This window comes from Dysidea avara, chromosome 8 (genome assembly GCF_963678975.1).
Source record: "Dysidea avara chromosome 8, odDysAvar1.4, whole genome shotgun sequence".
Classification (NCBI taxonomy): Eukaryota; Metazoa; Porifera; class Demospongiae; order Dictyoceratida; family Dysideidae; genus Dysidea; species Dysidea avara.
This window is the reverse complement of record NC_089279.1, coordinates 17,576,202-17,648,290: the sequence shown is the minus strand read 5'-3', so window position 1 is coordinate 17,648,290 and position 72,089 is coordinate 17,576,202. Positions and strand designations below refer to the sequence as shown.

Sequence of the window (72,089 nt, the reverse complement as noted above, 5' to 3'; positions counted from 1 at the left end):
ACTAGAATGAAATACAAAAACCATTAGACATCAACACCACTGCCACACAGTAGACAAGTGTGGCACTCAATAATAACTATAATGTCAATACTGTAGAGCCATCAAAGCATTCAGTTGGCTATTTTTACATAATATTAATAACACAATGTCCACCATCTTATAATACCCTGTACAGAGGTTTACTTTATTTGGTAAACTTTAAAGACAACACCTTGGCCTTGAATGGATACAGTACAAGAAAAGATCACAATGGGAAAGTAATTAGTAACAACAGACAAGGAAAAAAACGTGTATACTGAGCTACAGAGTTGAGGTAGTTACTTAGAAAAGCACTAGTTAACATTAGTCATGTAACTTACCTTTTTAAAGGTGACTAAGTACTTTAGTTACTAATGACTTTCATAGACTTGTTTGTTAACTTTTGTAACACATATTTTCATCATTATTATGCTCAGGTATGCCTTAGCAAGGAAAGAAGAGAAATGTACTTCTAGAAAAAATTCTGTGGCCATTTCAGTTCAGTTTAAACTATAGTTCTGTCTGTTACCCAAGCTGAATCATGAAGAAAAATACACAGAAAATGTGTCTACTTAATGTGACGTTGGTTAACATTAAGGAACACTACACATACCTTGTTGTCAGCCGCACTGCATGGTACCACCACTCCATCATCAAATCCTTTCTCATCTTGAGCTTCATTGAACAATGCCAGTGGCAGTGAAAAGGCAAAGTTGGGTAGTTGAGATAAATTGCGTTGTGTCTGTATATACATAAACCATAGAAAAGCATCAATGAAGAATGTAGAGTAAGAAACATACCAGACATGTACATATACATACAATCAGCTGAAAGGTAATTGGGGACAGGTACTGTACCTATTTCAAATGCTTACTGTATGTACTTACATATATATAACAATATAAGGTGATAAAGTTTCAAAGACAAAAGGATACTGACTTCCCTTATTATTGTATTACTTTGTCTCTCATCATACATCATTCAAGTGGAATGATACAGTATGATTAAATTGGTTGATCACATGGAAGGGTACGTAATTGCAGCACTTATTTTCAGAGTTGTACCAATACAGTCGTAGCTCTCCACAAGCACAAAGCATTAATTCATGAAATATGGTATAGCATGTTTAATGCTCTAATAGAGTATTATTATATGTACATGAGACTGCTCCTTTGTAGTACATACACTTAACCACCTGATCCATACCTCCCATTCATCACATAGTCTTGTCAGGAACTTGTGTTCACTAGCTCTCAGTGCAAAATAGTCAATCATCAACAACACACATAAAGGATCATTATCAGGATCCAAACTGTGTGAATAAAATGAGCAAAAAACCATTCATAATTCACAGATCACACTTAAGATACCTCATCAGTTGCTATACTACAAAAAAAAGCATAGACTAACAACATACCCTAACAACAGTTTGCACAACTCCAGGGCAGTTCTGTGACAACCTGTGGAATACACACGAATTCATGTACACAGAAATTGACATACAGTATGGTCATACCTCTACTATCCACAAAGTTCAAATGTTTGAACAGTGTAATGAAAAGTGCCCTAAAATGCAAACACACAACATTTATAATATATATGTACATACACATCTAAGGTGTAATTTCAAGTGTGGTGATAAGCTGATTTGTATTTTTTTTTAAATAGCTATGATGCTCACATTTTGAGTCCCCTCTCCACCACTCACACGCACACCCTTTCCCAAGTTTCCCCCTGCTTGTACAACACTGAAAGATGTACATATGAATCATTCTCTTCAAAACTATTTTACTTCTGTATGGCATAGCAACCAGAACACTGCTATTTTTATATATGTTGAATACTCTACCTGTTTTCTTGTAGTGAGTAGTCCAGTCTGCAGTTAGCTTGTGTGAAGTTGAACAGCGTGTGAAAGTTACACTCAAAACAGTACACAGCTCTCTCTGTAACATACAGATCATAATCAGATGTTTTTAATGACCGTATGTATGACAACAGCATGCTAAGAGTTAAACTCTAAACCTCAGACACAAATCCAATCCTATGATCATATGTGACCTAATTTTAGAAACCGTCGATATCCACACATTTTTCAAAATTCATTTTATTTGTTCTTTGTTGTCTATAGGGACAGAGGAATGGACTTCAGCTTCATAAGTTGAGCAGTGTGGGAAATATAGCACTAGACAGCCGGATGAGCAAATAAATCAGTATGTACAGAAGCCAACGAGAAAATAATCTACAAGCGCTTACATAAACCATCATAACTCACTGATACAATGGCGTATGGAGTTAAATCTTGGCTCATTGTGTTCGCCACGAATTTGTGAATCCACCAAGGTATAGAGTTTGCCCAAGGGATATTTCTGTGTTCGAGAAGGAAGGCGAATTCACTGAAAATGATCATTGGTAACTTCTTTCATCATTGCAACTCAAACAAATGTCTGTAACTCAGAAACCCTTCCATGTATGGAGATGAAACAAAGATTTTGGAACTCCCCATGAACAGACAAATATGATGATACCCAGGATTTATCCATTGGAGTGTTAATTCACTGATCAGCAAGGCGGTAAAAACTTGCATAATTTTTTTTGGGACTTGCCCATTGTTTTTAAATGCGTTCTACTACAAAAGTAGTACTGTGTGTAGATCAACGGTTTTCCAAAATTCGGTCACATATCTTACATACAGTTATGACTTATATTAGTGTACAAATTCCAGTCAAGCTGGAAGTACACTGCAGTGACTGCACAAAATCCCAGGGCCACATAAGAGATGGACATCTACACAATATGGAGATAACACTATTATAGTCTTGCAACAAATGATTGTGTGGAATCAAATGGCTTCCTTTTCCATGTAACAGATGGATTTCTAGTAGTTGTTCAGTTCCTTATTAGTTTAACCACATGGTGATAAATGCTTGAGACTTTTCGAAGACTTATATACATGTACATATTCAACTGAACCAGTGAATCACCGAAGGCTGAACAATGGACAGTGTTCCAAAGAAAGGTTCACTTATTGCAGTTGAAATTCCAAGTGGCACTCTGCTTATTGGTTTCTCAGATCATAGATTATAATGTAATCCCTACAGAGGATTAGAAACCAAGAGGCAATCAACACCAATCAACACCAATCAACAGCTTCTGTCAGCATTGTAGGTGTAAAGGAAAATCCACTTAGTAAACTATGATTGAGTGTAGTAAAGAAATTGTATAGTAGAGCCTCGAGACTCTCAACGATGGATGATGACTGCATTCAGGAGTTATATAAAGTGGTATATTGTATATTCAAAATACTGACATTTTTCAGACTGCTCTAACCTGCATGAGGCTGAGTGCAGCTACTTCAGATCAATTATAATTCTCTCACTGTCAAGCCTAACTCCTTTCCCACCAAGACAATTTCCGAATGGAATTGTTTATCCCAGATTGACATAGAGACATTTAAGTCATACTTACTTGCTGTACTTAACTACCATAATTGTACATTAATGTAATACCCTATATGTAGCCTGGATCAGACCCTCCTAATGTTCAACAAGTGTTACTCATGAGGCCTTTCATTCTGGAGCACACTTTAATATCCTTCCTTGTAAAGCAGTTTTACAATAAGGAAAAAGTGAAAAATCTTTAGTCCCTAGGTACGTATTAACTACAATGGGTCACAAGCTGGATCATGGATTACTTTTGTCTTTGTAATAGCCCAACATCTTAGCAGCTACTGACATTCCTTTTGTGGCTAGCCAGCCTACATTACATGGACAGGAAGTCATTAACTTCCACACAATCATTTGTTACACGTTGTATATACAGTGCTATCTCCTTAATACTTAATACTACATACCTATTAGTTCAGCAGCCATTTGTAGGTCTTCACTCATCTTGCACACTTCACTGAGTTGTATTAGTGAGTCAATGTGATATGGGTACATGTTGAGCACACTCTGTAGGCAGTGGATGAAAAGATAACATTTAAAAACTAGCTGACAATAATGATAGCCACACACCAAGTAGATATCAGTATGTATGACTAAATGTTCACATAATAAATACGTACCAATTTCTATAAGTGACAAGTAACATACAATATTACCTGCAACTGTAATACACACGTACACCCCCATATAGTGGAAATTTTATGAGGGGGTTTCATGGATTGTACTATTCAAAACTACAAGGGGGAAATATTTGCTTCCTCAGGATCTTTTATGCATTTATAATTATTACTAAAACAATACTACAACTGTCATGTATCCTTATACAATTCTTGATCAACTGGTGCAGTCCACTTAGAAAGCAGGTGTTTGTATTTGTGCATAAAATTGAAAAAATTTCAGTCCTGAAACATATGAAATGGCTTCAGTTTCTGGGGGCCCCCAGACCCCTAGCTCCATATACCTACTACCCTAGTGCTCCCTTCTTGCCAAACCCTGGATCTGCCCCTGCAATATACACATTATACAATGATCTGGTTCTTGTAATGTAAATGTTATGTACAATCACAAAACTCTTCCGCACTGTGTAGTGTTCTTGTAATGTAAATGTTATGTACAATCACAAAACTCTTCCACACTGTGTAGTATCAGCACAGTGTTTGTATACTCCTGTACTACCATTAATAACTTTCTGCAATTACACAAAGATAGTAATGATGCGCGCTGTATTCAGAGATCATACAAGACTAGAAAGACATGAAGAATTCTCAGAAAAATGATAGTAACAATTAGAGATGCAACAATATATCGATACATCGCGTATCGTATCATTTTAAGACAATATCGCTGTATCGATACAAAGTCAAACCATATCGATACTGTATATCGTGTATCGTGATATATCATGTATCGTGATATATCGACATATTGTGGTTGGTTAACATGGCTGACAATCAAATTATTGTACATTGTGGTTAAACTGAGTAGTATGTAATGTTTCTCAAAGAAAAATTAGCTCACTTATTTCTCTTAAAAAACAAAAAAGCAACATTAAAAAACAACAATAGATCATTGCTTAGACTCAACTTTGTATCGTGCAATATATCGCTGTATTGTGATACACCAGAGGCAATATATCGATACGTCTACACACTGTATTGTTGCAACTCTAGTAACAATTGATTGTCACAAAAAGGTTACAGTTGAATATCACAACCACTATTCAATGCTGCTGCTCTCATTTATGCTACACCCACTTCCTACACTTCCAACCTCCTCTAGTTACAGTATCTCCCTTGTTTCCAATTCCTACAAGCTTATTGTGTTCCTAATTTCACCTTACACTTGTATACAAATGGAGTTGACTATAAAATTCTTGATAATACAACTAAAAAAAACTCATCCCTGGTGGGACTCGAACCCACAACCTTTGAATTAGAAGTCCAATGCGCTAATCCATTGCGCCACAGGGACTTGTTACATCAGGCTACCTAATCGGTGTTATATGATGTGTGATAGTGCATGCCACCAGAAACTATATACCGATAATCGATATAATAGCTACAAAAATTACTGATACTTATACCGATACTTTATAGTGTTGGGTTGCATCTGAACACAAAAGGTTTTCAGTATGGACACTACAATAAATATTAAAACATTATGACAAAAAGCTAAAAAGGTAATGTTTTTGTACAAAGAAAAAAAACTCGTGGAAAAGGTGTGATGAAAAGTAGTGCTCAGCAGTACTGAATTTGAATACACTGTATTAGTAACAGGAAATTATGGCAAGCCTGAGCGAGCCCCACACTAGGGAGTCAGTGGTGTAATGGACACGTTTACAATATATTATGATATAAACCAGATACCTTACACATGCTTCCAGACCATTCTCCTTATACGGTGTGCATAATCCATACAAGTGCGTGTAATCGTCCACTACTGCTTAGCCATATTTGGTATGTGTAATGGTTCATATCACGAGAGTTATCGGTGTAGATTACTGTTATGCCATATGAGTGATGTCTGGCCACGTGTAATTATTGAATGGATGTGGAGGAACGTCTTCGACGTAGGAGGAAGCAGTACAGACTCAGAAGGGATGCAGAAACTCCTGAAGAGGCAGAAAGGAGAAGGCATAGAAACCGTGAATATATGTGGAGTCGGAGAGCTGCAATGACGTGAAAAGAGGTGGTTAAAGTAGAATACTCTCAGATCAAAGACTTGACCTTATCAACACCTAGCATACCATCAATGAAAACTTTGCAGATGTGTACATAGTGATTTTGCACAGGCTATATTGATTCTTAGACACTCTCCTCCATAAAATATTATGCATAAAATATTATGAATTCTTTATGCAATTCCAGAATTCCTTACATTGTTTCAGTAGTTTTCATACTTCACAAAAAATACACTCGGGCTCGCCCCACAGCACCTGTCTAGTATGGTATAATAGTTAGCTTGTTGCAATGACTATTGCAGCTTGTTACAATGATTATTGCATCATTTCTTGGAATGAAGTGGTATGCATCCCAAAAACCAAAGAATGTAGTTCAGTACAAGTAGGCGGGTAGGTAAAAACAGTGGACCCGGGCGGGGACTGGGGACCTGTGGAAATACAACTCTTCTTGGAATTTTATACACTTCACAGTATTCTATACTTACCTCTGCAAGTAGTCTTGCATGGCCAATCCACCTTTTCCCCCTTGCAACGTCTCGCACGATGTTTACACCAATTAGAAATTATGAGCGCCTCTGAAAAGGTGTCTGAAGCTGACTGCAGTAGTCACTTGCTATTTCCCCAGAGCATTTGTTTGCACAATGTTTCTAAACTTTAGTAGCTAGGTGACATAATAGACTAGCATGCTCATTGTGCAGCAGGCAAGCAATTACTAGCTAAGCCAAGCTAAGCAAGTTCCAGCAGCTCTTCATACGTCATGGTGCATTTGCACAATGTTCCTAAACTACTCTAGTAGCTAGGCGGCATAATAGACTAGTACACCTACTGTGTAGTAGGTAGTGACCTATAAATGCAGTCAGCTTCAGACACTTTTTCAGAGGCACTTATAATTTCTAATTGGTGTAAACATTGTGCGAGACGCCTCAAGGGGGGAAAAAGTGGATTGGCCATGCAAGACTACTTGCAGAGGTACCTAGTACAAGTATAGAATACTGTGAAGTGTATAAAATTCCAAGAAGAGTTGTATTTCTGCGGGCCCTCGGTCCCCTGTTTTTACCTACCCCAAGTAGGCAGGTGGTTGTAATGTGGCAACCTCAGTGTTTGTTTAGGGTGTGGCTTGCAAAGCCATAACAAATTGAGTAATTAAACACCAAAGGCTGGGTTAAAACACTGGTATTTTGATACTGGTTATCAAAGGTTGTCATGGTATGATAACTGGTTATATTAATAAACGGTATTACTGGTATATTGCCAAGCACTTCTGAGCAAAGAAAATGGGGAATAGAAACCCTGACCACCATAAACAGGTAGCATCTTTAGCCTTATGCTTTACCCACAGTGCTACAAGATCACGCATAGCAAACAATGAGTAATTACTGTATAGTACTTAAGTGAAATATCTGCTAAAAGGTCAACTTTCTACTGATACAGATATCACAATATCGGTACCAATACTGATATTTATATCAGTGCTCCTCTACCAGAAACATAACAATTCTTAAGGTTGTATGAAACCCATGTACACATCCACAAGGTATGCAGTATCCAAAATCCAATGGTGGCATCTGGTACCCTTAGGCTATGGAAATCAATTATACAAAGTTACTCGCAAACTCATCTCACTAGTATTTAGATACAAAAAAGTAGAGGTGTACCGATATAAGAAAACTAAACCGATCCGATACCGATACGACATGGATTAATCATTTTCAAACCGATACGATACCGATACGATACCGATACGATATACCGATATAACTAAGTGTAGCTATTTATGCTTGAAGAACCACATATGCCATGTTCAACTTTATTTTAGCTACTGAAGAAGGGACATTGGAAATAGTGGAAATTGAAAACTGAAACTGAAAAACTGAAACGGAAAAACTGAAACTGAAAAACTAAAATTGGTTAAAACTTCATATTAACAGGTACCTCTTAACAAAGACCACCTCTATAATAAGACCGCCTCTAAAATAAGACCACCTCATTATAGTAGTTATGTCAAGTAGGTCCAAAAATATAGCTAAGGTGTACTCATAATGTAATAAAGTATCAATCAATCAGACAGTACTTAAAAGTTGAAATGACAGCTGCAGGGTTGTACAAAAGGATATACTATCTTATCATGCCAAGACCTAAAGTCCATGGTCATGTCACAAATGAAAATGGAGCAATTGCATGCATAATTGAATTTGATAATGGATTTCTCATGAATATTATTGTTCATGATTTAGGAGTTGCATGGTTACAAAATCAACATTAATGATTCTTGACTTTGTGTCTTAATAATTGTTAGGCACACGTAATAAGCATCCTCGAAGATTTAAAAACCTGAGGTGACATCAGTAATTACTGAGGCGCAGGTAATTATCGACAGGTTTTTAAATCCTTGAAGACACCTATCATGAGTGTCTAACTATTACCAAGACACAAAGTCCAAGATCATTAATTTAACTATGCAACTCTTAAATCATGCACAATTCATGAGAAATCCAGTATCAGCAGAGTAATTGTGCATGCAATTACCCCATTTTCATTGTGACATGACCATGGACTTTAGGTCTTGGTATGGTAAGATAGTATATCCTTATGTACAACCCTGCAGCTGTCATTTTAACTTTTAAGTACTGTCTGATACTTTATTACATTATGAGTACACCTAATGGCCTTTTTGTTGGACCTACTTGACATGACTACTATAATGAGGTGGTCTTATTAGAGGCGGTCTTATTATACAAGTGGTCTTATTACAGAGGTGGTCTTTGTTAAGAGGTACCTGTAATATGAAGTTTCGATCAATTTTAGTTTTTCAGTTTCAGTTTTTCCATTTCAGTTTTTCAGTTTCAGTTTTCAATTTCCACTGTTTCCAATGTCCCGGGTTCTTGGCTATGTGTGTAAAAAGTAGGTATTCATTTACCTTCTCTTAATTGACCCTGTCCCATGGCTAGGAATTTCAATCTGTTCCCACCAAATCCCATTCTCTCAGCTAGTTTCCCTAGGTCTCCAGCAGGGTCAGCTCCAGGGCTCAATATGAACACAATAGGAGACAGAGGACTGGACTGTTCAAACACAGACTCAAAACTAATTACAGGTGGTGTGACACATTTCTCTCCCACCCTGTGGGTCACAAAGTTAGTGATGGCTTGGTAGACACGAACAACTCCAAAACATCTCAACAACACCAGTTGCTGCAAGTCAGTGAGATTCCTTGAGTATTTCTCAGGAAATGTAGCAGATTCTGGAGTGTCCAGATCATACCACTAGAAACAAGAACCAATACAATAAATTGATATTCTGCAGTTGAAATGCAATATTTATCACTGCAAGCAAATCAAACTTCATACTACAATAAGTGCTCACTTCTTTCCATGCTTTTTCATTCTTTTCCACATCATCAGGTAAGCTACCAAACACATCAGGGCTAATTTCACTCAGCCTTATATAATGTCTTCCCAACCCTGGTCTGGAATCCAATTGTATTACTTGAGCCAAGAGCTCTTCTCCAATGATTTCCCTTTATAAAGAAATCTAATTCTTCATGTTGTAAGCTCTCCTCTACTTCTTGAATTTTGATTGTCATTTGAAATGAAAATAATAACTTGTGAACCTATGTAAGATAAACAATAAGGGTCATTCCATGTCAAATCACCAAGAAATTGTAGGGTCACCTCTCAGATTTTGACGAAACTTGGTGTGTTTGTAGTACCTATGGTGATCATCACCCATTCCAATTTTTAGCCTCATACACCACATAGTTTCTGACCACAACTATTTTGAATATTTCATGAAAAATTGGTTCGTCTGGAGTTACAAAATCAACTGTAGCTCACCACTGTGTTAATATTTTAAATTAAAAATTTCAGCGATTAAAGACTGTTAATTAATAGTTCAAGTAATCCGTAAACTATGGGATATCAATTTAATTAAACTTCAAAAAGGTTCCATTAAAAACTTTAATCCTCAATATTTCAAAAACTGCTGCTTCAATTTTTTTGAATTTTTTAGTAAATAATAATTAGGTTATGGTCTATTGTTGGTAAAATTTTTGTGGTGGGGCCACAATGGGTTCAAGAGATATAATTAAATATGTTGTGGTATGTAGTGGAATTTTGTAGTCTATTATTGCTATATGGGAGTGTACACCTCTAATAACCACTGCTGATAAGGCCATGCCAACCTTGTCTTACACATTGAAGGTGTCCAAGTACAGTGCAGCCTGTATTAGTGACCATCTGTACTGAAAGACCACCTTTGTGCTGCAATTTATTTAGTTGGATTTACTGTATGGGTAATTCCATATCAGTTCACTAAAGTTTTGCACATGGCCCCCTCGGAATCAGACAATATTCGGTGGGTGGGTATCCGAAGTGGTCATGTGTCCCTTCACCCATTGCTTGTATGGTTTCCCAGAAATGGTTTATTTAGCGTACTATTTTTGCTGTACTTGTGATCATTCAAAGCATCATAACTTAAAATGAATTGTACCACTTTAAAGCTCAAAGAAAAAGCTTTCGTTTGGTATATTTAACAGCTTAATTTGCTGAAGTTGATAATTAACTACGTCTTCTAATCTTTGACCTTTGCTCTACCAAAAAGTGCCGATTAGAATTTTGAATATTTGACAACATTCACCTATTAGTTAAAGTTTCAGCTAGTGGTCTCTATGGGATTATGAGATAGGTAGCTAGCAGTGTTTGTGGTATTATACATGTAGTAGATATCCCATGCAGTATTGCATACCTTGAAGCCCATTCTGTTGATTTAGGTTTGCAGACACACAAGACTCTTTGATTCAACTGCAAGTTAAATGTATGCATATATAAACAGGTTGTGACTAATACAAGTTTGTTACTGTGGTGATACAATGTGATGCTGTTTGGTAGCAAAAGCCATTTCTTTTTTGTCAGAGTACACACAACCACTTCTTGTCCTTGGGTCTACAAGAGTTAGAATGTCATCCATTGGTATAGTGTGGATATTATGGGGCTCTGAATACTTGAACAAGTTTGATAGACCACAGAAATGTCAGCTTTACTTCCTAGTGTCACTGCAAACTTCATCAAGCACACAAGCTAACCACCGATTCTCTTCTTGTAAACAAGTGACAAATCCAACAATCAATTCTGGTGAAACTTCATTTTTTGCTAGAGCAACTCTCTCTTTCCTGAAAACATCAGATTATGAGTAAAATTTTATTTCCACTCTGCTATCTGAGATTGGCACAAAAGAGTGGTTTTCTCATACCATGAATTATATGTGAGAGTTGAAAGCAACGTCCCTATCATCTCAAATAATTTTCATTGTTACAATACCCAAAGTAAGCGACAAGTATGTTACTACATGCCCAATTGAACAACTGACTGGTGTCATTAGCTGGTCATTGTACTGCCTTTGCAAGCTATATAAGCTGGCTGCATTTGAAAACTATACAACTAAATAAATTGCGTGGTCTTTCAATACAGGTGGTCACTAATACAGGTTGCACTGTACTTGGACACTTTCATTGTGCAAGACAAAGTTGGCATGGCCTTATCAGCAGTGGTTATTAGAGGTGTACACTAGTGCTGAGTGATAATATTGATAGTTCGATACCCGCGATCAAAAAATCATTATTGCGATATGATATATAATTACAGCTTACTATTGCAATATTGCTGTAAGAGTACTAGAAACATTGTTACCAAGTTTGTTTTGTAACTCTTTAGGCTTGCTTATTCGCGAAATGCTGGGTTGTAAGGCTATAACAATCTGTATATTTATTGGCCGCCCACGCAATTAGTCGATCGCTTCGCGAAGGTTGTCTGGCGTGGACAATTTCCAGTAACAGAGCGCGACAGCTACTGTACTTGCACTTGAATGGCGTATGTTTCCTCCACAAACTCTTACATTTGTGCTGGTTGTGGAAGAGACATAAGAAGTTCGCCATAATCAAGTGGGCAAATCGGGAATAACGTCATAGAATGTTGTTAATTGGTCACTAAGTGATCTGATTGGACACACCAGTTTTTCGTAAGGCTGGCACAGGTATTGAATGCGGCTGTCACCAGACCCTCGTGCTACGCGTGCGGGTCGGCTACGTCAGACTATTGCAAAGGGTCTAGAATTCCGCTAAAAATGCTACTTGAGAAGCTGGCTTAGCTGTTTTATAACTACTTGGCTTGCTTTATCATGGAAAAGTTTGGCTGCAAGGCTGAAACAAAAATTGTAGAAATATTGGCCACCCACGCAATTAATTACCTAATTGATGCACTTACACAAGAAAACCAAGCAAATAGTAATCAATGATGGTGTTAATTATGCTTAACATGCATTGAATACTTGGAACTTTACTGAAGATCATTCAAAGTGTAATTATCGTGATATTATCGTATCGTGAATAATACTTCAATATCTATCGTGATAGTGAATTTTCTACTATCGCTCAGCTCTAGTGTACACTCCCATTTAGCAATACTAGACTACAAAATTCCATTACATACCACAACATATTTAATTATATCTCTTGAACCCATTGTGGCCCCACCACAAAAAATTTACCAACAATAGACCAATTATTACTTACTAAAAAATTCAAAGAATTTGAAGCAGCAGTTTTTGAAATATTAAGGATTAAAGTTTTTAATGGAGCCTTTTTGAAGCTTAATTAAATTGATATCCCATAGTTTATGGATTACTTGAACTATCAATTAACAATCTTTAATCGCTGAAAATTTTATTTTAAAATATTAACACAGTGGTGAGCTACAGTTGATTTTGTAACTCAAGACGAACCAATTTTTCATGAAATATTCAAAATATTTGTGGTCATAAATCAGAAACTATGTGGTGTATGAGGCTAAAATTTGGAATGGGTGATGAGCACCATAGGTACTACAAACATACCAAGTTTCGTCAAAATCTGAGAGGTGACCCTTGGTGATTTGACATGGAATGACTGTAATGATGATTGTAATTTATAGTACAGATCTTTATCCAACACCACAGCGCTATAAAGCCAGTTTCAGCCTCACCCAATCGACTTAAGACTACAAACCCTTTTGTATGGTTCACCACTGGGCTTGGTAACTAAAAATATTTTCATAGTGAAATTTAATAGTGCATTCATGTAACTTACATGCTGAACAATAAAACTTGCTCTATGGATGATAATAGCACATTCATGTAGTTTTATATCTAGTACAAGTAGAAGGAAAAATCAAGAATTTTAAACTGGATTAGGGATCAAAAAACAAAAAATCAGGGAAACAAGGGAACAGCTGAAAGTTGTGAAACAAAAGAGGTTGTCTATACCTGCAGATATACTAGTGGACATGTTTATGCTTTTTTGTTTTTGATCCCTAATCTAGCTTAAAATTCTTAATTTTTCCTTCTACGTACTTGTTTGTTTACTTTTTAAATAACACAATTACGACTACTGAATCCACGTGTACCACATTAATGGTGCCAGGCATTGGAACCATAAAATAATTTTGTGTCTAAACGTGCCCCCCAATAGTCAATTACGCACTGAAAAGTGAGGTGGCCATTACGCTTCGTTTGTAGTAATGTTCCGCTAGTTACACAATGTTACAAACGAAGAACAGTACAAGAAACTTATTTGCAATGAATCCAGTCGCTATGGAAATGCAGGCGAAAAGCATAACACAGCCAGAGGGAAGCCATATCGTGCTATTGCAAATTGCCGGACACCTTGTGTTGTCAGCAAAAAGAACTGAAACACAAAGGAGGACAAAGGTAAGTCCATGATACGTGCATTTGTACGTACTGCGGTTGGCAAAAAGGCACATCTCAGGATGAAGCGACATCAAACAGTGAAAAATCAAGCCTGTAGCCTTATCCATTGTTGAGTTATGCTTAGCTGAAGGCATCATTTAGTTAGTTAGATAGTTAGTTAGTCAGAATAAAATTCTATTAAATAGAAAATATTGAAAATTCCGTAGAAACTTATTGGAAGTCACTCTGAAGGCATTTTTGGGCTTGGCTATGCCTAACCAATACAGCCAAGCTGTTATGAAGGAAATTTGAGGTTGGTTTTGGTAACTAAAAGCACATTCAACTCTCATGTATCTTACATGCTGAATTATAAAACTTGCTCTATGGATGATAATAGTGCATTCATGTAGCTTAATTTATATCCAACTACATAATTGCCATTATGGACAATAAGATCAGTTTTCTCAGAGCCGCTCACATACTTTATGTACACAGCCTGACTGCTCTATAAAATCAAGACACAAAGTAGTGTGTTGTGCAGCCAAGAAAGTTGATGCTCTAACAGGAAGAAATAAAAGGGAACATGATTTTCACATACATAGTTCCATGCTCCCCTTTCCAAATGGAATGAATTTAACACTGCAAATGCCCTCCACGTCACCTTCGGCATCCCACATACAAAATATGAGCAAGGTTGCCTTATGCATTCATGAAATATGAGCCCTCAAAATTCTTTTTTCTTGTTTAGGGGAGCCATAGATTTTTCTATTATTTACACACTCAGCAAATACTGTTGCATATAAAAGCAAATGTGTAGCTCATTCACCTTGAAATTGACTTACTTCAAGGACACATTAAGGCTAATTCACACACTAAGTTTGGTGCAAATCTGATGGATGTTCACAGAGTTATGGACAATTATTTGCATTAAAACTCACTATTTTGTCACACCTGCAGGGTAGACCACTTATGGAATATAGTTCTGTGCATAGGTTAACAATCATAGCTCAAACCTTTTGCAGTAAATCGACAACTGCAGAGTTACCAATCTGGTGAAAAATCATGGGGTAGAAATACTCTAATAGAACAATTGTCGAGAATTACAAAAAAAATGTTGAACAAAACTGTCCACCACACCCATTCCCCAAACTCTTCATCACTGAACCACTACTGTTAGATGATCAGCTCACTTAATTTCTACATTATAAATGAAACTTCTAGTTAAACCTACTGAATGGTAAAAGTTAATAATTCCATTGATCTACCAATGGAGAATCTAGAACATTCTATGTGTGTTCCTTAAGTCCTCAAAAATGTTAGCAAATAGTTAAATAAAGATTACAATACGATACTACTGTAACTTCTATCTTCATTGTATTAGATAAAAAGAAATTGGGTGGAAACAAGCCCCAATTCCAGTTTATCCTTGTCCATGGGATATTAACAACACAAAAGTGAAATCCATGCAAAGCAGCAAAGCCGTGGCAACCAAGAAATGACTGCAATAATGTTAATGCTAATAATAGCTGTGTGCATTATAAAAACATTAACCATTTCTTGTCCACCACCAATTTGATTTCACAACTTTTTTCACCCAGGCCACACTCTTCTTTACAGCTTGGCATGGATTATATTAAAGAAGTCTGTTATTGGTACAAGGAAATCAAGCAAACAACTTACTCATTGATGACATGTGATGCATCAGTTCTGCTGATGCTCTCCTCTCCTTGTTTACAGCAATACCAGAAGTAGCACCAGGTAGATGATGTGGGTAGGGTCCATCTAAACCAATACTGTATGTTTCATCAGTCCCGGCAGGATAGCCTCTACATGTTCCATCCACCTCTCATAGTGTGTGTCCTATACATACCTGTGTACATTATTAGTCTGTGTTTATACCCATACTAGGCTCAGCAGAAATACCTATAAGTGGCTAGGACAATGAAGGAATATGATATTCTAAAGAATTTAACCATGTACTAGCTGTACATATATTGTGGATCACATATTTAGATTATCACATATAGTACTCCAACTTACTGATTGTCCCTCAGGACTATCGATTAGTCCCTTCATGGTCTGGAAGCAAAGGATGATTTCTTTAATTCTCTTAAATAGTGACCTAGACCATGTTAACTCATCTTATAGCTCAGTGGCCTACAGCTACACGTACATAGATCTTTAGTGAATCATAAAAATCACTCCAAAACATTGTTTCATAGTTGATCCAGGCCCTCGCAGAAAGCAAAACAGCACTAAAACGATAATTATTGCTTAGAGGCGCTTAACACGCTTCAATGCCATATTACCATTTTTAGTGATTTCAAAGGCAAAAGTATGAAGTTTATCCAGTAGAAAAGGTCCCAGTGTGATACACTATGCATAACTGTTGGTGATTTTATCACCGTAAACAAATTAGGGGCATGCGCATTTTTTCAGCTGAAACTATTGCAACCCCCTGTATCCTCCACTGGTATCCTTGGTAGTATTGGGTAGCAGCTAAGTTGGAATGATTGTAATGGGCCATGCTCCTTAAACAATCAGAACATGCTACCACACTTCTAATAATCAGTGCTGAGCCACACTCCTCAGAAAAACATAGCTACTTAATCAGGGATGGATCTAGGAGCTGGGGTACAAAAAGTTCAGATTCACACCATTATATAGCTAGCTACAATCTGTTGTTGTTGATGTATACACATCGCAGCAACTAATCACCTCTCAGGATCATTTCACTGTTGAATTGTATAATTTAGGACATCACAGAAGGTTGTGAAGTCTTAATAGATACTACAAAAGCTATGAATAGCTTAAAGACCTGCCAGACAATTATTTCTAGAGGCACTTAGTATGCATGAAGGTGCTGGATGACAGTTTGATTTCAGGTAACTGTGTAGTAAAGAGAGGTAATAATATGTATGTATGTATTTTAAGCTAAAAAAGCATTTATTTCTTGAGTAATAAGCTGATATTGTCTTAAGTGGCATATGAAAGTGATAGCTATAATTCTTTCTCAAAGGAAAGGACAGGGGAAGGGGCATGCCCCATCCTGGATCAGCCATTGTTAATCAACAAGGTAATGCATGTCCCCTTGCTTAATCTACTGTGTAGTACTGTAGCGAGATACAACAGTCACAACCAAATGTGTGTTTTATAGCTATAGCTGTGCTCTAACAAAAAAAGATTAGTAAACAAAAAAAATTAATTTGTAGGGTTCCAGCAATAATAATGGTAGCTGAGAGAAATCTCTACTTGGCATTGTAGCAATGTGGGAAAATCCCTAACTTGGCATCACTCATTGCTACAATTTCAAGTAAGAATTTTCCCTCATACTGATCATCATCTCTTGTTTCACTGCTTTTTATCACTAGAACCAACGTACTTCATTTAAACTAATTGCACTAGTATATTAAAAGTTATTAATTTAAAAATGAAGTAGGATCCAAGTAATAAAAAATAGCGAAACAAGAGATGAATGATGGTATTACAGCATAGCTTCGTGGAAAAATCCCTACTTTAGCATGTTATAACAAAATCATTTTGTTCAATGCCAAAGTAGGGATTTTCCCACCAAGCTATGCTGTAATATCATCATTCATCTCTTGTTTCATTACTTTTTATTGCTTGGATCCCTACTTTAATTTTAAACTAATACACTAGTTTTGGTTTTTTATTTTTTGTTGTTGTAGCATACAGCTATACACGTGTGACTGTTATACTAGGGTGACTGCTGTATTAGAGTATCTTGAGTCAGTATTTCACCTACCAGGGTGTGTGTCACTAGTTCATTGCTAGACACAAAAGGTACTGTACATGTAATCATAAAATGTTACATGTATGAGACTGATTACTTGTCCAATAATCTGATCCTTTTCATCATCAGCAAATAGAGCAGGTACCATACCACTGGTCAATATGTTGTTGATAAGCTCTAGGAATCCTACAAGTGATAGAAATGAACCACACAAAGCAGTCAGGTTGATCCGTGTGTACACGTACCTTCTCGAGGCACATGACCATCAGTAAATAGAAACACCATCTACAGAACAAAACATGTATCACCTTATTAGTAATGTAACCTCTGAAATTTTTGACAACAAAATGCATACACCATGTACGTATTCACCTTTTTGTTTTCTATTCCCAGTTTGGTGTAAAGTGATCTCAGATCCTCCCTGAACTCCTCACCATATCCTCTACTCAGAGTGATTTCAAACACTTCACAACCAGCAGTATATGCTGCCAGACTCTGTCTACCACTACCACCAACCCCAACTAACAAGGCGTGATCCTGGTCCATACGGATCACCCAGTGGATACGTGTCAAGTGTTGTAGAGCATCATCAAACAATTTTGCCATACATTACCTAAGACAACTGTTCCAATTACGTGTATATACATCTTCAACCTACCATGTTCATATTAGTTAGTGGCACAATGGTTTTCAGTTTATCTCCTTGTCAACCTTCCACAATACCCTCCAGTACCATTGAGATACATCGTGGTACATATTTCTCATAACTAGTTTTCTCTTCTCAATTTGCTGCTTGGCTTTATTTCACTCGGTAAGTTGTTCATCATGTGACAGCATCTCCAATTGGCTGTGTATAACTTCATCAATTCTTTACTGTCATTCTCATTAGGAATACTGTTCACCCATTTCTCCCAGAATGGAGCCAGTAGCTGGTGAAGCATACTGTAAGTCTGAAACCTGTATAGGTACATTTGTGTATATCATCAAATAGCTATATGTGTGTACTGAATGTGCATATCATACATTCCTAATTATACACATCTTACATGTACCTCCACTAGTAGGGCACAGTGCTTCTGCAGTCCAGGGCCGATGCCGGACCACTTTTCAGCCACTTGAATTTGCAAAAAGATCGAGATACTCTAATAGAGCAGTCATCACATTATACTCTAATACAACAGTCATTGTGATAATAGAGCATTCAGTATACAATATCATACTCTTATTACACTGGTTCAGTCTGGTTGATCTAAGCCATTATGTCCATTTTAATTGTCTTCACATTACTTTCCAGTGAGCCATCTGCATAGAATTGCACAATAGGCTATTGATAATGCATGTTATGCATTATCAATTACAATCAAAATTGCTTCTGTATCTCAAAAGAACTAAACTCACTTTGTATAATGAAAGTAAAATTAGCTACTAGCTAATAGCTATATTAAATTGAATTAATTGGTATACAGTAGCTCAAAATTACCTGGATACATTCTTGGTGTTAAAAAGCAGAAAGGGACCGTGTATGTAAAATAGCTTCCAGATGCCATTTCAGAACATGTATACTTTTCCCAGGGAGCATGCCCCAGACTTCCTTAGCTTAGCATGTTAATGCATGCTGTAACTAGCACCACAAAAAAATTACAGTAGCTAATCTGATTTAAATTTCAAATCAATAAAATGTAGTGTACATGACTATGACCTCCATTGCAGTCCATGAATGGCCTGACCACTCAAAATATCTGAGCTCCGGCCCTGCAGTCTGATACGTTCACCATTGGCTAGAGCAAGGAGCTTGTGTGTTTACATTGTCTCATACAACTGAACCACCTTATTCACCTGTATACACCACAACACATGTGGAATGTATAAACGTAAGTCACTCTAATTCACAAGAATTTACATAGGCTACGTTAGATGGCGGGGGACAAATTTCACTCACTGGTCAAATGTTGATGGAGAAAATATTGACGAATGCCTGGCTTCAATCAGACCATAGATTTGGCTTACTGTAGTTTTCTTGCAGGTAGTTGCGAGGGTAATGGCTTCAAATTTTTACGATAAAATGCAAGATCACGTGGATCCAAGTTCTAAATAACGTACCCTTACTGCCGAGCTTTTTGAAGGTGGTCAAGAAGTCGGCAAGCAGTTAGTTCAACCACATGGTAGAGGCTTCTAGTTTCGTTAATACCATCACCACAGCACCAGTTGAGGCACCAGTAGAAGATGCAGACGACCTACAGCGAGTGTTTAGGACTAGCCTGGAAGAGCTACAGAAGGGAAAGCTATAGAACAAACTGACCACCAGCTTTGCTTATTTTAAGAGTTTCACTGGTATGTGATAACAGTAATATTGTAATACTGTAGTTGCAATTGCAAGGTAAATACAGTCTCGCGTGGCCAGACCGCTTTTTTCCGTGTATTGGGTGGGGAAAAAAGGTCTGGTGTAACTCCAATAGCTGTTTACTTCTGAGCCGTCCCCAGACACTGGGGATGCTAATTGAATGACATTGGCCGCAAAGGAGTGCCAATGACGTCGGTAAACCAATAAAGATGTGGAAATATTACAGGTTGTGAGTCTTGTTACACAATGAGGATGAACTTGCAAGACGCTATAAAAGAGACATCGGAGCAAATTAAGATTCATTTAAAGGAACAGATCAAAGCCATCTCGAGTTTACTTACTGACGTAATTGGCGCCTCCTTTGCAGCCAATCAGTGGCGGAGGAAGTAGTTGATATGAGGGGGGGGGCTGACCAGGAACGGAAATGAACTGAGGCACTACATTGTCTCTGGATTGGTAAGGTGAGACCAAAAAATATATTTAAAAAATAAAAAAAGGTCACAGCCAGCTAACAATACCTGCCCACCTCACCAACCATGCATTTATAGCTGATAAACTATATAAAAACTAGGCCTTAAATAGCTCTAATACTGTGACTGCTTTATTAGAGTGACTGCTCTATTAGGGTATCTCGATCTTTATCACGATTTTCAGCCCCACTCCAAGAAGGATAATTTCACCATGATATCATTCTGAGGGAGCTAATCCCCCCTCACCAGACCGAGGGGGGGGGGGCTTCAGCCTCCTCTTTCCACCACCCATGCAGCCAATGTTATTCAATTAGCGTTCCCAGTGTCTGGGGACGACTCAGAAGTAAACAGCTATTGGAGTTGCACCAGACCCTTTTTTCCCCACCCAATACACGGAAAAAAGAAGTCTGGCCACGCAAGACTAGGGTGAATATGTTAGGTCATATTGACAGCTAAAAGCTGCATGCCACTGAAGCCTCTAGATAGCCTCAAGGGGATGTCACGTGGGTACGCGCTGTAGGTAGATCTGTGACCACAGTCAAAATCTTGACTGTCTGAAATTTTTCTTTGGCCTGTGACCAAGAGACGTTTTCAATCTTTGACCCATGACTTAATGCATCAGTGTTAGTGACCTGTGTACTAGTCTGTATACTACCTTGTATACTAGTATACTAGTCTGTATACTACCCAGTTTTAACATTATGTAATGTCTATACTGTTACTTCTACAGATATTCAGTTACTACTGACCAGTCTTCACACAACAAATGTTAACTGGGAACAGAACATCTTACAACACTGGCTGGACCAATTGGAACTTAGCGTGCCCATTTTCTTGACTTTCGTTTGTGAGACTTGGTGGTGGGCTACTACAGCCCACTAGTCTTTCAAATAGTGGATTTGCCTACTAAACACCTGTGTGGTCTTCCCTAAATAGTAATGTTTGCTGACCCCATGCCTACTGAGGCTTTGCTTTTGTGTGTGTGTGCGTGCGTGCGTGTGTGCGTGTGTGTGTGATTCCCCTCCATCAAGCTCATGTTACTGTGTCCCATGTCAACATGTATGTGTGTCTGACTGTGTCACTTAAACAGCATATTTTGGTGATGGTGTACAAGGGGATATTATCAATTGTTGGCCAGTCGTGAAAACAGTAGCGACACCTTTAAAGGCAATTAATGACTTATCCATACATTTGGTTGTGATGGCTTGCGTATGTGTTATCTGTAGTGTAAAGATGATCAGTGTTATGTGTTTGTCAAAACCTGTTTGATCTTATTACTAACTCAACATGTTGTGTGTGCATTATTTAGGATAATAAATTTTCTATAGAAGATGCCATCAAAATCATTGATTATATCACAGGTGTGTTTAGTTGATCTTGTGTTGTGCTAGTGTAGTGTATATGTGTGTATATACCACTTTAGTGTTGTATATATATGCTATATATAGTCACCATCTGTACTGTCACAACATCTTCCTCGTGATCAGTCAGCATTTTTATGTGGTGCAGACATTCCTGCACATAATCACAGCCGATGTATGTAGACTTATTCACCAATGGTTTGTTTACTATTGGAGTACTTCCAGTCTTACTTTCCAGTTCAAATGTCATTTCATTTGTTCCTTTACTAATAACACAGGTGTGGGTATAAGTGCAAATCATAATTTTAGTGAGTATAAAGGTATTCAAGGTATTTTCTTATCCCATTCTTCAAAACTACAATACCACCCATCTCTAACACTAGTTACTTTAGGATGTGACCAGCTTGTGAATGACTTGGTTAGTTTATTATGTGTCTGTGTATACACGTATTTACAAATTTGATATGCACATTTTTTTTGTTTTTTTACTCAGGAGCAGGGGCGTATCTGACCAATTGTGATGCCTGGGCAAACCACTAACCTTGCAAGCAACAAAGTGAGCAACCTGTAGGATGTTCATACGTACACTCATAAAAAAATTGTTTTTAGTGCACAGCATGGCTAGCTATTCTGTGTAGCTGCTAACTCTATCTGTATGGTGCATGAACATAAGCATTTATACAGCCTACCTAGCTAATCACTACTGCAGGATTGCTACCTAATCGATTGTGGGATGTACATGTAGTAGTAATCACGTGCAGAGCCACAACACGCAGCTCAAGAAATCTTGTGTGATAAGTCCTCCATTGAAGATGTGACTCACTAAGCATGACAATTCATCCACTGACTGGCTCTGCTTCAGTGAACTCAGGTCTACAAAAAATGGCGGCAAAACTGGCAAAAATCCTGGTGATCTCCCACCACTGCGACTAATACAATTGTGTTTTAATAATAGCTCACATCACATATCACACTCCACTCCTAAATCGTACAACACTGACTCCACACCTCGCTCCACTGACACTGTTCCCCTTGTCACGTTGCATCTAAATAAATTTGGGCACTATTAGAGTCTGTTTAGAGCATTATCACGGACCTCACACCATCAACCAATAATCAGACAATATCCAACTAACAGCCAACTGTGAACACTCACACGTCACGTGGAGAACACATGGCGCCATTTTCTGATTTTAACTGAACACGCAGCGCTAATTTGTTTCATATCGCGGTGCACCCCTTTTTAGAGAGGGTGCAAGTGTCGATGGCAGGCAGAAGCTGTTGGCAAATGGCGTAGAATTAATGGTAATGGGGGTGGGGGAGAATTTATGTGCTAAACGCGATATTTTGAGTGGCTGTGTGACCCAACCATCAGTACTTTAATACAGTGTGTATATCATTGTTCTTACTTGAAAAATGCTTAAAGTCAGTATAAAACATGTCAAATGGATGTGACCACAAGTAGTTAGTATTTGCTAGTACTGGAGCATGAACTCTAGAGAGTACTCGAATGCTAAAAAACCAGCCCCTAGTTCATAATAGGAATCACCCATGTTTTTTGCAAAAACTCTAATAAAATGCACACCTAAAAACCACCTCAGAAAGATAACTCAAAACAACTATCTGGTGGTTTTTGCGATGAGTATAGGTCCACTAGTAAGTATCAAGTGAAAAGGAAACATTAAGTGTACGTATTTCAGACAAAACTGACATTTAGTTTAGTTCATATTATATATTTCACGCACATACTGTAGCAAAGTTTACGAGGAGAATACTGGTATAAAAGTAGCAAGGCGTGTCCATAAGTCCTTAAACTTTTTTGAATTTGTTTTCATATGGAAATACCCCTAACCAGGCTATTTCTTCTTGCCAAAAATGACGTTACACATTAAGCTCAGTATACGTAGGCCAGGAAGCTTCATCTGTGCTGAAGACTTTGTTGCAAGGTGGCTTTTTTTGCTCCGTGATTATTGTACGTGGGTGGGTTTCCCAAAATCTAAATACTCTAATAGAGCAGTCACGTAAATGCTTTAATAATGCAGTCAAGTGTATCAGATAACAAACCTTGCATTAGATTTGACAACTATTAAAGTCACTGGTAGTGTAAATTCTAGGAGACTCTGTATGCACATTGTAATTTGATCAGTTTCATGTGTGTACTGAAACATTGACTGCATTACTATATGCAGAATGCAAATTTACTATTTACAATAATTTGCACTATCAATAAAACCTGGATTAATAAATGTACACAAACTAGATGAATATAAAAAATTAAAATGAAAGGAAGAAAAGGGATCGCTGAAAAAAGCCATGAAATGAGAAGGGATTACTAGGAGTCGTAGTGTAAAGCACAAAATTCCTATTTTGACTTGTCTCAAAATGATGGAGCATGTACGTACATAACTAAGATTGTGACCCAGTCTGAGAAAACCGGTCTTATCGTCCATGTCAGCAGATTCGATTTTTCACCGAGGACACAATGCTACATGAATAAACTATCTAATTTCACAATCAAAATCAGCTAGACTTGAGTGGTCTGGTTTTGCTGGCTGCTTTTCCCAAGCCCAGTGGCGATCCGTACATGCGGTGTGGGGCCTTAATGGAGCTCTGGTCAGCCTGGGGATGACTGTATGTGGCTGTACAGCTCTGCGGTGTTGAATAAGTACCTCTGCTGTGAATTTCCTTTCATTTTAGCCAATTTTGAGATCTCAATGGCCCAAAACTTGGACTAATTCATCCCTACATCTAAAATGGTGGGAAACTTAGTTGTTGGCTACTTGCATAGTGGATGCTCTGGAAGGTAAGGAATTGGTGTAAAACATGTGAAAATTTTGTACACATAGCTTCAACCATTACAACACACTAAATACTTAAAACCGGTGTTTCTCGATACTTTTAAATAAGCGATAAGCCCGGTTTTCCCAGACTGGGTCACAATTTATGATAGATAGTAGGATTGGTGGTCTACCCCAGCAATCCCTTCTTGTTTCATGGCTTTTTTTTCTATCTCCCTTTTAATTTTTCGATTTATTACTTGTAAGTTTATATAGAGTGCTTAGTTAAATGGTGCATGAAGTATTCTGTCCCAGTGGAACCTGTCTAAGTTGGTCAGTAATTTGGACTAAATGTTGTAATAAGCAAGTGGACTACTGTAATAGTTTCTCACTTGAGTGATCTAACTATTTAAAGATTAAAAGTCAAATAAAAGTATACATCTACAAATATGCATCAATTAAAAGTCTTTTCACTGGGCTACTTGGAGAAGGTTAAATGGACACTGTAACTACAGTGGCTAAAAATTTTGTTACATGTTTAATTTTGATTGTGAGTTTACTCACATGAGTCATATATGGCCTGATAGAATATTTAATGGTGAATTGAATGGAAGTTGTTGCAAAGTGATAGGAGCCACCACCATTGAGTTATCAACCATTTTATAAAGGTACAAAGGGTTTGCATGTTTCCTTACCAAAAAGTTATTTTCATGGCTAGTTTTGGCTTCACCATTTAGCGTTAGGGTAAAACCCTAGGTATAATTTTAATCCTTGTTACGTCACAAGTAGAATAGTGTAAATTGCATAGCCATAGAATGGACGCTACAAGAGTTACAGCACTTTGTGCAAGGCATGCATATTAGTTTAAATCCAGTTTTTTGAATTATGCAGGTTTAAGGGTTAAACAGAATTTTTTGACTGACTGACTGATTCCTTCAGACAAGCATAACTCAATAGCGGCTAAGGCTTTGGGCTTGACTTTTCACTGTTCAACCGGATGCATGCCTTTTGGCATACTGGAGTACATGTACATACAATGCATTCTTCATGGACTTACCAATGTCCTCTTTTGTGTCCCGTTCATCTTTGCTGACAGTGAAAGGTGCCAATTTGGCTGTAGCACTTGATGGCTTCCCTTCATAATGGAAATTGTCCGTGTTTTTTATAGAGGCTACTTTGATTGTAGAGGTGCTTTTCAAACAGTTCTTGATTCGTAATTCTGTGTAATGGGTTGAAACAAAGCTGACAATGAAGCATAATGGATACTTCACTTTTCAGATGGTAATCGATAGCTGGGGTGCGCAGTGCTATTTCTTTTGATGCAATATGTATGAGTTCACCAATCATAATAATTTTATTTTACAGAGTCAGCAAACAAGTACACAAAAAATTGGAATTTTCAACTAGAGTAGGGACCATAACACATCGATAAAAAGTAGTGAAACAAGCTGGAGTAGTGCACGATATTAAATCACAGTAAAACAATAAGAAGTACGTGTTATATCTAGAGGTGTACCGATAATCGGATTGGCTATAATATCGGCCACCAATATGGTAATTTTTACCAATATCGGTATCGGTACAAAGCAGCAGGAGGACCGATATCGCTACTGATATTTATACAGGACAATAGTTTGTACGTAAACTGATTGTGCATTTTCTACGTTATTCATGTGGCTCTTTAGTGCCAGTGGCTTATTGTTCACTCTGAAACAAGCGCTATGCCACGAGAAGCCATATAAATACATACGATTCTAGTGTCTGTTACTGCAAAGCTTATTACAGTTTTTACAAATGAAGCAGTTATAGAGTACCTTGTAATAAAAAAAGGGTCACGGGATAATCAAGGAAGCTTGCTGTACCAGCTTTCTCACAAGCCATTAGAATGCGGAGTAATGTAGAAATATCCGTATAAAGCTTCATGGGAGTATACATAAAAATGTTTGTGGGTGCCTAATTGTCTGGATTGCACAATATAAACCCAAGCTGTATACCACCACAGGCAGAGTATAGCAATGAATACATGCACATGTTGTTGTAGGGTAGGTAAATGTACACTTTTAACTATAATGCAAATATCGGATCGAGTATCGGTTATCAGCTTCTTTTGGTGGCATCAATATCGGATATCGGTACACCTCTAGTTATATCCCTATTGTGCATTTCCGTTATCCTGAGCACAGTAGGGATATAACACTTCTTATTGTTTTACTGTGATTTAATATCATGCACTACTCCAGCTTGTTTCAGTACTTTTTATTGATTTGCTATGGTCCCTACTCTAGTTGAAAAAAATTGTATACTTTATATAAAGACAAGTTCCACCATACAGGGAGATTCTTCAAGTGTTTATTTACAATTATTTCAATATAGACCACTCCCAGTCAGGAGCAGTTATTGTCAGCCATCTTGTCATTGTATACTGAGTACCTGATGATTAGTGGGGATCACCAGACTACTACACTGGATCATGTGATCTCAATATTACATATTATACTAGGTTAGTTTTGTACTCTTTATAAGCACTACCTGAATTGAAGACACTGGGTAAAACATGGCAGGGGGGTAGGACCAGACCACGTGTACTATGAAACAGTAACAAAATATATTAAATGTAGTCACACTACCAGTTGAAAGTAATGTATTATACAAAATGATCATATTGTAATAATTGTTGATCACTGTTACTGTTGACTATCATGACTGCCACATCATCACTACTGTAAGAATTAATTACTCCATAACGGCAGTGTTGTTTTCCTATAGTGAATGACACCATTGCAAACAACAAACTAAAACATGTATTGAGCCCTTCTACACCCCTTATTCTACCTTTGCACAGAGACTATTCAGCTCATGTAAAATACAGTATCTTCAGTACTTGTGTAATATCATTACATGTACACATGGGCTTGTCTTGTTCAACATGCAAATTTTATAGAAAAAATTATTAGAAGTTGCAAACTGCTGCTACATGGTATAAAACATGTCAGTATAGTAGAACAAAGCAACAGAACATTGAACGTTAACATTGATATTTTGTGTATTCTAATTATTTAGTATGTGTATATACAAGTAGTACCGTATGATAGTGTAGTTGATGTTTCAAATGTGATGTTGATCTTCTGATATTCTCGTGTACATTATTTGAAAGTACAGTTAGTACAGTTATCGCTTTGAACATAGAAGAAGGTAACTGAGAAGAAAGCAGCTACAGCATCTATGAAAGATTGTATAGCCTTAATCGTAGTCGTTTCATTGCTCTGGACAGTGAGTTCTCCCAAATGTGAAAAGGCTGCCAAAGGAGTAATTCCTTCAAATACTTGGGCGAATTCAAACTGGGCTATGAAAAATTTTAAGGAATTGGCATCAAATCGATCAGCGACTATGCCTAATGATTGTGTACCACCTGAGTTACTAGAAAGTCAAGATCCTGAGCTACTGTGCAAGTGGTTATGCCGATATGTGATGGAGATGTGGAGGACTGGACGGATCACAATATGTAAGAGACGCCTGTTGTACAGCCTGATTGTAATCTGGTGTAATAATTACGTCTGCAGTTCAATCAAAAATTCTACTAATACAAAGATCTCTGTAGTACAGTCTGATTGCTCTCGTGGTCAGAATCCTGTTGAAGAGAAGCCTGCTGTTACACATGATGTCTGCTGCCAGTCTAGTAGTGGTACTACTCAGCCAAACCTCTCTGGAACATTTAGCAACTGTACTATCAATCTTTGTTTTAAATAGACAGCTAGTGATTGTACCTTCACGATTTTTACAGGTTTTGTACTGTACCCTGTTGTTGATTTAGGAAAAGAAAGGTCTTTTTGTACTCTTGGTTTAGAAAAAGGAATGGTATCATAGCTTACTACATATTGCGGGTACAATTATTTACTGTTTGGGGCTATGGTGTAGACTGTGCTGTATTATATAGATCAAAGGGAAATACAGCACTCTTGGGTAGATACAGCACTGTTAGAAACTACAGCACACCTGTGGCCTTCGAAAAGTGTACAATATGGAAATAAAAGTAGCTACAGTTTTACTTTCATCTTTTCACCTAAAGTACAATAAAGGTACATAAGGTGCAATCCTATGACCTGAAACTGAACCCCTGATGTTAGCAGACAAATGGGTAACAAATTGTAGTTGTGTTTGTTATGGCTGAGATGTAGGTGTTGCTTCTCATCTGCCATCATGTGCTTAGGGGACATCGATCTTCTGTACGTTGTCTTGTAACAGCTAGTATCAGGTCTATTCTAAGGGCAGACTTAGTGCTGACACCCTCATATAGCTTGTTTTACAGTTGCTAGTGCTATCTAGCTGTCCAGTACTTGACAGCCAGTGCTGGGGATGGTGGCAAGGGTATTCTATTTAGCCTGAGAAAAGATATAAGGGGAAAAAGAAACATGCCACTGATCATATCAGATGTACACTAAAAGATGCTCTTGCATGGCAGAAGGTTGTATATTTAATTTACAGCTGTGAATAAATGATTTCAGTACAGATGGTAGCTAAATGTTAGTAGAAAAACATGGTAGACGTGACAGTCAAACAGTTTGGTTGATGTACTTTCTATGTGCACTGTGTTTAAAAATATGGACGTCTTCAATTTCTTCTCCAGACTAGCTCAGGTCAAGATTTAAACCAGAACTTTGCACTATTAAAACTACAGATCGAGTCAAATCAGAATCCATCTAGTAATTAATTACAAACTATGTAGCTACCAACCCATTTTCAGGTCCAGTTTTATATTGTTGAATTATAATATGTCTAGCTAGCAATATCTTGTGTGGAGATTTTTAGAACATGTCAAACCTTAAAGTTCACAAATATGTATTGAGAGTTGAGATTGTGTCAGGGTTGCTGGCCTGTCCTATTATTAGCCTTGCAGCATGTCAGCTATAGGATGTATAAACCATGGATTACATGCAATGGGTAAACTACTTGCATATTTTAAAAGTTTTAAATGTGGGACTAACGGTAAAAACATATCATCTTGTTTTGCGTACTCAAGAGGAGTTTGAGATACATGAGATATGGGCATTTGTTTCCATCATGTCAAAGCGATAGTATGCGATCAATTTTCTTCACTGATTTTGTGTTTGAAGAAAGGTGATGTGAGGAAAGCTTCTTTCCCAGCAATAGATTCCTCTATTTATGGTGAACATGATAGGTTGATTTGTACAGCAAGTATAGTGAAAGTAAATTACAGTTGGTTACAAAAACATACAATTGTAACTTACAAATGCAAAGATATACAATGTTGCAACTTGCAATGTTTCAGTTGTTGGTATGGGGCTTTAATTCCAAAAGTTATTGCCATATAAGGCTGAAACTTTTCCAGAGCATACATTTGGACTAAGTAGATTATAAATATTTAATAATAAAAAATCAAAAAATCCATCATTATGTCGAGTTTTCACAGATCTATCCTATATATCAAGCCCCTTACATCACTTAGATGTCAAGTCTGAACACTTATTCTAAACATGTTTTTGCAAAATTTACTGTGATAATTATGATCTGGGTGATTTTGTGATTCCTGACTGTTCAGGATATTGTTACTATTCTCTATAGGTAGAATTATATTCATTCTCACCTATGTAGCTGTAGTTATGTACATATTGGATACATTACAGACATGTCTGGTGGCAGCAGTAGATATTCAACAAGTAAGACATTATATACAACAGTAACTAACTATATATAGTGATAGTTAAAATAAAACAAGGTGTTTTCCCAAGGGCTTCCTCTCTCTTATATGGTTGAAAGCTGTATTTGTAGGTCAGTTTTTGAACACAGTATAACCTATGCCAAGAGTAAATAATGAAAAACCTGTACCTATCATACAGTACGATAGTATATCATACAGTATGATAGTATAACTGTATAGTAGGGACCACAAAGAAGTAGGCGTGGCCCACGAAATAATATCACTCAAAAACCAGCCTCAATTTTCCCTGATGATGATGAGCAGTATTGGTGAGGTAAAACTAAGCCCAAACATGCTTTCAGATCGACCTGAAACACTTTCAACAAGTTGCTACGGAATTTTAAAAAAACATTTACTTGATGGAATTTTCTACTGACTGAGTAACTGACTGATGCCTTCATACAAGCGTAACTCAATAATGGCTAAGGCTACAGGCTTGATTTATTCACTGTTTGACGTCGCTTCTGCCTGACAGGTGCCTTTTGGCATACCGCAGTATATACAATGCATTCTTCATGGACTTACCAGTGTCCTCCTTTGTGTCCCATTCATCTTTGCTGACAGAAAGGTGTCGATTTGGCGGTAGCACATGATGGCTTCCCTTTGTAAAGGAAATTGTCCGTATTTTTCATAGTGGCTATTTTGATTGCAGAAGTGCTTTTCAAACAGTCCTTGATTCATACTGCTGTGTAACGGGTTGAACATAGCCAACAACGAAGCGTAATGGATACTTCACTTTTCAGACGATAATTAATATAATTGGGGCGCGTGGCACTATTCTTTCTTTTTGTATGCGTGGATTGTAGAGGTGCTTTACGAACAGTTCTTGATTCAAAATGCTGTGTAACAGGTTGAACATAGCTGACAACGAAGCGTAATGGATTCTTCACTTGTACGATAATTGATATAGCTGGGGCGCAAGGTGCCATTTCAGATACGGTATGCGTGGTCATAATAAAATTATTTACAAAAAAAAGCTAACAAACAAGTACACGAAAAAATTTGGAATTTTCAACTAGAGTAGGGACCATAGCACATCAATAAAAAGCACTGAAACAAGTTGGAGTAGTCCATGATATTAAATCATCGTAAAACAATAAGAAGTGTTATATCCCTACTGTGCATTTCCGTTATGGTATCCATGATATTAAATCATCGTAAAACAATAAGAAGTGTTATATCCCTACTGTGCATTTCCGTTATGGTATCCATGATATTAAATCATCGTAAAACAATAAGAAATGTTATATCCCTACTGTGCATTTCCGTTATGGTATCCATGATATTAAATCATCGTAAAACAATAAGAAGTGTTATATCCCTACTGTGCATTTCCGTTATGGTATCTTGAGCACAGTAGGGATATAACACTTCTTATTGTTTTACGGTGATTTAATATCATGGACTACTCCAACTTGGATGTGCTATGGTCCCTACTCTAGTTGAAAATTCCAAATTTTTTCGTGTACTTGTTTGATTTAATCCACATGTAGTAATGTCTATCCTTGTTATTTTAATTTGCATTGTGTGATAATCTTTCTATCATCCTTAAGAATCCCCTCAACATTTAGCCATATATGGGCATGATATAGGATAAAGAGTTATGCTATGTGTATAAAGGAAAACATTTTGGCATTTGGTTAAAAAAATTAGTTGGTCAAGTCTCTGAAGATGTGGTTGTATAGCTAAAATCTGAACAAGTACTTCAGATAGTCCACGTAACTGTGGGATCAACTTTTGGCCTGGTCACAACTTAAAAAAGAATCCCCCTCAAAATAATTAAGTGTCTCTTTAATACACATTACAGAGCCCAACAACCAAACTCTAACAAAGCAGAGTTGCTGACTGGAAGACATTGGCAGCTTTTCTACTCAACGATGATGATAGTATCTAAAGCACATCAAATTGAGGAGAGTAATCATTATGATGTGGAAGACTGTCGGATTGCAATGATTAGAGAATACTTAATTTTTTGTAATTTTCTATGCATTCTCAGTTTCAATCTTTTAGTTAGTTTTTTATGCATGCATTTTGTAACATGCAGATTTATATATATATATATATATTTTTGTTGTTGTTGTGTAAGTTGTATTCTTATTTTTTACAAGCATGAAATACAAGATCACGTGGGTTGAACTCTAAATAACGCGCATCGATCAGGAGCTGTTCACGTGTAAAACGAAACAGAGAGATCAGGATGGCAAAGAAGTTAACGAGAGGGTTTATTGTTGTTTTCGGCAAGCAGTTAGTTCAAGGTAAGCTTGGTAGAGGTGTAACTTAATAATCCCGGTCTACTCTAGATTTGTCAATACCTGTCGCGGAGGATGAACTGTAGAACACACACACGCACTTATTATGTACGTAACACTTATGTTGGGGTATTGTCATAACCCCGAGACATTTTTGGTGCTGTGGTCAATGGCGGAACTCAAGAGACTGGTTTCATCTAGACGAGGATTCAGAGCGCATCTCACAAAGCTACTGCAGAGTTTACCTTAGATTCTAAATGATGCACAGAAGCTTACTGAAGATAACATCGCAACCTTGAAGGACCTCCACGAGCAACTCCAGCGAAAACAAGAATCTCTACCATCAGTTGAGGATGACGACCTACAGCTAGTGTTTAGGACTAGCCTGGAAGAACTGCAGGAGGGGAAGCTAAAGAACGAACTAACCACTAACTTTGCTGTGTATTTCAAGCAGCTTCAACGGTAATTGAAATCTGTGTAATTGTGTGTCAAGGGGTAGCCACTACCAATAATCCTGTAGAACCATCTGAGACTGGGATCGAAGTTTTGATTGACAAAATTATACCTTGGTCGCTTGATTTCGGCTGAAAATGAGTCTTGATTGCTTGATAATTAAACACATATTTTCGTAAATTGTAGTTTTGTTTTCGAGCTAGCTCAATCACCACTTCGTAGCACGTCTTGATCACTTGATTCAGTCCAAATTTAAATCTTGATCGCTTGATTTGGTTTTGATACCGGTCGTAGATGGTTCTACAGGACTATTGGTAGTGACTACTTATGTGTTAGTATAACTGTACCAACTCAATTTGGCTAGTAGATGGTGAACATACATCTTGCTTGCATTTGGCACCAATAATGTGTTGAATGGTACTTGTGAATGCATCAAGTAAAAATCAGAATTTATACATGGTTCATAATTTTTCTTTTTTTTCTCATAATATCAATGTACTTACTATACATGAACTATCTCACATCAATGATGCTGTTTCAATATAAGGTTTATATAGTATCAAGTAAAATTTGAACCGTATGCACATTTCATGATACGTAGTAGTGAATTGTTATTATAAAGTGAATAAATTACAATCAGTAACTGGTAATGTTATGCTGTACTGTCTGATGGTAGTTCCAATAAGTTTGGGTGTCTGTCACTTGGAATGAAGTCTTTACATCTGTTTAAGGTGTCGGATCTTTGTTTCAGTCAAGGGTCTGGTAAGATGAAGTACACAATAATTGTTTGTAGCTGAATTTGGAATCACCGATTAGTGGTCCCACATAGCAAAGTTTACAAACGTTAGCTAAGACAGTTGATGTTATAGGGTTGATGACGAAAATGAAGTCGTGCAATGCGCGATTGCCGTCAACCTTCGAGTACTTTCTAGTGAGATTATCTCTCCAGTTACAAACAATGTTTCCATCATCTATTATGACTTCAGCATAATGAGAAATGATTCCTTTCAGTTCTTCTGTGGTAAAAACATCTGAATGGTTGTATGAATGAGCTATTTGACTGAAAAGGAGATCTAGGGCAAACTTTGTATGACCAGCAATTAGGAATGACAAGCGAAGGAAGTCAATCTTTTACTAGTGTTATCCATAAAGATGTGAATACAGCGGATCCAAGTAGGTAACTTGCTAAGAAATTGAGGATATAGATGGTGTGGTTAGTATTTTTTGGTTCACTGCGCTCATCAAACAGATAAATTGTAGAAGACGATTTCCTAGCATGATCAACAATTCCAAAAATGTCATGGCTAAGTTTCTGGAGATAATATGTACTTCCAGGTTGAGCAGAATAACCCCATTAAGGAACTAATTTAAACATTTGGTAATCTACTGATATTACAAGATTGAATTTGCATTTTAATTCATCTAACTTCAATTTTTCATCTTCTGTTAGTGTCTCTTTCTCTTCAAGGGAAGTAATATCATTCACACCCAAGGACAGTCTTTGTTCTGTAGTAAAAACAAACAAACACAATTAGTTGTATTGCTAACACAACACAGTTGGTGAAATTATTTATCCCTGCTTGGTTTAAAGCAGGTTTTGTAATTTGTTCTGCCCACGCATTTAAAACTATTCCATAACCTTAACCTAGCTTTGTACACAATAACAGGAATGTGTGTGTGTGACCACAAGAGGCTGTTGTTTGTAATAAACAAGCCACCAGTATGTCAAGAGGTAAGTGAATTACAGTACTTTGCATTAAAAGGTTTGCAAATAAGGGCGAGGTTTTCATGAACAATCGTGACACCTTCTCTAAAGTGTTATTGCGAGGGCATTCCTACGCGAACTTGTAGACAAGGTTTACATACATACATACATAGGGCTCTTAAACTGTGTACATGAAGTTGTGGGGCTGCAGTAAAAATATTTAATCAGTGGTGAGCCTCATCTTCGCAAACTTGCGAGGTTGCACTGTAAGTGTTTAATTAGTAAGTGCTTCACCTTCTTGAAACTAATTACACAGCTCAGCTCTTTTGCAAGGCAGGTGAAACTATATAAAGTGATGGGCACATCAAATTTTTTTTAGTGTGGCAGTGCTACTGTTTTAAAAGGATGGTGCTAAGCGAGTACACGAAATTGCAAATTCTTGCTTTACATTGGAAAGGATATAAAATTTCCACAATAAAAGATGTTTTACTCTTAGAGGATGAAATAATGGTGAGCAAGCAGTCAATTCGTCTTTTATTAAAGCGGTATAGCGAACGTGGAACTGTTGGAAGAAAGCCTGGCTCTGGCATGACTTTGAAGCTATGGCGGTATTAAAAAAAAACAGGCGGTATCAAAACGGGTATGACTTAAATATCACAGATTACTAACAATACCGGTATATCGCCCAGCTCTACTGATAAGACACAAATTTTTGAAGAAATCACCCAAGCCACATGATTAGACATCCATCGAAGAACAGCAAATGACAGTGTACTAATGACCGACAAGCAAGAGCTCAAGATGCACTACCAAATTATACATTTAAACAGTCAGTGTACCTTCAAAAGAACTGACGTAAAACACACAGCTACATTGTACACGTGTAATTCATAATCACTGTACACATATTGCACTGTACAGTTGAAATATTTAAAGTGTATGGTTTCTTCATTAGTTACTGTCTGAGAGATTGTCAAAAAATCATTGACTTAACACATTCTGTACTAGTAGGACTACCCCCTGTAGCTTTAGCCACCACTGTAGCAATATTGTTGTGTAGTAAACCACTGAAATAAGTCACAACTGGGACCAATCAATCATATGTTTATCCACTTCATAGTTTGATGGAATGTAAGGCTTCTGTACAGGCCTCCTTCAAATCTAATCATATCAGTGACCCGGAATTGAATTTGGCCTGGTGACCAAATGTTTGATAATTGCAGACACACTTGCAGTACAGTATGGAATAAATCTAAGTTCCGTTTCTACGACTACAAGGCCACGGGTAGCTGAAAATCAGTCACTAACCAGACATTGATAAATCTGGATAAATGGTCAGCGTCCAATGTGTCACTACCACAAATTCGCCAAAACACGGCTCATGCAAACTCTTCAAACTTCTGTTACTTTCCTGGGAAACTTTACTCCTTCATTCTGAAGTGAGGTTAGCCATAAGCAGATAAGCTACGAACACACCTGCTCGCCATCTCGTCCTTAGCAACCACACGATGACGTAAACTGAAACACTGATGTTATAGTGCACAACTTCCATTTCCAATCCCTTTGGTATACTGTATCTATGATGCAAGGGAGCGCTGTAATGTGTTTTAGTGTCAAACGCATCAGTAGATTGGCAAAAATATTTCTTTAGTTGTCCACTACATCATACAATCCTATATCTTGTGTAACTAAGTATGCCCAAACAACTGTACAAAGTTTGTGGTCACTGTGTTCTGTTTGAATGTCCTCAGCAAGGATGACAATGAGTTGTATGACCCAAAGATATAGGACAGGTGTTGCCAATTGTTATCTCTTTTATGTGTATAGATGGGACAATTTTGTTGGACAAGAACATACTTGTGTTGCATAAAATTCAGTATAACACATTGCAGTGTTGGGAGTAACGCGTTACTTATGTAACGCGTTACATAATATTATTACTTTTGTGGTATCTAAGTAATATAACGAAATACGCTATAAAAACAGATAATATAACTCAAGTTACTTTACTTACAAATGTAACGCGTTACCTAAGTAATAAAGTTACTGTAACGAGTGTAATATTACGTAATATTATTACTACAAGTAACGAAGTTACTAATCTCATTAGTAATCCACTGAGTAATGCCTAGCCACAACGAAGTATTGAAGCCTACTGAATGAAGCTTATTCACCAACTTCTTACTTATAACCAAGATTTGCACATTGCCCAACAGCAAAATCATGTCACGTGATAAGGTGGTGGTTTCACACATGACAGCTTAAGGCTGTGGACACAAAGTAATATAATATGTAATATTATTATGGGTGTTACTATTCAGTGGACTGGACTACTGGACTGACATATTCTTGGTTTTAGCACATTCTATGGTTGGATTTATGGAGTCTTGCTAGTAAGCACCCTTAGGGCACCTGCAGCCCACTTCTAAGCGTTGAAGACGAACAGTGGAGTATGCAAAAACTGTCTCTTAATAATTTCGCTACTGTTCATTATGCCACTATACACCACTTATTCATTACCCTGGTATTTAGTAATGCTGCAGGCAGTGCAGGGAATTGAATATGAGCAATGCGATCAACTTGCCAGTAGACAATATGCTTCAAGATATATCCTTAGAGCAAACTTGAGGAGCAAGCTAGTCTCACTAGTCTCACTGTCAGACTTCTGTTGGGCTTATCAATTAAAGATTATAAGCACCCATGCTGAAAAATCTCTAATTGGTAAGCCCCTGCATTGAACTAGAAAGGTCTGGCCACGCTGGCGAGACTAGCTTGCTCCTCAAGCTTGCTCTAACAAGGATATCTTGAAGGATATTGTCTACTGGCAAGTTGATCGCTGGTTAACCATTGCTGTCATATTCAATTCCCTGCACTGCCTGCAGCATTACTAAATACCAGGGTAATGAATAAGTAGTGTATAGTGGCACAATGAACAGTAGCGAAATTATTAAGAGACGGTTTTCGCATATTCCACTGTTCGTCTTCAACGTTTAGAAGTGGGCTGCAGGTGCCCTAAGGGTGCTTACTAGCAAGACTCCATAAATCCAACCATAGAATGTGCTAAAACCAAAAATATGCCAGTCCAGTAGTCCAGTCCAGTAGTCCAGTCCACTGAATAGTAACACCTGTATTATTATAGTTACTTTATTTTTGGGGTAATATCAAACTAGTTCTGTAGCAAGTAATATGTAACTGTCCCAACACTGCACGTTGTACACATATCCTGTACAGATACCAGTTTTAGTATTGTGGCCATTGCTATTTATTTGGCAGTCATGAAATTGAAAATAAAACTTGGACTAATGGGTCCCTAATGAATAGTGCTACAATTTGGAGGATTGAACCCAGGACACTCTACGTCAGGCTATATAGTTACGCCACTATTAGTTACCCACTTCCCCTTACAAATGTGATCCATCAAAAAAACATGTATATTAGCTAGCTATATCACCTGGGTGAAAAAGAAACCAAAGCTGAGCCCAACTACTAACTTTAGGTTTGCTTGTTAAGCATAGTGATGTCTTTGTCTGTATGAAGGTAAGTTTATAGTGAGTTCTTGGTTTGGGTCGGAAGGTGCAAGGCAGGCAAAGCTGGACCAGTCCTAGCTTGCCTCGAACTCACCAAAACCAAAACTTAATGTCATAACTAGTGTGTTTGATCCTAGGGTTATGGTGGATAATTGCCGTACTAAAGTTAAATGAATAAATATTTGTATGGCAGTGTTGTACCGATAGCCACTCTGTTTAGTATTATGTAATGTCTATACTGTTACTTCTGCAGATATTCAATTACTACTGACCAGTCACACAACAAATGTTAACTGGCAACAGAACATCTTACAACACTGGCTGGACCACTGGAATATGGTAGGTCATGTGTATAGTGTTTGTCTATACTGTACATGCCTAACTGTAGTGATACTTCACCATCATATCCTCTATATGTGTTTTCCACAATTGCCACTTCAAGGTTTCCAGAACATGCTGGTCCATGGGCTGAATTAATGATACTGATGTTTGGTAGAATAAACATTACTGGCCCATCTGTTGAGATCAGTAGCTCTTCATCAGGGTGGGCTGAACAATCTTCCATGATCAATGATGCTTTAGGTTCTTTTCCACTATTCCACAACTTATCCTGGTCAAATGAAGCAAAATTATCATGGAACCAAGAAGAAAAACAATGTAATTATGCACCACAGACAAATTATTTTAACTCATAGTGTGTGAAACAAGTGACCCGGCTGACTTCCCAATAAACAGCAGTGGAAGCTTAATTGTACCAGTTACATTTTTGCATGCACAGATTGTCACTTTATCTTTACATTTCCCTCCCTTTAGCTGTTTTCTCTAACAAGCTAATCAATGTCTTGTGGTAACAAGCAATAATACTGAAGGCCTCACAATCAAATATCTGCTCTGTAGAATACTCAGCCAACACTTTTTCAAAATCATATCGAAACTCACAGGCAACGACAATATCTGCTGTTCCCTGTTCGTCTTACATCGTAATACTTCGAAGATTACGGTGTTTGTAAAATACCATTTAAAACCACAAAAAGGAGTAGAAGTGCCTGGATACAATTGCTTGACTCTTGGCCGCAAACTACTGTTTACAGCCACATCCTCACATTACTGTCTAAACCAAATATACAATGCCTTGTAAAATGTTTCAAAACCTCCAATCTTCATTAACTTAGTTGTCATCTCCCTCACACCCATTCCTTTAGTAGTTTAGCCTTTATATCTATGATAGTTGATCTGCCAAATCACCCTGAAACCAGCTTCACTATACCTACATGGTGTATTGGTCAAGCTCAAAAGTGCCTTCAGACTTCAGTACGGCCACTTCCAAAAGGTTGTTATGAAATTGGGGATTTTCTACTGCCTGACTGACTGCTAGACTTACTAACTATCTGATGCCTTCAGACAAGAGTAACTCGGTAATGGCTAAGGATACAAGCTCAATTTTTTCACTGTTCGACATCACTTCAGCCTTTTGGCATACCACAGTACGTACAGTGCATGCTTCATGGATTTACCTGTGTCTTCTTTGTGTCCCATTTATCTTTGCTGACAATGTGAGGTAGCAATTCCCTACATTTGATGGGAATCATCCATTGTAACTAGATTGATTGCAGAGGTCCTTCTCCTCATTTGTAACACTGTGTAACGTAACTAAAAATGAATGGTGGGTTCAGCATAATAGTGCTACAAAGTAAACAAACAATTAAGCTTGATTAGGGATCATATATGTAGTGAAACAAGGACACCTGAAGATATACTAGTGTGGATATAGACTGATTGTAGTGCATGACCATAAATGAAGCGAAGTCCTGCATACAAGCAAAGCTGGTGTATGTAGAAGTTCATATTCACCAATGGTTTGTTTACTATTGGAGTACTACCAAGTTTACTTTCTAGTTCAATTGTCATTTCATTTGTTCCTTAGAAAACTAATAACACAGGTGTGGGTATAAGTGTAATTCGTAATTTTAGTGAGTATAAAGGTATTCAAGGTATTTGTACCATTCTTCAAAACTACAATACCACCCATCTCTAACACTAGTAACTTTAGGATGTGACCAGCTTGTGAATGACTTGGTTAGTTTATTATGTGTCTGTGTATACATGTATTTATAAGTTTAATATGCCTTTTTTTTTTTTTTTTTTGTTTCGTTCAGGAGGCAAAGGTGGATTGTGTTTGAAGTGAGTTAAATTCCTCAACACAAACTACTTCTACATTTCTTGTTTGTAGGATCTTTAGTTATCTTGTGGATGTCATGCCAACCAATCCAGTGGATGCTAAGCAAACCAAGAGGTCACGTGACTAGTGAGTGTTACTATATTTAGTAACTCATTTACATATTTGGTAATGTACACATGTGGGCTTGTCTCTTCACCTGCAACTGTCAACCAACTGATGACGTTGCTAATGACAACAAGATGATGGATAGATTGTGGGATTTAGAAATGTGTTGTGATATGTACGAATTTTGTGGGAACTTTAAAGTACATATTATACACTACTGGTTGTCATGTAGACAAGAAAATTTGAGTCAAGTCACAATAGGAATTTGTGGTTTACATCCAACGATCCCTTCTTGGTTTGTTACTTTTTATTGCGATCCCCATTCCTAATTTAATTTTTTTATTCCATTAGTTAGTAAAGAGATAAACAAAGTAGCTACAAAAAAAGCCAACACAGAGTAGAACAGTGAATATAATGTGGGTTATTTGGGCCCATGAAACAACCAATGTTTTATATGAATGGCTGTATTAGATCAACTATTCCACCGATAGTGGGTTCATAATAGGGCTGAAACAAATATTGCAAATACTCGACTACTCATTAAGGATTTTGGTACTTGGATAGTGAAATTGGTGCTCATTAAGATCACATGACACATGACCCAGCTCACATAATGCATTTGCCATCAGGGAGTGACACAATGAAGGCTGCAGAGTTTGGTTGGCATATTTTTCTTGTCAGGAACACTAACATCAATACTTAATAATACAATGTGTGTATCATTGTTGTTACTTGAAAAATGCTTAAAGTCAGTATAAAACATTTCAATTGGATGTGACCACAAGTAGTTAGTATTTGTGAGTACTCGATCATTAACTCTAGAGAGTACTTGAATACTAAAAAACCATGATTGTTTCAGCCCTAGTTCATAATAGGAATCACCCATGTTTTTTTTTGCAAAAACTCTAATAAAATGCACACCTAAAAACCACCTCAGAAAGCATCCTCCAACTCTGGTGGTTATTTACGATGAGTATAGGTCCACTAGTAAGTATCAAGTGAAAAGGAAACATCTTTCAGACAAAACTGACATTTAGTTTAGTTCGTAAACACACATAGCGAAGTTTACAAGGAGAATACTGGGTTAAAAGTAGCAAAGCATGTCCATAATTAAGTCCTGGAACTTTTTTTATTTTGTTTTCAGATGGAAACAGCCCTAACCTAGCCATTTCTTCTTGCTTGTAACACTATACAAAACATGTCAGTATTGTAGAACAGATCAACAGAACATTGAAAGTTTTTGAAGAACATTGATATTTTGTGTATTCCAATTATTTAGTACGCGTACAAGTAGTACTGTACAATAGTGTAGTTGATGTTTCAAATGTGATGTTGATCTTCTGATATTGTAGGATACTCTCGTGTACATTATTTGAATGTGGTACTACAAATTTCACCTGTTAAACTACCTAGTGTTCCCTACCAGTGTTGCTATCACTTTACAAGTGAGAGTACCGTGTGTGTGTGTGTGTATGTGTGCGTGCGTACTCGTGTGTGCGTGTGTGTCCTTGTGTGTACTTGTGTGTGTGTGTACCTGTGTGTGTGTGTACTTGTGTGTGTGTGTGTACTTGTGTGTGTGTGTGTACTTGTGTGTGTGTGTGTGTGTGTGTGTGTGTGTGTGTGTGTGTGTGTGTGTGTGTGTGTGTGTGTGTGTGTGTACTTGTGTGTGTGTGTGTACTTGTGTGTGTGTGTGTACTTGTGTGTGTGTGTGTACTTGTGTGTGTGTGTGTCCTTGTGTGTGTGTGTGTACTTGTGTGTGTGTGTGTACTTGTGTGTGTGTGTGTCCTTGTGTGTGTGTGTGTCCTTGTGTGTGTGTGTGTCCTTGTGTGTGTGTGTGTCCTTGTGTGTGTGTGTGTCCTTGTGTGTGTGTGTGTCCTTGTGTGTGTGTGTGTCCTTGTGTGTGTGTGTGTCCTTGTGTGTGTGTGTGTGTGTCCTTGTGTGTGTGTGTGTCCTTGTGTGTGTGTGTGTCCTTGTGTGTGTGTGTGTCCTTGTGTGTGTGTGTGTCCTTGTGTGTGTGTGTGTCCTTGTGTGTGTGTCCTTGTGTGTGTGTGTGTCCTTGTGTGTGTGTGTGTCCTTGTGTGTGTGTGTGTCCTTGTGTGTGTGTGTGTCCTTGTGTGTGTGTGTCCTTGTGTGTCCTTGTGTGTGTGTGTGTCCTTGTGTGTGTGTGTGTCCTTGTGTGTGTGTGTGTCCTTGTGTGTGTGTGTGTCCTTGTGTGTGTGTGTGTCCTTGTGTGTGTGTGTGTCCTTGTGTGTGTGTGTGTCCTTGTGTGTGTGTGTGTCCTTGTGTGTGTGTGTGTCCTTGTGTGTGTGTGTGTCCTTGTGTGTGTGTGTGTCCTTGTGTGTGTGTGTGTCCTTGTGTGTGTGTGTGTCCTTGTGTGTGTGTGTTTGTACTTGTGTGTGTGTGCGTGTGTGTGTATACTTGTGTGTGTGTGCATGTACACGTTTGTGTGTTAGTGCGTGTGCGTGCATGCATGTGTGTGTGTGTGTGTACTTGTGTGTGCGTGTACACGTATGTGTGTTAGTGTGTGTGTGTGTGTGTGTGTGTGTGTGTACACGTATGTGTGTACACGTATGTGTGTTAGTGTGTGTGCGTGCGTGTGTGTGTGTGTGTTTACAACAAGTATTAAAGTTTTGTTGCATCTATGTGTACCTTTTTGTGTGCAATTACTATGTGCTCACAACAATCATGTAACTGTTAATAGATCACTTGTTACAACACATGACATGTATTTGTACTATTGACCAGTGTAAACATGTTGTAATCATCTTCCTCCATGTTCACAGGTATGTAATAGACCAGACATCAGTTCTCCAGATGGATTATCATTGTTATGTCAAGTAAGAACATTTCAGTGTATGTTCTATTAGAGTGTTTTATTGCTACAGGTACTTGTGTTGTTGTATTATGTGTAACAGACTTCACACACAAACTGGAGTTGGTGACTTTAAGGTGTGACTGGTGTTATCATTGTATAGTCATACATGTCAGTTAACAGGTTGATAAACTATTAACTGCTCCTAAAAGATTTGTGCACTGGCTACACAACACATACCCAAGGTGATGTATGTACTCTTGCTGCATGTATTTGTATAACTTGATGTATTTATACAAAATTGTATGTATTTCTATTTTTGTATTTATAATTACACACATACAGGTTGATGAAGAAATTAAACTTAAAGCAGTCATCTTCAGATGGTGATGTCACCATGGTGATGTTATATAATACTACAGAGAATATTATTGAGGAACTATTGGATGTGAGTATGCACTATTAAATTTTACAGTCATGGCTCAGTGGTCTGCTTTGCTGGCTGCTTTATCTGAGCCCAGTGGTAAGCTGTACAAATAATCTGATGCCTTGATGGAACTCTGGCCAACCTGGGAATGATTATATTTGGTTGTATAGCTCAGTGGTGTTGTGTAAAGATCTGTACTGTGAATTTCCTTCCATCATTTTGTTACTACATGTCACACAAGTACACATAACACAAGATATTGATATAGCTAGTGATTAGACTTTGAGTTTGTAGCTAACTGAAGTTTTCATATTGTAGTACTCTGTGTATGTATAAACACTTCTATTGGATCATTAGATGATTTATTGTTACACAACAAAGGAAGCTCCACAGCAACAAAAGAGTTATCTATTTGTGTGGCAGTTGGTTAGTGTTGTGGTTATTATTACTGTACCCACAAACATGAGGAACATGTACCACAAATACAGTTTTATCATGTGACCACAATTGACCTTTAACAAGTGATGTAATCATTAAATTGTTTCTACTCTACAGTCACTACAAGTTATTGGTGATCATGATGTAGTGGACACAACAGACACAACTGATGATCCTGTGATTGTTCCATCATCCACTGATAGTGTTGATCAGGTATGGTAGTAGTGGGATAGTGAAGGATGGGACCTTATAGTGTATCATACAGTATGGTAGTACTGTATATTAGGGATCATGGAGGCTTGCACTTTCTCGCAAAGAAAAAAATTGACCATAAACCAGCTACCTCACATTACCTTCATTGTGCATGGTTAGGTATAACCTAGTGCAAAAGTGCCTTTAGGTAGGACCTGTTGTTACAATTTTGAAAGATTTATTTGGTGGCATTTTATACTCACTCACTGACTGCCTAACTGCCTGAGTGACCGATGCCTTCAGAGAAGCGTAACGTGATAACAGCTAAGGTTAATGGTTGGATTGTTTTACCTTACTTCAACCTGACAGGTGCTCTTTTACCTACCACAGTACGTACAACGCATGCTTTGTGGACTTACCTGTGTGTGCTTTGTGTCCCATTATATTTCGTGAAATTCGCTGCATGTAACATTGGTATTTCTCTTTCTACACGCGAAAATACAGTGTTACATTTGTTCATTTCACTCATACAATTACAATTTAACTTTAGGCCCTTTGGGGCTTTGTCAAATCATCAATTTATCATTGCTGACAGTTGATTCACAATAGCATGATGTGATTTCTTCCCTATGTTCGTAACAGGAATTGTCCGAGTTTTCCATTGTGATTGGACTGATTGCAGAGGTCTTTCTCCTACTGTTCTTCATTTGTAATGCTGTGTAATGGCTGAACATAGCTGCAATGGCCACTGCACTATTTTAGTATGGGAGACAAAAAACGATAAGCCTGGCGTCATTCTTTCTTATAATGTGGCATTTGTGGGTGTACCAGTCATAACAATGTTACAAAACAGGTAAACAAACAAGTGCAAGGAAAATTAGGGATCAACCAAATAAATGTAGTGAAACAATAAGGGAGGTTGCTTACACTGATGGGTACTACATTTGTATTTATTTCGAGCAACTTTTACCCAATGCAAGGTATACCACACCAGTATTGATGTGTACTATTTCATTCCTCCATGTTGCATCCTCATTGATGTGTTCAAGTTTAGAAGGAAGACGGGTAGTTGAAAAGCGGATACGATTGGACACGGACATGGAAATTTTCAAAAGGCACTTTTACATTTATATAACGGTTATTTTTCATACCTAAAATTGTTTTTACAGCAGTCTTTGCTTCCAGAGCCAGGCATCGATCTTGTCATAGCACTTATCCATTTATAAGCGCACGTGTGAACAACTAGACCAGCACTGCACAGAACTCCCAAGACCATATAGTGTTGTACACATGCTCTGAAGTCTAATACAGAGTTATATAATTGTAGAGTTAGCTTGTATGCCCCATGCAACTTAGCTTAGCAGGCCAAACCCACAATCTTACGCATTTTAGTATAAGGCACAGGCGCTTATACCAATCTTTGAGGGTTTCAAAGACCTACCCTACAAGATTAGGTTGGGACATGCTAGCTTAATTTCTATGACACTGAATTAGATTTCTAGAGGACGTGCACAACACTAATTATGGTCAACACTATATTATGGTCTTTAGAGTGCTAATTAGTCTATCCTTCGCACGTGCGTTTATAAATGGATAAGCGCTATGACAAGATCGACGCCTGGGTTTGGAAACAAATGCTGCTGTAAAAACAATGTTAGGTATGAGAAATAACTGTTTTATAAATGTGTATTTTAAAAATATTTGTGTCCGCATCCGTGTCTGACTGTATTCGCCTTTTCCAACTACACAAGGAAGACAGCTTTTGCTTCATTGTTTATAGTATTACACAGAGACTATGACAACATTAGGTGTGTTAATTTGAAACCCAGTGATTATTTGAAATTGTGGCATTTTTCTGTTGTAATGCTCTCTAATCTGAAATGATTAGGGTGGGACCAGCCATAACTTAAAGTATGTCAGATTGTACTATGATGTTACATAAAACATACTGCACCACTGACTTGATCAGCTACTGTCCTTTGCCAAGGGTTCTTTGTGAGAGTTGATGTACTTTATTTATATCATGTTCTAGTAAATTTGTAAATTGGCTATTTATTGATGTGATTACTATCAGGTCACTAGTTTAATGTTATTGTGTAGGAGGTACAGTCCACTCCACCATCCTCCCCACAACAAGAAGTGTCTAATGAGGATGAACCAGTGGTAGGGGACACTGTACCAATAAGTATACACTAGTACATGGTACAGGAATATGAAGAGGAAGATAAGAATCCTTCAAGTAGCCTCTCTAAAGAAGACACTTCAGATCAAACTGATAGAGTAACAAGTGTAAAGAAGAGACACAAGAAAGTGAAGACAACAAAACGAAAGAGACTCAGTCAGACCAGTAGCAGGAAGACTAGTAGTAAATTGTTTAGTGGTGGTCAAGTGTTCTTTGTGGACACCACTCCCAGTAGTGGAGGATGTACTCCTCCTATTCTACCATCCTCTAACAGGAGAAGATCACTAAGGAAAACACCCAACAGTTAGTGGAGTAGTTTATAGTTTGGTAATAATTCACTTGTCTCATTACAGGAATCAGATATTACCAGTAACTGTGTGGTGTAGACCTACCTAATAAGGCATTAATTGTATTACACAGTATATCCACAAGTAAAAGGAAAATTTAGAATTAGAGAATTAGGGATCATAGGGATATATAGTGGTAGAGAAGTAGGGATTAAATTGATATCTCAGTATATCTGCTTGTTTCATTACTGTGATCCTTATTTGAATTTAAAAACTTCTAATTTTTCTTTGTACTTGTTTGGTTACTTTTTAAAGTAGTACTAGTGAACTTATAGTGTTTCACATCTAAAGAAACAATGTAGACATATCTGCAATGTGTTCACCCCAACCTAACTATCATTACTGAAAATGAAGTGGCCATTTGTTATCAGCCAAGCCTGTTACACAGTGTTACAAATGTCACAGTTTGAGAAGTGCCTCTACAATCAGGTCAGTCACTATGAAAAGTATGGATAATTCCTGTTATGAAATAAGGTAGTCAGTATATAGCAAGGTAAGTCGCTACAAACTACTACATGCAAATCACCACCTTGCCCTGTCACTGATTGTCAGCAAAAAGAAATTGGACAAAAGTAAATACATGTATTGTATATGTATTGTAGTGTGTCACAAGACACCTGCAGGCTGAGTCTAACAGTAAAAAATAATCAAAGTTTGTATCCATTGATTTGAGTTAGGCTTGTTATTTTAGAATAGCTAGGAGGGGGTGAGCCATACCAAATTGATCATGTTTCATGGATTATTTTCCCACCAGTAGTGACCACAGGTCAAAAAAATAAATAAAAATTTTCAGCTGCACCTGACTGTTGAGTTTACATGACTGCTCTATTAGGATATCTCGATCTTGACAGATTAGAGATCACATGATTTACATTTATTTTTGAGTGCCAAAGTAGTGACCAGCTGCATCTGTTAAACATAATATTAATACACATCCTTGGATACATGTGACTATGTACACAGTACAAACACAACAAGGAAAAGTACAACATACAAATGAACATGTAACATTAAACAAGGACATAACTAAAGTACAATCGAGTGTTCCATTCAGGACAATCGCATGCTAAGAAGATATGTTGTGATGAAGTGATAGCTCTCTGAACAGTTGCTCTCAAAATAGACTTACAAGTTGCTACAGACTGACACTTATAGAGTTCAAGACAGATTGAATAGATCCTAAGCTGTGGAATTAAAAAATTCTGCATGAAAAGGAGATGACGATAAGAGTGGCCTGCTTGAACAGTGACCATAGATACTAACCTTCACTAAGAATAATGATACTTTTGAGTGTGATTTTGTATTTATGAATGATGTACGTGTTGTTTATATACAGTATACAGGATGAAAATCAGTGTTTTTCACTGAGTATCCTCGGTTATTAGATTTTTTTTTGAAATAGTCCAACATTCAGTCTCGTGAGGTCTTCTTAGCCACACCCCCACGTGATTAGCTCGTGTAGTTGTTTTAGGCGGCATTGCTGGAAAATTCTACGAGTGCATTTTTCTTAAGTCGAGGACCTATCAGTCACCACATCAAATAGCTACCAAGGAGTGACAGGAGGGTGTTGGTGTGTTGCCAACGCTGGGGACAGCTTAGCTCAAACTATTTGTATTGTCGCGGCAAGGAAGTAGGTATCATAGTTGTAAAGTTTAGTATATCTACGCATGGTTGTATAGCTGTATTATTGAACCGACGTGCGGGTTACGACTGTACGAATATGAGCGGCTACTACTAGATCATTTGTGACCGGATCTGCGAGAACCCGACGCAATCGCGCAAGCCTAAATTTACAAAGCATTGATACTTGCGTATTATTGAAAAAAATCCGTAATTTTTTTGAACGCCTCTTTTTTAGTGAAGGAAGGGACTAACAATATATCCCTGGATATCATTTTATTCGCCTGCTCAAGAGGAGTTGGAAAATCTTTGTTTCTTTGCAGCAGACTCAAAGATACGGAAGTTATGAGTGTTTGTTTACGTCACGTCGAAGCGATCGATTTTTCTTCACGAATTCCGCCTTTGTATGCAGTGAAGAAGGGTTGAGTAAAGGAAAAACCTACCCAGTAATTGATTCCCCTGTTCATGGCGAACACGATGGTGAAAATTGTAGCTCCGTACCTCGATTTGTTGGTAAGTTCATAGATGATATATACTACGTACCCGGGATTGGAAACGGAGACACGTGATCCAATTACTCGTGTACATTTGCTCAAAGCAATCCGCGTTGGAGCGCACCCCCTAAATAACCGCCCATTTTCAGAGTGTATGGTAGAAGACTGAGGAGAAGGCTTAATATCCAGGTTGAGATACGTCTAAAGCCACTAATACTGGTAGGTCAATAGTTATTTAAGCGCCTACCAGGGCCAGAGATTTGTACCTAGCGAATTCGCTGTTCTGTTACATCAAAACCATTTAGCTGATGGACTCAACAAAGTTTTGGGGAGTGTGCAGTGTAATGGGAACATTTCCAACCCACAAAAAATGTATACAAGATTAGTGTTTAGTTACCCAAGTGGTACTAGCTAAGTAATTATGTCCCTTTCTTAGCTGTTTTGCTTCTACCCCAGGCCTGTAGCCTGTACAAGAATATGGTAAAACTCTTAAGTGTTTCTGGTCTCAATCATTTGTAAACCTGACAATTTCAAAAGTTAAAATGATAGGCAATTCTGTATATAGAGTGGTACTGTACAGCTCTCAAACTTGAATAGTACTTCAACTAATCAAAATATTTATCCAAAGAAGACCTACTAATAGCTACACAGTTTTAACATTTGATAGTCACATGGAGCACTGATTGAGACAAGTGTACAATGTTGTGCATGTTTCTGTGTTGGAACAGAAAGTCAATTGAGTGTACATAATGAATGTTGTAATAGAGTATGTTACATGGTTCCTACCACCATACTCAATTTCACGGCAGTGGCTGTTTTAGCTACATGTATTCACAGCAACTGCAGACTCTAGATAAGTGACATAATGTCATAGCCAACTCCATTGCTGGATACGTACAACCATCCCTCTAGCAATATGTTGCAACATACACTGTTGTGCCGTACCGTCATGTTGTTAATTTATTACTAAGAACAGCCTAAGCTTGGTACAGCATAGAAATTATATCAATTTTCTATAGCCAACTTGTCCTCTACAAAAATCCTATCAGTTTCAATGTCAGATGAATCTTTCACAGCAACAAACACTGTCATTGTATTCCTTGACAAGTGGTAGAAAGACACAGCACAGGAAGAGTTTTGTTGACCTACAAAAACAGTCTACATAAAAGTTGAGCTACATTAACAAATGCAACACTAACATTGTACAATGGAACCTGTCCTGTATAGAAAGGTCACCTCTCTGAAATTGGCCAACTTTAATTCCTTTAGTGAGGCAGCTATACACTAACCCAATTGTATAAAGCAAACATCAAGAAATGTTGGCCTGAAGGTGACTGACTTAGGACAGGTTCCACTGTACATCAAACACATTGATGTCACGCATTCACAATGCAACAGTCAAAAGAGAGGGAAATCACAGTAATCATATACTGCACTGTGCTAAGCAGAGATGCCGTGTACGTTTATCGCCACTACTCTTGCCACTGCTACGGTACATTCACTTTAAGGTAAGTGAGGGCGGGTAATTCTGGACACTTAGCTTGTCCTCAGCAATGGAAGAATCCCACAATGGTTAATTGTATTACAACATAAAATTGTACAGGAAATGCACCATAAGATAGGCCTTGCAACCATAGCTACAGTTACTGTTAACTTGTCAATGGAACATGCTGCAGTTGTTTTAAGACCGGTACCCATACCGTTAGGCCAGACCACTTTTTCTCTTTGTCACTGGGTAGGGACAGAAATGGTCTCTTTCAAATCCCCCCAATTGTCTTGACATGTCATGAGGTTACATCACAAGCATGCAGTATTAGTGACCCCGTGTGCTTAAATTACATTATATTATGATAAAACAACAATAACCAGAGACTTCAATCATTGGTAGATTCCGATACAACTTTAGATACCAACTGGATGGTTCAACTATTTCATTACAATGGAAAGATCCACCAGGCTATACCATCAATGTCGTTGTTTCATTCTCCCAAACTCATCTACCTATTCATACCAGTAAAGTTTCTACTCTAAGGGATACTTTCCATCTAGAAATGCACTCTAATTTTGTAATTGCATAAAATTTAATTTGTTTTGTAATTTTCCTAGCCATGTCACCTGTGGTGTCTGTTCTGTAACAATAATGTACGTACCATTGTGTCTGAGCATGGTCTGAGTAATTCAATCTCGAATTCAATGAACCAGTGACCTCGCCGCTGACCGCCCATTCCTGTCGAGTTCACCTGGTCAGCTAACTCCAAATAATGCCTTCATTTAGTAAACCTACGAAATGTTGAGTTAAGTAGCCTTTATATCTCTATTAGCTAGCTATGAACTCACAAGAAAATGAAAAGAATCAACTATTCGCCTGGCTAGGCGATTCGCTGTCAAGGGTGCGCTCCAATGTTTTTTTTTTTGTATTTTTTGCGCTCCAATGCGGATAGTTTGGATAAAAACCGGCGTTTCCAATCCCGGGTACATAGTATATATAATCTATGATAAGTTACAACCGTTTTTGTAGGCGCCTGTAATTTATTTTCCCTATACTTAGGCCACTCCAAATAAATTTTCTGTTTCCCGTCCACCACCCGCATCTGGTTACTGTCAGCTCTAAATATTCCATTATTCCGTATTCTTCCATTATTTTCCGGTTATTCTTGCATACTGACAGGCTCAGTAAAAGCCATCTTGAAACAGTGTCAGCTCACGTGTCAGCAGTACTATCAAGTCGGCACAAAGCCACTAACTGCTATTTTTGCAACTTAAAAAGGAAGGAACAAGCATAAGCATGCTTTTATGTAGCTTTTTATGGTTGTGCCAGGTAAATAATGGCTTGAAAAGCTGCCAATCTTATAATGAAATAATTAGGGCTAAAACGAATATTCTAAATGAAAGAGAACGAATATTTTTAGTGAAGAACGAATAATAAAATATTCTATATATAGTGTAATGCTCTTATACAGTGTACATGTGTTATTTCTTATTATTTGTATTCAATTGTAAAACATCATTAAAATTTGATACAGTAGGCAGCTTTTGAAATGAAGTAAAAGTGTCTGATGATGTAGCTATGAGAGGTGTACCGATAAGGATTTTTCAGTTGTATTGATATCTGATTAATTTGTACCTAAAAGAGCTGATACTGATTATATACTGATTAAATTATTGTATATTCGTAAATCAAATAGAACTACAGGTGTAGCTACTGCATGATGTATATTCTAATGATTTGTAGCATTGAGAAAGGAGAAGTGATGTAACTTTACTATATTGCACAACTACCTATGGTGGTGTGGCCTCTATTACACAACCCAGACAATTAGGCACCGCAAATATTTTAATACATGCGGATTACTCCGTGTTTTGATTAGTTACCAAGATGGCTGTTATACACAGGTGATCACTTTAGTTTTCCTGTAGTGCAGATTTTTATTCTTAAAGTGCAGCTAACAGCTACTGTTCTGGGTAAGAATATTTTAACACTAATAGCAGTACTCACACACGTCGTCATATGGCTTCTCGTAACTTAGCGTTTTATAGAATAGTGTAGAGAGGCTTTCTGTTTGTTTGTAGTGAGCAAAAAGGCTTTTCATAGCTGGCCATGCAAACTAATCGATTCATAGAGCGTTTGTGCCCATTATTACTGAATATGGAAGGCATATCGGCAACCGATCTGATCACCCTCGCGATCACCAATCCGATTATTGGTGCATCTCTAGTCCAGTGTCTGATGTTGTTGAAGTTGTAGAAACTGACAAAGATTCCTCATTACTAGTGTCTGCCATCTTTACTGTAATTTCGATGTTTCGAATTCAATAATTCCTTCGAACGAAGTCGAGTCGAATACGAATTCGAATATTCGGTATATTCGTTTTAGCCCTAGAAATAATCGAAATGGACCGCCCGCCCGCATGCAAATATGCTTGAGTCCAGGACGGGAAACAGAGAATTTATTTGGAGTGGCCTTACTGTAAAAATCGATTTTTCTGTTGTTACTTTGTAGGGCTGTAACTCCCAAAGCTATTGGCATATGAGGCTGAAATTTTGCCACAGAGGGTACACTTGGCCAAATAGATTATAAATATTTAGAAACAGGAATTTGAAAAATGCGCGATTGTGTCGGGTTTTCGCAGATCCGGTCACATTTTGTAACAGCATAGAAACAAAAACCAGCCGTTTTCGCACATTCCATTTTATTGCATCTCTAAAATCTATAGTAACGAAAGAATGTACATCCAAAGTTTCAGCATTTTGTTATGAATGGTCTTGGAGTTATAGCGTTTGACAGTTTCGAACAGTGTTAAATTCGAAAATGGTAGTCTGGCGGCGCCTGCCCCTTTTGCGAAGGGGCGGGCGACGCCAGACTACGAAGATGGCACTTCGCTCAATCTGTGCACCATGAACTGGTAAATCTCAATCAAGGTATAGTGCTTTCCCTATACTCCATGTTGACAAAGAAGAAAGTCATTCCAACTAAGAAATGACAACGATGAATGCTGTTTTTACAGGATCGTAAACAAGCGCCCATAACTCACGTATCCTTTGCTGTGTGAACACGAAACAAAGATTTTCTTACTCTCCACAAACAGGCGAATGCATTGGTACATAGGTTTTATTGATTTGAGCTTAATTCACTGTGTACGAATGTGATTAAAGCATGCATAATTTTTTATATAACGCACATTTTTTTTACCCTGTGTAATTCATATGGTTTATGGTAAAATAGAATTTTCTGAAATTGGTTGGTTTTCACTCAGCTGGTCATGTATATGGTTTTATAGACACTTTTTGTGATTATAGGTGTAAATAGATTGTAGACAAAGCCAGAATATTATAGAACTCATGTGTATCAAACAGTACGGTAGTACTGTTTAAGTAGGGATCTCCCCGAAAATGATGTGTACCGCCTAAAACACCACCTTTAAAATTATCCTAGAGACATCTTACGCCACAAAAATCACCTTTATGGAATAATATTAGTCCATCTAACGTGAAATACAGCATTAAAAACAAGAAAACACTTACCGATGACCGGATATAGAATTTTAAAGAAATTTCCAAAACTTTATTTCGTCTCACTCACTCACTGACCACAGTCACAAGCCTAGAGCCCAAACAAAGCAGCACGTGGTCACCATTTTGCACCACAACAACAAATTCACCGGTGGAATGTGCCTTTTGGGGTTCCGAGTGAGTACGCCCTATGCGCCTTGTCTTTCCTTTTATCTTCAATCAGGTTGGTTGTCTTCTCCAAGCATCGAAACCATACCGAGGCATTACTTTTCTGTTTCAACACTTTTCTGTAGACACCACGAAATTATTTCAGAAAGCGCTCATGCTGCTGAAAGAGCGGGGCGCTTATAATTTCAAGTGAGTTGCACATGATACATTAAGGATGCTGAGTTGTCACTTCGACTTTTGCCAACGCCTGGACTGCAATTGATGAAGAGATTTGTTATTTAATAGAGGGACTGTTACTCAATGGCTTGTTCCTCTGAACACACTGACTCAGCCACTCAGTGCCGAACGGTGAGATCAGCGAGTGATTGGATAGTACTCGAGTGGAAATTGTATTATTCATCCTGTTAGTAGAGACTTTCATCCTGTTAGTCGAAACTAAACTCCAGACAACTGAAAGGGCCTGTTCGTTCGAACAACTTCCGGCCTGGGTTAATAGAACACGGACCATCGTACTGAGACAGGTCATAGATCTGAGCGCCACTACTACTACGGGCCTGTAAGCTATGCACGCTACTACGGGCCTATCGTAGACTCCGGTTATTAGGTGCACATGGTTATTAAGTGCATATTGCCTGTTATGCGCATATGGTAGACTTGTGCTAGACACCTGTTTGTTAAGCACATATGGTTAAAATCACCTCTGCCACCTCGTACTAAGTAGAATTGTTGTCAGAATGAACCAGACATGTCACAGCACACTCGATAGGTCCGTGTCTAGCAGATAATGCCATCTGTAATAACAATAGCTGTAGCTGCTACCTGGCTTCTAAGGATTTCCGTTTCCACGACTGAAGCAAACTATTAACTGGGTTCGCTTGAAAACTGTAGTGGGTACAACTATTTCTCTCCTAGCAGAAATTCCTTACCGTAATTTATAAGCGCATATGCTTAACAAGCATAGTACATTTCAAAAATAATACCTCCGAAAATTATAAGCACATGTGCCTAATGACCAGAGTCTACAGTATGTGCTTCCAATTTTGGCACAGTATGTACTTTAGTAAGCTGTATAGGAACTTAATAGCTATGTTAGATAATTTTGTGAGTTATTTATTCGTAGGAACTTTTTATGTTGTTTTATGCTCACGTGAGATAATAAGTCAGTGATTGATCATACACGTGTAAGAAAGTTGTTAAATTCTAGAAACGAAAACGAACATCTGGCGCCCAACGTGGGGCAGTAGAAGGCACGAATCGAAGACAACTACCTTGATATTAGTCCGGAGACGACGACATATCGAACTGGCACACCGTCCGACGAAGCAGAAGATTGAAACAACGAGGAGAAAAACTGAGAGAAAAACAACAAACCCACTTTCATTCACTGAACAGCCTTCACAGCCGATTCTGATCTCAATTCTAACCACAAACGAAAACGTCTGGTACCGTGGCAACATTCTTAACGGTACCCGTGAAGGCAAGCGCACGATTCGATTGAAAGTATTGTTGTTGTTGTTTTTTGTAGAATTCGAAGAAGACTCGAGAATTGTGTGACATGTCAGAGGATGAAGCATCTGCACGTGCGCTCGAGAGAACACGTGCTATTAGAGGTGGTCATCGCGGCGTCGTAACGAAACTTATCCGTGAAGCAGAAGAGATAATAACAGCCGCAACAGGGCCTTTAGACGCTCCAGGAAGAAACAGAGTTAATGCTATCAAGCAACAGTTGGAAGGAAAGCTCAAAACTTTAGAAGAATTGAACAAGGAAATTTTAGCTAGCTGTGATCCTACAGTCATTGTTACTGAGATTGAGGAATCAGATGCTATTGTAACCAAGGTGATTAGTTGTAAGCTTAAAATAGATGAACTCATAGCCGTAACTAGTAGTGCAAGTTTCACTTCATCTGAGACAACTGTTGCTTCACCCGTTAACCCATTGACCCATTCAAAACCTCGATTGCCGAAGCTCACTTTGCCCAAGTTCAATGGAGATGTTACTAAATGGACTACCTTTTGGGACTCCTTTAAGTCAGCCATTGATGAAAACCCTCAACTTGCTCCTATTGACAAGTTTAATTATTTGAATAGTCTTTTAGAAGGTAACGCCTTACGATGTGTAAAGGGCTTGCAATTGAGTGAAGATAATTATAACACGGCCCTAGACTTGCTTAAACAGAGATTTGGGAAGAAGCAACAGATCATTTGTGCCCACATGGAGGAACTTGTCAAATTGTCTGACTGTAATAATGATCGACCACATAGCTTGCGTTCATTGTATGACCATATAACAGTACACATCAGAGGTCTTGAGGCACTTGAAGTCAATTCTGATCAATATGGCAGTTTGTTGATCCCAATCATTATGTCTAAGCTACCAAGTGAAGTTAGGCTTAAGGTAGCTCGGGAAAACCAAGAAGATGTATGGCAAATCAAGGACTTGATGAAGGTTTTACAAACGGAGGTAGATGCCAGAGAGGCTAGCGAGACCACTAAGCTCAAGTCAGCATCACAGACTGCTGCCAAAAATCATTCACAAAACAGACACAATCATACTGCAGGTGCCTTTGTGTCTCAAAATCGTCCAATCAAATGTGTGTACTGTAATGCACTACATTACTCAGCTTCCTGTGATAAGGTCCGTGATGTGAAGGAGCGTAAGGACCATCTTATCAAGACAGGACGTTGCTTTAACTGTCTCAAGGCAAATCACAAGACTAGGGAATGTTTGAGTACCAAGACATGTAGGCTGTGTCATCAAAAACACCATCAGTCGATTTGTAACTCTTTGTCACAACAAGTAGAGCCCTTTGTCCCTTCTTCCTTACCACCTGTCTCCCTACCAACCGATGGTAGTGTAGCAACCTCTAATAATACCAGTAGCAATAAGAACGCTAAAACTGTTTTGCTACAGACCGCCAGAGCTGTTGCTTACAATCATGACACTGAATCTTCTTCCAGAGTTCGAATTCTTTTTGATAGTGGGAGCCAGCGGTCTTATGTTACAGAACAACTCTGTTCCAGGCTGAAATTGAGGCCAGTTAGTACTGAAAGACTACAAGTTAATACATTCGGTGGTGAACACTTTAAGGCTAAAAGTTGCAAGCTGTACAGAATTGATTTGTCTAAACCTGGAGTTCATGAATGCCACTCGATAACTGCCATAGGTTATCCTACCATTTGTTCCACCTTGCCTTCAGTAACAGCTGTGGGAGAGTATACACACTTATCAGATTTGGAGCTAGCAGATTTCTCTGGAGGACCAGATACCGCAGCAATAGAATTGTTGATTGGCTCTGATTTCTACTGGAAGTTTGTAACTGGAGAGGTACGTCGTGGAAGTGCTGGTCCCGTGGCCATACATAGCACACTTGGATGGCTTTTGTCTGGCTCGATCAACCCCACTCAAGTATCCGGTGATACCTGTACACATTTGATCTTGGCTACATCCAACGTAACTAGTATTCCTGAAGTTCAGGATCCAGTCCAAGACATGCTACGAAAGTTTTGGGACACTGAGTCAATCGGAATAGTGGACACAGAGCAAGAAATGACAAATGAATTTTCGAATCACATACAGTTTCATGAGAATTACTATGAAGTTTCGCTACCGTGGAAGGAAGGACATTGTGACCTCCCTAATCATTTTTCCTTGAGCCTTAATCGATTAAGACACCTTCAACACAAGCTACTAAGAAATCCGGACCTTCTCACAGAGTATAATCGTATCATAGAAGAACAACTCCAGAAGGGCATAATTGAGCAAGTCAATGCACCAATTCCAGGTCAGTTTGAGAAGTACACACTTAACAAGAGAGGTGAGTCGGTACATTACTTACCTCATCATGCTGTTATCCGCCGGGAGAGAGCCACTACTAAAATTCGAATTGTTTATGACGGTTCAGCCAAACTCAACGAGTCTGAGCCTTCTCTTAACGAGTGTCTTCAAACTGGTCCCAACTTAATTCCAAAATTATTTGATGTTCTTCTTCGATTTAGAGCCCATCCTATAGCCATTACTGCTGACATTGAGAAGGCCTTCCTTATGATAGGCGTAGCACCTAAGGATCGTGATGTACTTAGATTTCTGTGGTTTCAGGATCCCTATAAGCTGGATAGTCCCATACGTCAATTTCATTTCACTCGAGTAGTGTTTGGCTTAAGGCCATCCCCTGCATTGTTAGGTGCAGTTATTCTTCATCACCTCGACAAGTACAGTAGCATAGAACCTCAGTTAATTGAAGGGATAAAGAAAGGGCTATATGTGGATGATCTTATTACTGGTTCTGATAGTGTGGCTTCGGCCTTTCAGATCTATACCAGAGCTAAACAAATTATGAGTGAAGGTGGACTTAACTTACGAAAATGGACAACAAATTCACCAGACCTTCTAAAACGAATAAGACAAGCTGAAGAGGCCCATGCTGGTAACCATGGTAGTACCCTGACATCAGTATCTGAAGAAGAGCAAACTTATGCTCAGTCCCACACAGGGTTAATGAACCCCACTGAATCTCAGACACACAACAAGCTCTTGGGTGTCTTGTGGGATAGTAAATCAGATGAGCTTCTAGTCGACCTGTCAGAGTTGGTACGCTATGCCCATAGTCTTCCAATGACCAAACGATCAGTTCTTAGGGTGAGTGCCAAGATATTTGACCCTTTAGGGTTACTCAGTCCATTTGTTGTTAAGCTGAAACTGTTGTTTAGAAATTTGTGTTCTGAGAATGTCAATTGGGATGATCCAGTAGAAGGGGAGATTCTTAATAAGTGGAAGTCATTGATTCAGGAGTTCGAGTCTCTTGGTCAGATAAGAGTGCCAAGGTGTTATTTTGACAGTTCCCGTGTACCAATCTTGTTTGAATTGCATGGGTTTAGTGATGCGTCGTCTCAAGCATATGGTGCTGTAGTTTATTTCAGAACAGTTTATGATGATGGGAGCGTATCATCAACTTTGGTCTCTTCTAAGACACGTGTTGCTCCAGTGAAGCACCAAACAATCCCCCGACTAGAATTGCTTGGAGCACTAATGCTTACTAAATTGGTCTTGACTGTGAAGAAGTCACTTGATTCCTTGCTTAGTTTAAACTGTTACTATTGGATCGACTCCACAGTGGTGCTATTTTGGATCAGAAACCACAAACCTTGGAAGCAATATGTCAGTCACCGGGTGAATGAGATTAGACGTCATTCACTTTCAGAAGAATGGAATCATTGCCCTGGGTCTGTCAATCCGGCAGATATGCCATCACGAGGATTAAAAGGTTCTGAACTTTGCGATAGCCAGCATTGGTGGATTGGGCCTGAATTTTTGTGTAAGCCACAGTCCGAGTGGCCAAATACCACAAGTCTTAGCAGTGTTGAAGAAGCTAACCTGGAATTAGTCAAGGAGGTGCCTGTCATTTCACATTCCTTGGTCGTTTTGAGTACACAGTTTAGGCTACATGATGTGATTGACTGTGAAAGATTTAGTAGTCTGCTTAAGTTGCTAAACACTACTGCTTATGTATTTCGGTTTACAAGACTGTTACGTAATCAAATCCGCAGCAATGCTTCTTCAAGAGTCAGTGGTTGTTTAAGTCCTACTGCTGAGGAGATAACAGAGTCAGAATCTTATTGGATAAAATCTATACAAGGAGACTCTTTTTCAGCAGAAATCAAGCATCTTGCTACTGACCGCCCAAGTGAATGTGTTCCTCTTGTTAAACAATTTGCACTCTTTCTCGATGGTGGAATATTGAGGTGTAGAGGAAGATTGAATAATTCAACATTGCCTTTAAATGCCAAGAATCCAATTCTACTGCCCCACAATCATCCGTTTGTTACCTTGTTGATTCAGCAATACCATGAGAGGTCAAGGCACAGTGGGGTGAATGATACCTTGACACTGCTGAGGGAGAACTATTGGATTCTGAAAGGTAAGCGAATTGTGAAACAAGTTATTAGCAGATGTGTAACATGCTTAAAATGCGAAGGACTACCTTATCGTGTCACTACAACTCCTGACTTACCAGCAGAGAGGGTGTCTGACGACCCTCCTTTTACCCACATTGGTATTGACTTTGCGGGTCTGCTCTACATCAAAGATAAGTCCTCCAATCAAACCAAGGTGTATGTATGTTTATTCACTTGTTGCTCAACGAGAGCGGTCCACCTTGAACTTACAGAGCTACTTTCGGCTGAATCGTTTTTATTAGCTTTCAGACGCTTCGTTGGAAGAAGGGGATTACCATCAACCATATGGTCTGATAATGCCAAAACTTTCAAGACTGCTGCTAAGGAGATTCAGAAGTTGATTCGCTCCCCTGAAGTGATAAAGCACCTTGCATCCAGCCGTATAACCTGGAAATTTATAGTTGAAAGAGCACCGTGGTGGGGAGGTTTTTGGGAACGGATGGTCCGTTCAGTCAAACGTAGTTTGAAGAAGTGTATTGGTCGAGCCTCCCTCACCCATGATGAACTAAGTACTCTCTTGGTTGAAGTTGAATCAGTTGTCAACTCAAGACCCCTCACATATGTCTTTGATGATTCAGAGGGCATCAACTACTCACTGTCACCATCTCATTTGATATATGGGAGGAAGGTTGCCAACATTCCAAATATTGGTCACTTTGAGATTGTCAGTACTTCGGAAAGCTTGTCAAGACGTGCTAAACGCCATCAAACACTTCTTAGACACTTCACCAATCAATGGAGACGCCAATACTTGTTAAGTTTGCGAGAAGCTCATTCAACTGCTTCAAGATCATCAGCAGTGAAGTCAGTGGAAGTTGGTGATGTAGTCATACTACGTGATGAATTAACTAAGCGGGCGCTTTGGAGATTAGGCATTGTGACTGAACTTTTAACAGGAGTAGATGACACAACCAGGGCAGCAATTGTCAAGACAGTTAATTCTGACAGGACTCAATTTCTTCGTCGCAGTATCAAACATCTCATTCCAGTTGAGCTGAATACTAATCTTGATGCAGTCAATGATAGTTCGGTATCAACTACTGATGAGGAGCAACACGGTTCTACATCCAGTTCTACACAATCTCGAAGACGAGCAGCTGCTATCAGGGGAGAGAAACAAAGAAGACTTAACACTAGCAATTAGTTACCTTGTACACCTGTTATCATGTAGAGTTTTTTTTTTGTAATTTTGAGTTGGCTCACTTCCGTGCACCAACTGCCGGGAGTGTTAGATAATTTTGTGAGTTATTTATTCGTAGGAACTTTTTATGTTGTTTTATGCTCACGTGAGATAATAAGTCAGTGATTGATCATACACGTGTAAGAAAGTTGTTAAATTCTAGAAACGAAAACGAACAAGCTAACTCACAAGTTACACTGTAACTTGCTGTGCTGCAACAGAAAACTACACAAACTAGTATTTTTAAAAATTGTGATAACCAAAAGGCATTGAGCATATAGCTAATGTGCCAAAATAAGGACTTTCCCATCGAGCTATACTGTAATATCATTATTCATCTCTTGTTTCAGTACTTTTTATTGCATAGATCCCTACTTCATTTTTAAATTAACAATTTTAAAAAATACTAGTGACTTTACTGCTTGACTTATTTTTGTACTGGCTGTCTGGTCTGGTTATTGCTGTTGAATTCTTGTTGTGTTATTGTGGTTTTTAAACCATTGCTGCTATCCGTTAAATTGTATATTGAACTGGGGAAGTTTCTACAATTTTACATTTTGCTCAACTCAGTAGCCAAAACATGCCTTCTCCTGTCAGTAAGTACTCAGTTAATACTTTTTAAGGTACTGTTGGCGAGTCATCCACAACTGCTTCACCTTCTACTCCTGCTTCCTCTGTAGCCAATGGTTTGATTCCTTTGTCATTTCCCTAGCTGCATTCATTCTGTTTCAAATCTGGATGACTGTCCTGTGTGCAATAAACCCTTTTCTTCTTGTTCACAACTTTGGCAACATATTAATTCCGTTCATTATCAAGGTCCACTTTTCCACCTGTTGCCTTCTTTAAATCTTGTAATTGTTTGGTTTGCTCACAGCCTTCTTGCCGGTGGGCTTTTCATTTTGGTTATCACAATTCTGGATGCAAGCATCTTTTGAGTACAGGAAAGCGTTGTGTTCTTGTACATGCTAGTACTGTGTTGAACATTCCTGTTTCTCAATTGTGTATCCCACGTGGCTCTGCTTCCCTTATAGATAAGCCTTGTTCCATGCCAACTGGTCCTTTACAAATTGGCTTAAACTCTGTAGAATGTGGACCTTTTCAAGGTCTGCTGCTATGGAATCTGAGGTACTTGCCTTTATGATGGACCATGTTATGGTTTGTCCACAGTTGCCCATGTTCCTCATAGTGTTCGTGCTCGAGTATTGAGGATTAAAGTCCGTAAGGCTTGCTCATCTGTTTGAGGTTTTGTTCACTTAACCATGTTTGCCAAGGCAGTTTTGTGTACTCCTTCCACTAGTTATAGCCTACGTCACCGTTTTGTCATGAACTCCATTCTATCTGATCACTTATATCTCTATCAGTACATGTATTGATAGTCTTTGGTCTTCTCTACAGGATGACCTTAAAGTGTCTAATGGGACTTCTCTTGATTGTTCTTGCAAAACCTTGTTTTGGGCTGGGGAGGGTAGGCATAACAATGCCTTTCAGGCTCTTTCATGGTAGGGTGTTACTGGCCATGATGATGACTCTGCTTACCAGGATCTGCTCAATCATCATCCTTTCTTCGCCATGCCCAGACACTAATGAAGTGTCTCCTAATTCTTTGATTGTGATGGTTTTGAGCTGTTTACAAGCTTTTCCAAAAGGCACTAGTCCTGGAGCCTCAAAACTTTGTGCTCAACATTTATTGGATGCAATTGCTGGGTCCATCGTTCCTTCTGCTTGTGATTGTCTCTTGTCTCTTACCCGCCTGATGAACCACTTGCTTTCTGGTAAAGACCCTTCATGCCTTGCTCCTTGGTTGTGCGGAACCCCATTGACAGCATTGCTTAAAAGGGAGGGGCCAGGGTGTCTGCCCAATTGCTGTGGGTAAAGTACATACTAAGGCACTTGGCTAGTTTGTGCTTATTTGCTGTTTGCCCATCTCTTCCAGGAGTATTCCTTCCCTATGGTCAGGTCGGGGTAGGTATCTTTGGGGGCTTAGAGGATGCTATTCATGTCACATGTCATTATATCTCCCAAAATGCTTCTGACTCCACCTTAGCATTGACATGAAAATGCCTTTAATGAATGTAGTCGTGCAGCTTTTTTCACTCATATTGCTGATGATTTCTCAGAGATTTGTTGTTGGGTTAAATGGTGCTATTCACAACCCACTGAGCTATGTTTTGGCTCACGGCGCATCCTTGCCTCTTCTGGGTTGCAACAAGGTGACCCTTTAGTTCCTTTGCTGTTCTCTTTTGTGTTGATGCAGTTCATTGATTTTGTCAAGCTTCATAACCTTGTCAAGTTAAATCTTTGGTATTTAGTTGATGAGACTTTCATAGGTTCAAGATCTTCCTTGCTGCAGCTTTTGGATACTTTCACTACTCATGGTCCTCAGTTTGGCCTTCACTTAAATCTATCCAAGTGTATTATTTTAGCCATCAGGTGACTCTTTTCCTGATATCCCAACCAACATAAAATGTGTGACCAAGGATTTATAGGTCTTAGGATACCCAATTACAGGAACAGCTACGTTTTTTGATAAGTTTTTGTCTTCTTGCCTAGCAAAAGTTGTGGCTACCCAAGATAGCGTTTCCCTCTTGGAGGACCCCCAGGTTGAGCTCTATCTTCTACGAAGTTGTTTAGGTAGCTGTAAAATTGTCCATCTTCTTCGAACAGTTACATTTGCTATTTTGCACTCTTTTCTTGAACTAATCTTAAAATCCGTATTGTACAGTGTAGCCTTTCATGTGGTTGATGGTCCCAAGCTACTTTACCATTTTGTTTAAGTGGTCTAGGTTTACATTCTTACCATTCTGCTACAGCAGCTTTCTTAGATTCATGCAATAATATTCACCTACTGGCTTCCCAACTTTTGTCACTAGAATTTCATGAGTTAACCTTTCCTGATGAAGATGTTGCTGCAACTGTCTTTGAGAAGTTTTATTCCAATCTTTCCATCTCTGTTGCTTCTCAGCATGACTTGCAGGTTGTTTTAGATCAACATCAATATGGCCAGCTTTTTGCTTCATTAAACATTCAAGAACAAGCCCATTTCACAGCTTTGTCTCACTCATCTGGCACCAGTAGTAGGTGGCTTAAGGCTATTCCTCAACTATCACTTGACCTTTCTATTCCTGGTTCTGAGTTTGTAGTCAGTCTGTGCTTATGGCTGCATGGTAATTTCCTTATTTCCACTCTCACCACTTAGTGTGTACCTGGCATTGACTACTGTGGTGATCATTTTCTGGAATGTGCACATGGAACTATATGTGCATCTGTCAATATGACACCACACTAGTTGACATTGTTTACCATGCTTTGTCTCAGAGTCATCCTGGGAGCAGAGAGTTTCACTCCTGCCCTGGTGATGTTTACCATCCAGATTTCCATCATGGCCGTCCTACATATTTTGACATCTCAGTTTGTAGCACTACCCAGGCTTCACCTATTTCATCCTCCTCTACTTGTGCCGGAGTAGCTGCTGCAGCTGAGGAGTTAGCAAAGGATGAAAGACATCAAGATGTTGTAGAGGAAGCAGGGTGTGACTTTTCCCCCTTGTTGTTGAAATGTTTGGCGAGTAGTCTCCATTCGCTCTTCAGGTTCTGCACTCCACTGCTGATCGCACCACAGCTAGAAGTAGTGCTTCTACCCGACTGGCTCGTAAGAACACTCTTCAGCAGCTTTCAGTGCTCACTTTGATTGAATAATGCAAGAATGATCTTAAAATGCTGGGCTTTACAGTGTGGAGACACTGACTTCCCTTTTGTTGATGTCTAGTTTTGTAGTTATTATTTTTAGTGTAGTTATAAGTTAGTTTGTAGCTTAGTTTAGTAGTTAATTGTTATTTTGTAGCTAATTTATGTTTTTGGTGGTAACTTTTCGTATGCTCATGTCATGTAGCCAAAACAACAGAACAACTCTGATGGTTTGAGGGTGCAACAATATAATTATTTTGACCGCTTTTTGTGCTGGGACATGGCACAAAAGGGGGAAAATGGCCTGTTGTCCTGCTGCTGAAGGAGTGGGCCAACCCTAGTCTATGCTGATCACCTTTAAATTTTGTGTGGGGGAGGAGAAAACTAGGATCTGGTCGAGTCTGGTGGATCTCCAATAAGTATTTTTGTGCGGCTAGATCAGGCTCTAGGTTTAGGGGATTATTAATTACACTAGAAAAATAATAAGATTTCTTGTACCAGGACATATGACTGAAATACCAACAACATACCAAATGTACTTTATATGGTGGTGGGATTTCCTTTTCAAGGACACATAATATGAAGAAGTTTGCTACATGGCAAGGACATATTCACAGAAACACTGTAATTTTCACAAACTAACCTGTGGAACTAATTCACAATGCTTTTGTTTCATTGTAATACTAATGTAGTGGATGTCAAGACATCAAAATAGTGTCAGAGTGTTCCCTTCGAAAGATCCACCATTCAATTCACCATAGAAAAAGTAAGTGATTTTCAACCTTAAAATAACATTTCCTCTGATTTCCTACTACTATAGCTCATTTTAATGACTATTCACTGCTCTTTCCAAATCTGGTCCGGAATCTAAGGTATCTCATGGGTTATTATGCCATTTATTACATGCTCGCAAAACACCCAATACAATATAATGTATGGGGAAATTTGCTATACTAGTTTAGGTCATTTTGACGTGCAAATGTTTCCATGAATTGGAGCATCATTGTACTCACAGAGAGTTGCTCTATATGTGTCACTCCCGGAGAGTTACTAAACAGACTCGGAGTAGGAAGTACACAATAATTAATTTAATTTTTAATCGAAATGTATTGGACATGTCTAGTATAGCAAATAACCACAAACTTCTTGATATGGATGGAAATTTCCTTTGAATTTCTTGGTGCAGGAAAGAGCTGAATTTACTATAGCGTTTTCTTTACATGTTGTTCACTAAACAGGTACAACACTTTGGAAACATTTCCCACAAGATATGAACTGCAGGAGTAAACATGGACTTTCATGCATAGCAAAATTTCAGGTTTACTTTTGAGAACTTTTGTAATTTCCTTGTACAATGTAATTCAAATTTCCTTTACAGTATAGGTATACAGAAAGTGACATAACATCCACAAAAACAAATACGTGTCCAGATAGTCTCTACACTTTTCTAGCACCCCCGAACATTATTAATTGTCATGATATGGCAATTGAACCAGTGTTGCAACCCCTATCTGGTGAATCTTTTCACTATGCCATGGCTAATGTGGAGGATGAGGCACACCTGGATGTCAGTGTGCAAGGATTTTGGGGAAACCGTCTTCAAAGGGCTTTCTTTGACGTAAGAGTTTTTAATCCCACTGCTCAGATTTGAGCATGACAAACAGCGTAAGTATGAGCAGCATGTAAGATGTTGAAATGGGCTCTTTCATCCCATTGGTATTCTCTACTTTTGGGGGAATAGGTGGTGCGGTCACTACTGCTTAAAAGAGGGTGGCATCTCTGCTTGCTGCTAAGAGAGACCAGAGCTATGGTAGTGCGGTGTCCTGGATTAGATGCTCCAACAGTTTTTCTTTACTGAGGTCAGCTGTAACCTGCCTGCGTGGAGCCAGGTCTCATTGTGGCAGCCCAGTGACTATCGGAGCACTTGACCTTGCAATATCTGAAGGTCAGGTGCTTCCATCAATTGACTGTTGTTGTTTATTGCTCTCACTAGTACTCTTGTTTATTATTTTAAAATAATGGATTAATAGCACGTTATAGTTTTTTTTAAAAGAAAACAAGAAAAAAAACACAAAGAAACTAAGCCAATTTTTGAAGTCACATATCTTGGGAATGCTTGAAGTAATTTTGTTCAAATTTGGTTTGTGGACTACTGATGGTGGAGGGCATGTCCACAGCAAAATTGTTTCATTTTGTAAAGGCAGCACGGAGCTACGAATGCATGAAAACTGTGTTTTCTTTCTTTTTGTCAGTATACTAGGCCTGCGCCTATTATGCCAGCATAATCTTGAGAATAATAGGTCACCAATTTCGTGAGAATAATTCCGGAATAATAGGATGGTTACAGGCATAATTTTAGAATAATCGGTGGAATTAGGGGGCATGTCTCTTCTTGATTACCTAGAAGAAAGAGTTAAGCTACTACAAATGAAATAAAGCTGACAGGAGTGCTGGCTGAAAGGAGCTGAAAAGCCTCTAAAAGATCGATATACTCTAATAGAACGCTCAAATACTCACTGTAAATTTAGAAGTGTGAAGTTCACACCGATGGTATGACTCCTGCGGTCGCTTAGTGTGATCATCATACTTCAGAAGTATGAGCATCACACTTTGAAGTATGATCATCATACTAAGTGACCACAGGAGTCATATCATCAATTTACAGTGCTCTAATAGAGCAGTCAGATCGTTTCATGTTAATAATCTGCAGCCAGCATCAGGGATTTAACTGCATGATTATCTGCAATTCTGAAACTTGTACATCTTATACCAGTGTATCTTCTTCAAGTCTTTGAGCATTATTATCTACCTAACTTAGTAGCTATAAAGTAGTTACAGCATATTATTATAATACAATAAAAATAATACACTTGAATTATTACTGTAGATAGCTATTCTAAGTCTGCTGTAACTATTATGGATATAAAAATGATGTGTAAGGTGGAATGCTTCATATTATGGCTATTAATAATTTGGACAAAACTACTTATAGCAGCATCTTGAAAGCTAAGCGACTAGCTACAGATATATACTGAATGAGAATAATTATGGAATAATAGGCTGGATACAAGAATAACAAAAAGAATAATAGGAGAATTTTTGGGAAATTCTGGAAAGAATAATAGGTAAAATTTTGAGCATAATAGGCTCAGGCTTACAGTATACTCATGGTGTTGCGTACCGGCTCCTTGGGCCATGTGTCTTGATTGGGCCGTGTGTCTTGATTAAACTCATCAGGAAATAATTGGTCCAGATGCCATAACAGCTTGTCCTGGGAAGCAATCAATACCTGAACAATAATTCTGTTGAATGCTGAATGTGTTATGCAGAGAATGCTATTGAAAAGAAGATACGCATGTGAACTAATCACTTACACTTAGAGCAGACACACTTATTGGCATACATTCCACACTAACAATCAATGGCAATAATCACATTAGTAAAAACCACTAACCTGAAACTTTAAAAGTTTTCATGTGGTTAATCCATTCTTTGTCTTGTATCTCATTCCTAAAAAAATCAATGCAAAGGAGTACGTGCAATATACAACTTACCTCAAGCATAATCCTCAAAGTCATTCGCCTTAAACTTCCCCGGGTTAACTCCTATATAGTTCATAGATCTCACAATCCGTGTTGCTACACTAAAACAAACAAACACAGGTAAATTAATGCTTACCTTGTACTTGGGTGTCAAAAGGTGGTACAGCGATACTAAGAACATCAGGAAACAGAGTACAAGGCAATGGCACCACAATAGTTGGGAGGCCACAGTAGGATTTCAGGCCGGTAAACTGCATCTTTCTCCCCCATCTGCGTGCACCACCATCATGCCAGTTTTCAACTCTGTACCTCAACATCTAACTGCTGTAGCTGTATCACATATCACCGTCAGCCACTTCTTTGTTCTAAGTTACAACTTCTGTGAACTGTAATTTCAAAAAAGCATTAGCACAATGACGGTGAGGATACTCTGCGATGGCGATAACGACTTCAACTAGACTACCTGGTGATTTGACAGACAATAGGAAATATATGTAAATCCGATCCATTTTTGTAGTGGCTGTTCAACCCCAAGGTATAGTTTTAGCCCTGTAGTCTCATATGAAGGCAGTATAGTTGAAGAAATGACGACAATCTTGTTTAGGTCTAAATAAATGCATACCAATGGGGCAACAAAGATTTGAGTCTTGCTTCTTTGAGTAGTTAATGAATTTTTGTTTTTCTCAATATGTATGCTTGTGCGAACAAGGTGAGTTTTTACTGAGATGGTCACAAAATAATATATATATATATATAGACATATTAAAAATAAGAAATAGGGATCGCTGAAAGCAGCCACAAAACAAGAAGGGATCACTGGGGTGGTAATGTAAACCACAAATCCCTATTTTGACTCTTTATACTCAAATGGAGCATTTATAAAGAGTCAAAATAGGGATTTGTGGTTTACATTACCATCCCAGCGATCCCTTCTTGTTTCGTGGCTTTTTTCAGTGATCCCTATTTCTTATTTTTAATTTTTAATATGTCTAGTTTGTGTACTCTTTTCCAAATTCATTTATGGATTATAAGTTAATTGGCACATTAGTGTAGCAAGCTAACAGAGATTCCTCAGTTTAAAAGGTTAACTCATTAACTAGATATCTTACAGGTTTTTGCAATTGAATTCATCACCTTTGCGATTGAATTCGTCCTGTTTGCAATTGAATTCATCAGTTTTGCAATTGAATTCGTCCCAGTTGCAATTGAATTTGTCGGTTTTGCAATTGAATTTGTCGGTTTTGCAGTTGAATTTGTCGGTTTTGCAATAGAATTGCATTACAATTCGTCGTAAACAAAACGGCTCCAAGAAACCAACCGTTCATTAAGAGATGACTTATTTATGCCTTGGAGAGTTACACTTGAGGCACTAGAAGGTAATTGGAGCTGGTAATACACGAAGCTGATAGCTGTCTGACAAGTTAATTAGCTCGCTCGCGAGTGACCACACCCATCGCGAATGGCATAGTAGAATTTGGAATGTTGCTGGATAGGCTGTAGAGGAAGAATTATTGCCTTATAAAGAGTTGTTTACCACTGTTGTACTTGAACAAGTTCTTGTAGCAGCTGCTACACCATGTTTTCGTGTTTTCTCCAGCTGCCATTCTTTTTATGGAAGAATTTAACTGCAAAAGCGGTGAATTCTATTGCAAAAGCAACGAATTCAATTGCAAATGGGACGAATTCAGTTGCAAAAGCGACGAATTCAATTGCAAACGGGACGAATTCAATTGCAAAAGCGATGAACTCAATTGTAAACGAGACGAATTCAATTGCAAAGTCGCCGAATTCAATTGCAAAAACCTGTAACGCATTATTAATTTTGTATTTATAAAGAGTCAAAATAGGTATTTGTGGTTTACATTACCATCCCAGCGATGCCTTCTTGTTTTGTGGCTTTTTTCAGTGATCCCTATTTCTTATTTTAAATTTTTAATATGTCTATATAGTTTGTGTACTTTTTCCAAATCCATTTATGATTATAAGTTAATTGACACATTAGTGTAGTAAGCTAACAGAGATTCCTCAATTTAAAAGGTTAATTCATTAACTAGATATCTTAATGCAATATTAATTTTGTAATCTATGATAAAGACTGTATTTTCATCCTGATTTGTACACACACAAAATATAAGGCAAGATACATTAATTCCTAGTCTACTCAGTGCATGTTTCAGCCATCATTGTCACACTTGGTGCCATTGCTGAAAACACACTGCTATAACCTGTCAGAAGAATTACTGATTGTGCACCTATCACACAGGAGACAGTGTTGATGACGGCATGGGAGACTTGTGTTTATTCTAACAGAAGGACAAGAATGAAACTGGTTATAAGAATGGTAACTGTTAGTGTTATAATTCCTGTAGAGCCCAATTTTTTTTCAAAAGAAGATAAATTTTCACGTGATATAGCGATGCATACATCAAGCATGTGCATTATAGGTGTAGAGTTGTCTAGCAGAATAGGTAGTGAAGAGATAGCTATACATTGTAGCTGTAGTGCTATTATTGTAGCGATGACACTTTACAACACCTTTGTATAAATGCATGTATGAACAAGGCTGCATGCAGCAGCAACCGTGTGAGTTTGTGTTAATCAAGCTAAATAGGAGGAGATGGCCAAAAAGTCTTCCTATGCCAGTGTCTGCATGTACAATTCACAACGTCACTACTAGTGGCCAGTGGCGTAGCCAGTCTTACATGATTATCAGGGATTTGGCAGTCATTACCCATGCAGGAGTACTTTAAACTGGCATATTGAGTTCCAATTGCCAGGGCATAGACTGGGCTCTAGCCCTGGAAAGCCTAGGTGTAGCCTGCTAGCAGCAGTGTGTCATAAAGTGGAACACCATAGGTATAGTCAGCAAAGTCTGGTTAGCATGTGGTCATAAATGCTTACAACTGTCAATGTCACTAGCTGATTGGAGAATGTGCTAGAGTAAGTACACAGTAACTAGTTACAGTGGCATAAGCACAGTAACACACAATCCTCCCATATAAGACTGTCAGGCTCACACCCTGTAAGTTGTTTATGACATGGATACCATATGGGAGGGTTGTTTGGTTAGACCACAAAATATTTTTAAATGGTAGGGTTGTAATAAACATCCCTCCCAACCTTTTTTGTGTGTGAAAAGCAGCCATGGTATCAGCGCTACCATTGAATGGACAAACAAAGCACTCACTGTGATGGCTAGGAACAGGGGCGTAGCTAGCCAGAAGGTGATGGAGGGGCAGGCATGCCCCCACGAAACACTCAAAATCATTCATAATTGCAAAAAAGGCTAATGACCCAATGGTGGGCTAGCCAACATACAGTGTTGTATTATTACAGCTTAAATAACTAGCTACGTAACCATTTCAGTACTGACTGCTTCCAATCGAGGTAGCTATATTCGTCGAGCATCATCGCACGTGCCACAACTGTACTCCAACAAATTCATCCACAGTCCGGTAGAGCTAATACTTTAGTACAAATACAGGTTACTTTACGTTAGCCACAGCCTGTGCTGCAGTCCTAGCACACTGCTGACAGGATGACGTACACTC

The 72,089-nt window shown here is 38.3% G+C and overlaps 2 protein-coding genes, 1 long non-coding RNA gene and 1 other non-coding gene across 8 annotated transcripts in view; 1 reads left to right on the top strand and 3 right to left on the bottom strand.

The window, feature by feature from the left end:
• LOC136263297 (ribosome quality control complex subunit TCF25-like) overlaps window positions 1–18,561 on the bottom strand; it is a 21,782-nt gene extending 3,221 nt beyond the window's left edge. The window contains exons 1-13 of the mRNA XM_066057811.1: window positions 18,267–18,561; window positions 17,981–18,221; window positions 17,706–17,893; window positions 15,535–15,724; window positions 9,502–9,748; window positions 9,059–9,401; window positions 3,869–3,968; window positions 1,868–1,961; window positions 1,535–1,584; window positions 1,436–1,478; window positions 1,225–1,330; window positions 632–760; window position 1 (exon numbers count right to left, since the gene is read on the bottom strand). The exon at window position 1 is cut by the window's left edge and continues 29 nt beyond it. Coding sequence (XP_065913883.1) covers window position 1; window positions 632–760; window positions 1,225–1,330; window positions 1,436–1,478; window positions 1,535–1,584; window positions 1,868–1,961; window positions 3,869–3,956 — 511 coding nt within the window. The 5' untranslated portion in view covers window positions 3,957–3,968; window positions 9,059–9,401; window positions 9,502–9,748; ... (2 more) ...; window positions 17,981–18,221; window positions 18,267–18,561. The remainder of the gene's footprint in view (window positions 2–631; window positions 761–1,224; window positions 1,331–1,435; window positions 1,479–1,534; window positions 1,585–1,867; window positions 1,962–3,868; window positions 3,969–9,058; window positions 9,402–9,501; window positions 9,749–15,534; window positions 15,725–17,705; window positions 17,894–17,980; window positions 18,222–18,266) is intronic.
• Window positions 5,359–5,432, bottom strand: Trnar-ucu (transfer RNA arginine (anticodon UCU)). Its single transcript has one exon. It is a non-coding gene; the product is annotated as a tRNA-Arg (tRNA).
• Window positions 18,562–32,384: 13,823 nt separating the features above from the next.
• Window positions 32,385–48,261, top strand: LOC136263290 (uncharacterized). Of its 5 annotated transcripts, XM_066057799.1 has the most exons (15): window positions 32,385–32,528; window positions 32,574–32,984; window positions 38,461–38,546; window positions 40,364–40,388; window positions 40,438–40,512; window positions 41,844–41,936; window positions 43,275–43,328; window positions 43,377–43,440; window positions 43,487–43,548; window positions 43,649–43,751; window positions 44,088–44,156; window positions 44,286–44,381; window positions 46,461–46,523; window positions 46,569–46,845; window positions 46,896–48,261. In XM_066057799.1, the coding sequence occupies exons 7-15, from the start codon at window positions 43,306–43,308 to the stop codon at window positions 46,913–46,915; spliced, it is 777 nt and encodes a 258-aa protein (XP_065913871.1). In that variant the 5' UTR covers window positions 32,385–32,528; window positions 32,574–32,984; window positions 38,461–38,546; window positions 40,364–40,388; window positions 40,438–40,512; window positions 41,844–41,936; window positions 43,275–43,305; the 3' UTR covers window positions 46,916–48,261. The 5 variants fall into 5 exon arrangements, with proteins under 5 accessions (XP_065913871.1, XP_065913873.1, XP_065913875.1 ...); XM_066057801.1 differs by lacking the exon at window positions 41,844–41,936; XM_066057803.1 differs by lacking the exon at window positions 44,088–44,156.
• Window positions 48,262–49,919: 1,658 nt separating this feature from the next.
• LOC136263289 (uncharacterized) lies at window positions 49,920–51,428 on the bottom strand. Its single transcript, XR_010704542.1, has 3 exons — window positions 51,341–51,428; window positions 51,154–51,283; window positions 49,920–50,148 (listed from the first exon to the last, which is right to left on the bottom strand). It is a non-coding gene; the product is annotated as an uncharacterized lncRNA (long non-coding RNA).
• Between the last annotated feature and the right edge of the window lie 20,661 nt (window positions 51,429–72,089).

Excerpts from the sequence above, each read along its gene's own strand:
- LOC136263290 (XM_066057801.1), top strand. The coding sequence starts at position 43,306 with ATGGATTATCATTGTTATGTCAA. Across the intron at positions 43,752-44,087 it reads TTATTGAGGAACTATTGGAT|ATGATTTATTGTTACACAAC; the intron begins GTGAGTATGCAC and ends TTGGATCATTAG. Across the intron at positions 44,157-44,285 it reads ATCTATTTGTGTGGCAGTTG|TCACTACAAGTTATTGGTGA; the intron begins GTTAGTGTTGTG and ends TCTACTCTACAG.